This window comes from Taudactylus pleione, unplaced genomic scaffold (genome assembly GCF_031769625.1).
Source record: "Taudactylus pleione unplaced genomic scaffold, aTauple2 ptg000509l, whole genome shotgun sequence".
NCBI classification, from domain to species: Eukaryota; Metazoa; Chordata; class Amphibia; order Anura; family Myobatrachidae; genus Taudactylus; species Taudactylus pleione.
The window spans coordinates 510,997-583,085 of NW_028284911.1; the positions used below are offsets into that span (position 1 = coordinate 510,997).

The 72,089-nt window shown below is 42.3% G+C and overlaps 1 protein-coding gene across 1 annotated transcript; it reads right to left on the reverse strand.

Annotated features, from left to right (window-relative positions):
* Positions 1–24,039: 24,039 nt before the first annotated feature.
* On the reverse strand, positions 24,040–40,672 carry LOC148501643 (delta-like protein 4). Its single transcript, XM_088450181.1, has 11 exons — positions 40,209–40,672; positions 39,831–40,091; positions 38,800–38,842; positions 37,515–37,781; positions 33,358–33,418; positions 32,773–32,903; positions 32,394–32,563; positions 31,006–31,225; positions 27,803–28,508; positions 26,406–26,514; positions 24,040–25,680 (listed from the first exon to the last, which is right to left on the reverse strand). The coding sequence occupies exons 1-11, from the start codon at positions 40,260–40,262 to the stop codon at positions 25,675–25,677; spliced, it is 2,028 nt and encodes a 675-aa protein (XP_088306307.1). The 5' UTR covers positions 40,263–40,672; the 3' UTR covers positions 24,040–25,674.
* Between the last annotated feature and the right edge of the window lie 31,417 nt (positions 40,673–72,089).

The window sequence follows — 72,089 nt, forward strand, 5'->3', positions numbered from 1 at the left end:
CACTGATGGCAAGTCTTCTAATTTATGTTTGAAGTAATATAGAGTGACTGGACAAGGGACATTCGATGAACATAAGAAACAAACATCCTATATATTAAGAGCTATACATACAGGGCAAGTGTTTTCTCATATACAGTATAAGGGGAGATTATTATAGTAAGCTATAAACAAAAGTATACGGTTAGAAAAATAGTCAACTATAGATGTAGGTTTAGGATTTGAGGAATGGTGTCAGCTCGAAATCAATATTAAGGCCATGAGGTTGTAGTGTTCCCAATTCAAAAATCATTCTCGTTTCTTCCTTGAGTAAGCTATCATCTAGATTCCCCCCACTCCAAGGAGTTGATACCTGTTTCAGCCCCACAAACATTAGTTCTGATGGATCGCTCTTGTGTTTCTCCTGAAAATGTTTGGAAACACTGTGATTCTCTTTGTTATTCCTTATATTATTCAAATGTTCATTTATACGCACAGACAATTTACGGATCGTCTTCCCTATATACTGATAGCCACAAGGGCAAGACAGTAAATATATCACTCCTTTTGAGTGACATGTCAATTTTTGTTTTATTTTATAATTTCTCTTCGTAGTATGAGATATAATCTCCACAATAGGTTTGGTAGTATGGCTATTGGTTTTTTTACATGCACTACACCCTCCACATTTGTAAAATCCCGGGGTATTTCCCTGTAGCCATGTGTTTCTCCCTTTTTCTTTCTTCTTATCAAGATGGCTTCTTACTAGAGTGTTCTTTATGGTAGGGGCTCTCCTGTATACAATTTTAGGCATTTCGGGTAGAAAATTCATGAGTTCTTCATCGGCCTTCAGTATATGCCAGTGTCTTCTTAAGGATTTTTTCAGGAGTCCACTTTGTCCTGAAAAATCCGTGATGAATAGTACATTGTTTCCTTGTGTGGTCTCCTTTTTGTCTTTGTATTGTAGAAGGGTGCTTCTTTCCAATAATTCTACCTCTTCTCGATCCTTCTTTAGTTTATCCATATCGTATTCTTTTTCTTTGAATTGTTCAATTAGGATTTTTGATTGTTCATCCCAATCTTCTTTTCTTGAGCAGTTTCTCCTTATACGTTTTAATTGCCCTTTCGGAATGTTGGTTATCCATTTGTGGTAATGATTGCTATTTGCATTTAGATAACTGTTGCAGTCAACTTGTTTGGAGAATGTTTTAGTTTCTATTTTATTGTTCTCAATGAAAATAGTAAGGTCAAGAAAGTCGATCTTCTTATCACTTATTTCACTGGTGAACATTAGATTTTCATCATTCTGATTAATACTGGAAATAAAGTTTTCCAATAGATCTCTTCCTCCATCCCATACAATCATAATGTCGTCAATATACCTAATCCATAGAATTAGATTCTCTTCATAGATGTTATTCGTCCAGATTACTTCTTTTTCCCACTGCGCTAGAAATAAATTCGCATAGGATGGCGCAAACACAGTACCCATCGCCGTTCCTCACTTCTGGATATAAAATTTGTCCTCAAACCAGAAGAAATTGTGGGTGAGAATAAATCCAATTCCTTCCAGGATGTATTCGATCTGTGTTGTGTCTAAATTAGAATCTTCCTCCAGAATCTTCTTGACATTTCTACACCCTTTATTGTGTTCTATACAAGTGTAGAGTGATTTGACATCACATGTAGCTAGGGTATAGGACTCCTGCCATTTTATTTTTTGTATGGTCTCCAATACTTGTGTAGTATCCTGTAAATAACCTCGTTGCTTTTTTACTAGGGGCTGTAGGAATTGATCGATTATATTTAGATAAATTCGATGTCAGTGAATTTATACCCGCCACTATCGGTCTGCCAGGTGGTTTGATTGGGTCTTTGTGTAGTTTGGGAAGATGATAGAACACTGGAATTTTAGGGCATTTAGGGTATAGATATTCAAATTCTTTCTTTGTTAGTATTTTACTTTCTTTGCCCTTTCTTAGAATTTCACATAGTTCTTTAGAGAACGCACATGACGGATCACTTTTCAGGAGTTCGTAAGTACCTTCCTCCTTCAATAGATTATTGGCTTCTTCTATGTATGCGTCTCTGTCCATGATGACTATTCCTCCTCCTTTATCCGCAGGTTTCACCACTATATTGTCGTTTTTCTTAAGTCCCTGTAGGGCTTTCCTTTCACTGAAAGATAGGTTTTGCCTCTGTTTTTTATTATTGCATTTCTCTGTCATATTCCGGATGTCGTCTTCCATTAGTTTCTGGAACGTATTGATCAGATTGCCCTTCACATGCTGAGGGAAGAAAGTGGATTTCTCTTTAAGATCCGTATGGATATATGAGTCTTCCTTTGGTGGTGTCTCCATTTGGTGTTCTTTTCTATTGAAAATTTTTTTCAAAGTTATTTTCCTTGTAAATTTGTGGAGATCTATAAAGGTATTAAATCTATTGATCTCATTAGTGGGTGCAAACTTTAGTCCCTTTTTAAGTACATTAATTTCTGCAGGGGATAGAGTATGCTTACTCAAGTTGAATATCCCCTGCGCATCATCTTTTTGGTTGCTTTTTTCTTTTCTCTTCTTCCTATTGTCTTTGAGTCTGACCTGATATCCTCCTCGCTTACCGCGCTTTGTGACGTTGAATTTCTTTTTCTCCGGTCTCTTCTCTTGTTGTGAGGATTCCTTTGTGTTGTCATGAGTGGCGGCTCTATTCTGCCGGGGGACAGATGCTGGTTGGCCAGTTCTAAAAAAGCATCAAGGAACTCTTCTGTTTCTTCTACATGCTCGTAGTTTCTCTCTTTATTCTCATGCCTCTTTTATCCCCAATGTATATCATTGAGACGAGTCATTAGTGTTCTTGCCGATGTGTTGCTGATTTCTTGTTGATCTTCCCTTCCACTGTTGAAGCTTTTGATGAGGGTCTTCGTATCTGGGTAGTTCCTATGGGGGTCTTTTCCCTTCATTGACCGAGCGTATTCTTGTTCGTGTGTGATACGGTGAATACTTATTTGATCTCCATAGTGATCTTTCGCCCATTGTGTGGTAAGGGGGTATTTATATTTCTGACTGTAGAGTGAGTTTTCTCTATTTCTCCATTCCTGTTCTTTCTTAGAGTGTAGATTGTTCCTTGCTGATGGTCTATTCAGATCTTCCTTTTGTCTTTCAGACATCCATTTTTCTGTTGCTCTTCCATTCGACCTCCACTTAGTTTGTTCACTCTTTTTGTCCTCCTTCCAGTTTCTGTAGTCACCTCTATAGTCTTCCTCATCCCTCATGAACTTTCTTTTTTTCTGATCTATGATGTCATTCTCCATACGTCTGAGTTTGTTTTTAGTTAATTCTTCAAGATTTTTGAAATCTGGCAATTTTTCTATGGGTTTCAGTTTTCTCCTTATGTTTAAGATCTCATCTTCTAGATTCTTTATGGAAAGGTTTCTCTCTTCAATAATTAATTTCATTAATTTAAATGAGCAGAGATCACGGGTTTCATTCCATTGTCTGGAGAAATCTTCACTCTTAGATAAAAAGGAAGCTTTTTTGATGATCCTCAGGCCTCTCGGGATCATGCCCTTTTCAATGTATTTTGTTAAGGTGGTGCTTTCCCACCATTGTCTTATTTCCAGATTTTCAAATTTTTCTAATTTTGTGTAGAGATCACAGAAAGTTTCTTCTGATACTGTGGTTTCTACATACTGGTTAGTCATAGCTTTTTCTCCAAAAAGTTCTAGCTGTTTTAAACGTTCCTCTCGACTATATGCCATATAATATAAGGAAAGCGCTGACTTCAAATAGGAATAAGATGGAAAGCCACGTGCTCGTGTGCACTCCACGATCGTGAAGCGGAAGTGACGTGTGACCGCATGACACAACGGACCGGAAGCTGACGCCAGACTAGCCCTGCCCCATCCAACGATCGAGAATAACCGGAAGTGACGCAAACACAGTGGAGCCGCCGGCCGGAAGTGAAGTGCATGCGGCAGAGCGGGAAATAGAGCGAGGAGGTATAAATAGGTCAGTAAGAAGGACATCCGCACACCATCCTGAGGAAGCCTAGTAGTAGGCGAAACGCATTGATGACAGTGGAGGGGGACCTGGTTCATACACGTAGAGCACCCCAAGTTTGCCGGCAAACTACTTCAAACTGACTTACCTCCCGAAAAAGCCACTATTTGGAGGAACATCATCCAGTGCGGTAAGCACATGTGCATATGCATTTTGGAACTATCACTTGAGACTTATATCACTTAGGAGGATATCTGCATATATCTTACCTCCTCATATTTGGACTATCTTTAAAAGGATTCTAGGAACAGAGTAAAACGCATATTTAGCGTGTCTGTTCTCCTATCTATCACTGTATCTGTTTTATGTTATATGTTGTTAGTGAGTTTGTATAATTTTTTATTGGCTAAAGCCTATCTTACATTGCTCTATATCACCATACATAAGCATGCTCATGGTGTCTTAAAATAAACCATTTGTTTTAATACTAATTTGTGATTACTATTTCATTTGCCATATACGGCACCTATAGGAGGCGCCAGAGGATCTTTCTTTTTGATACATTAACTACATTACTTACCCTTTCAGGTTGATGTTGATCGTATTATTTTGGCCATGCTTCCGGAAGCCGACCAACCTCAATCTCGTCCCAGGCATAGGCATCGTAGGCGTGCAAGGCCCCAGATATATAGAACACGTGTCACCCTTTTTGGAATGCCCGATGATGAGGTTTTAAGACGATACCGTCTTCCTCCACAAATCATCATAGACACTCTCTCATTAATAGAGAGTGATCTTGAGCGGCAAATTGACAGTCCTACAGCAATACCACCACTTACGCAATTAATGTCGGTGTTACATTTCTGTGCCTCAGGATCCTTTCAAACCACGGTGGGAATAGTGGCTGGAATCTCCCAATCCTCCTTTTCAAGGATCCTGAGGGCAGTGATGGAGGTCCTTTTCAAGCACCTCCATCATTTTATTAAAATGCCTTTGGATATGGCTTCCCTTAGTGTGGCCAAGGCCAATTTTTACCAAATAGCTGGCTTCCCACACATCATAGGGGTTGTGGATGGTACTCACATACCACTTCAGCCTCCAGCACGGCTGGAGGCAATTTTTAGGAACCGAAAACACTATCACTCACTGAATGTAATGGTGGTATGTGATGCCTCCTCCAGATCCTGTCCCTGAATGCAAAATTACCCGGGAGTGCACATGACTCATTCGTCAACCGGCAATCAGGGATTTGGCAAAAATTAAACAACCTACAAGCTGGTGATGTGTGGCTTCTGGGTAAGTGGAGACCTTTAGTAGATACCAATGCAAAGCTTGATACACAGTGATCCTGATGTTGTCACTTCTTTTTCACAGGAGTCAGTGGCTACCCTTGCACGCCCTGGCTGCTCACTCCTTATTTGGCTCCCACACCAGGCCCACAAAGTGAGTATAATTCCGCACTTACAGCCACCAGGCAAGTGGTGGAGCGCTGTATCGGCCTTTTAAAAGGCCGATTCAGATGCCTCCACCGCTCTGGTGGCGAGCTCATGTATTTGCCGGATATGGTTTCGAAAATTGTGGTCCTGTGTGGGATAATTCACAACATCGCCATAAGGAGTGGTGTCCCAATGCAGCCAGAGGATGCCTTGCCTGAGGATGGCCCCCCCGAGGTTGGTCGGAGGTCAGTATGTGGGGGGGCCATACGCGATGATGTGGTGGCCAGATTCTTTAGGTAATTATTGACACAAAATAAGTTATTTGACACAATGTAGAAAGGTAATTATTTTTTAAAAAAATTAAACTTTTTTTTTCCCTTCTTGTGTTTTATTTCATAATATTTTGGAATGAAATGGTGACTACTTCCTGCTCCCAAAAAATGACTTCATGTGGGCACATTGGATATATCTTCTGGACCCAATTTTGCAATGCCTCATTTGTGGAATCATGTTGGCATGCTAATTCATCAAACAGTTCTTGATTGTTTTTTTCCTTTTTTATTATGGTGTAGGCTGTATTTTTGAGAGTGTTTTCACTGTGTGTATTGATTGTGACCCAACACTTTGTGTTTATTATTTATGTTTAATAAATTTTTGTTTATTTAAAAAAAAACATTTCTTTTCGACATTACAAGCAAGTGTAACCTGGTTCACCCAAGGAAAAGTTGCTTAATGGCTAATCCTGTAATGTGTAAAATTGGTCAGTATTTTACTATGCTTTGTGGGTTAAAACCAACACCAAAAGGTATTATGTAGAATCAGTATGTTTTATAATCTAGGCCTAAGCAGGTTTAAATTAATATTTCCCGAACACACCAAAAATTTATAAACACAAATGCTGGTAACTCTACAAACCTATTGTTATTGTTAGGTGTTTAATGTGCCTGCTTACAAAAATCAGCTTTACACAATCTTAGTTACATTACTTTCAAATACTTGCTGCAATAGTCTACTTATGTAAGGTTAAACAATCTAAGATTTACAGACAAGGAATGAGACTGTATTCAAATTTGAAATGTTTATTGGTTTAAAATATGTAAAAAAAAAAAAAAGAAACAATTTAGTGGCGTAGGATCCCCGTCATTTTATCCAGGACCACCAGCATGCCGATAACATGCCCCCTCAGCATATGAACACACCCGGCTAGCTCCGCCAACCGCCTCTGGTCCTCTGTGGGTAAAAAAATTGTGGTGCTTAATAAAATGAATCCTTAATTTATGATTCTAAAAAACTTCAAAAGCAAAATCGACTTAGCAAAAAGTGACAATTTTTTAAAAAATTCCAAAAAGAAACAAATTCATTTTTAATAAAATAATTAAAAATAATGAATCCCAAAAAAAACAAAAGCAAAACAAATACACACCAAAAAAACATTTGTTGCTACCGTAAACAAGAGATACAAGTATGAGTGTTTGGACATCTGTGATATGTGTATGGGGAAAACATCTGAGAAATTTTTAGACAAAGATATATATAACAAACCTTTTAAAATCCTAAAAAATGGAAAAGGCACAGACAAAGGATTACATCAACACATTAAAAAAAACAAAAAACAAAAAAATGGTTAAAAGGGAAACATACCGTTCATAATGACGCCTGGACCAGGATCCACACCATCGTCCTCCTCGGAGGTGGGACAAATGACATCTGATGTCGGCGGGGTAATTTCGGACAGTGGTGATGGTGTGGTCAAGAGAGGGGTGGGTTGAGGGGAGGGGGAATTTGGAGGGATGGGAATTCTCCAAGAGGGAGGGGCATCAGGGTCTGGCCAGGCTGGGGTGGAGGGGGAATTTTGGGAAGGTTGGGGAGAGGAGGTTTGGCTTGGAGTTGGGGATAGGGGACGAGGACGACGTCTTCGCTGGCGATGACGCCGTAGTCTTCGCTCGGCCCCTAAATGATGGATAACAATTTTACGGGTTTTTTTTTGTTCCCCTTTCTAAACGCTAATTGGTTAACAAACAAAAAGGAAAACATGCACACGCAGATATGTTTGAAAAAAAGAAACAGGCCAAACAAGATAACATGCACACGCAGATATGTTGGAAAAAAAGAAACAGGCCAAGCAAGAAAACATGCACACGCAGATAGGGCCGAAAATAAAAACATGAAAACAAAACAAAACATAACTTACTTTCAGCTATACACTGGCGAAAACATGCCAGCAAGCGGGGCGTCCGCCGTTGAAGGTCGGACCACCTGCGCTCCAGCTGGCCGATCTGTCGGCGTGAGCCGAAGGAACGCAGGCGGCGGCGAACCTCCGCATAGGCGGAACGCTTCTCCCTATTGCTGATGGGGGGAGGCTGGCTGGTGATACGCCGGTCCATCACCTCAGTCAGGACAATAAGCTCCCGCCTGGTGAACGCAGAGGCTCTCATGATGGCAATGGTGTATTTTTAATAAAACAGTTTTAATAAAGACCAGAAAATTATTTTGATTGGCTAATGTAGTTGGTAAATTAACAGGAACTATTCTATTGGTTAGTGTATGAGTCATGTGTTCTACAGGCAAAAAAATCTATTGTGAGTTATGATAGGCTTGATGCAGTGACATGCGTAAGCTAATTTAAATAAAGAAATGAAACAAGTAAAATATGCGTGGGTAAAAAAAACACGGAAAACAATTTGATAATTGGATCAAACATGTATTTTGGATAAAGAAAACCATTGTTTAAACCGTACGTATTCTGCGGGTAAACAAAAACACGGACAAGAGTAAAGTTTATTGAAAAAGAAAAAAAAACGTTTGGAAAACATGTGAAGAGCAATTAAGCTAATTGATATATTGATTGGCATGATACGATTGAAGTAGGTAGGCAGAATGAACGAGCAGGTAATCGAAATCTGACAGGCCCACTTCCGGTTTGTACTTGTGCGAGCGTTCCCTGCAAGCCACATTGGGGATGTACGCTCGCTATTTGGCTCACTCATTAGCTAGAGGAGGGGTTGGGTGACTTTGGGGCGGAAGATTAGCTGCGTACGAAATTACGAGCGAGCGCTTGAATTTACATATTTCGGCACGTACGCCGAACGTGCGAACGGCCACTTGCGTCCGGGTCTGAATCAGGGCCTATGTTTTTTTGATGTCCCTCTACAGCAGTGGTTTTCAACCGGTGTGCCGCGGCACACTAGTGTGCCGTGGCCGGTTGTGAAGTGTGCCGCGGGGCTGTCAGAGCCACCGGCCACATTTTACTGTACTTCAGCATCCCGGGCCGCTGAGCTCCTCTGGGAGACTCAGGCGCGACCGGGTAGTGACCTGCAAAGATGAGGCGGCGTGACATCACAGGTCACGCACGCCGCGTTGTCCACTGCCCTCCAGCCCGCTCTGCCAGCCAACGCCCTGCGCCAATCAGCCAGCCCGCGCTCTGTCCAGGCAGGCTCTGCAGCCTGCCTGGAAGCCCGCCCGCACGCGATCCTGCTGCAGTGTGAGTGACAAGGGGGGAAGAAATGTGGGTTTTGTGGGGACCAGACATTTTTTTCTTCTTCGTGGGTACCAGCCATAGTTTATTTTTTCGTGGGAACCAGTCATGTCATTTTTTTTAATGAGAACCAGCCATATGTTATCCAGCCATATATTTGCCTATTTAGTGGGGAACAATGTGTTTTGTTTTTTGTTTCTGTGGGGCCAGCCATAGGTTTCTTTTTCTGTGGGGAGCAATTCTGTGGGGCGCAATGTGGTATGGTTGTTTGTTTTGTGGGGAGCAATGTGGGGTTTTTTTTCTGTTAGGCCAGCCAATGGGATTGTTTTATTCTTGTGGGGGCCAATGTAGTGTGTTTGTTCCTGTGGGAACTAATGTAGTGTGTTTTTACATAGTCCGCGCACACCGCATCGCCGGATAGTGTGCTTTGGCAATTTTAAAATCTTGTGTAGTGTACCGCGAGTTAAAAAAGGTTGAAAATCACTGCTCTACAGGTTCGGAAATGCCAGTTTATAGAAGATTTGCAAAGCATTATTTAAGTCATTTGTTTGTTTATTTTTGGAAAGCACACTTCCTGGTCCCCTTGTGAGCTGTGAGGTGGTCAAAATTGACTGGAAACGAGTGGAAATAAATGTTATTGAGGTTATTAATACTGTAGGAACAAGAAAAGGCCCATTTTATGTGATTTTAGCTGTTTTTTTTTTTTTTAAAGAAAAAATCCAGATCCAAAACCAAAACCAAAACACGAAAACAAAACACGGAGGTGAGGTTTTGGCAAAACCAATCCAGATCCAAAACCAGGGGATATCCAGTTCCAAAACCAAAACCAAAACACAGGGGTCGGCGCACATGTCTAGTTTTTACATCCATGCGCTCATGTGCAGTCACTGTTTATACATCCATGTGCTCATGTGCAGTCACTTTATACGTCCATGTGCTCATGTGCAGTCACTGTTTATACATCCGTGTGCTCACGTGCAGTCACTGTTTATACATCCGTGTGCTCACGTGCAGTCACTGTTTATACATCCGTGTGCTCACGTGCAGTCACTGTTATACATCCATGTGCTCATGTGCAGTCACTGTTTATACATCCGTGTGCTCACGTGCAGTCACTGTTATACGTCCAATGTGCTCACGTGCAGTCACTGTTATACATCCATGTGCTCATGTGCAGTCACTGTTTATACATCCATGTGCTCATGTGCAGTCACTGTTTATACATCCATGCGCTCATGTGCAGTCACTGTTTATACATCCATGCGCTCATGTGCAGTCACTGTTTATACATCCATGTGCTCATGTGCAGTCACTGTTATACATCCATGTGCTCATGTGCAGTCACTGTTTATACATCCGTGTGCTCACGTGCAGTCACTGTTTATACATCCGTGTGCTCACGTGCAGTCACTGTTATACATCCATGTGCTCATGTGCAGTCACTGTTTATACATCCGTGTGCTCACGTGCAGTCACTGTTATACGTCCAATGTGCTCACGTGCAGTCACTGTTATACATCCATGTGCTCATGTGCAGTCACTGTTTATACATCCATGTGCTCATGTGCAGTCACTGTTTATACATCCATGTGCTCATGTGCAGTCACTGTTATACATCCATGTGCTCATGTGCAGTCACTGTTATACATCCATGTGCTCATGTGCAGTCACTGTTTATACATCCATGTGCTCATGTGCAGTCACTGTTTATACATCCATGTGCTCATGTGCAGTCACTGTTTATACATCCATCTGCTCATGTGCAGTCACTGTTATACATCCATGTGCTCATGTGCAGTCACTGTTTATACATCCATGCGCTCATGTGCAGTCACTGTTTATACATCCATGTGCTCATGTGCAGTCACTGTTTATACATCCATGTGCTCATGTGCAGTCACTGTTTATACATCCATGTGCTCATGTGCAGTCACTGTTTATACATCCATGTGCTCATGTGCAGTCACTGTTTATACATCCATGTGCTCATGTGCAGTCACTGTTTATACATCCATGTGCTCACGTGCAGTCACTGTTATACATCCATGTGCTCATGTGCAGTCACTGTTTATACATCCATGTGCTTATGTGCAGTCACTGTTATACGTCCAGTGTGCTCACGTGCAGTCACTGTTATACATCCATGTGCTCATGTGCAGTCACTGTTATACATCCATGTGCTCATGTGCAGTCACTATTTATACATCCATGTGATCATGTGCAGTCACTATTTATACATCCATGTGCTCATGTGCAGTCACTGTTTATACATCCATGTGCTCATGTGCAGTCACTGTTATACATCCATGTGCTCATGTGCAGTCACTGTTATACATCCATGCACTCATGTGCAGTCACTATTTATACATCCACGTGATCATGTGCAGTCACTGTTTATACATCCATGTGCTCATGTGCAGTCACTGTTATACATCCATGCGCTCATGTGCAGTCACTGTTATACATCCATGTGCTCATGTGCAGTCACTGTTTATACATCCATGCGCTCATGTGCAGTCACTGTTATATATCCACGTGATCATGTGCAGTCACTGTTTATACATCCATGTGCTCATGTGCAGTCACTGTTATACGTCCATGTGCTCACGTGCAGTCACTTTATACGTCCATGTGCTCATGTGCAGTCACTGTTATACATCCATGTGCTCACGTGCAGTCACTGTTATACATCCATGTGCTCACGTGCAGTCACTGTTATACATCCATGTGCTCATGTGCAGTCACTGTTTATACATCCATGTGCTCATGTGCAGTCACTGTTTATACATCCATGTGCTCATGTGCAGTCACTGTTATACATCCATGTGCTCATGTGCAGTCACTGTTTATACATCCATGTGCTCATGTGCAGTCACTGTTATACATCCATGTGCTCATGTGCAGTCACTGTTTATACATCCATGTGCTCATGTGCAGTCACTGTTATACATCCATGTGCTCATGTGCAGTCACTGTTATACATCCATGTGCTCATGTGCAGTCACTGTTATACATCCATGTGCTCACGTGCAGTCACTGTTTATACATCCATGTGCTCATGTTCAGTCACTGTTATACATCCATGTGCTCATGTGCAGTCACTGTTATACATCCATGCACTCATGTGCAGTCACTGTTTATACATCCATGCGCTCATGTGCAGTCACTGTTATAGATCCATGTGCTCATGTGCAGTCACTGTTATACATCCATGTGCTCATGTGCAGTCACTGTTGGATACACAGTAACTCTCGGGTATATTTTTCACAGAAATTCCTGGCTGTTGGTTAAAAGTGAATAAGAAGTTTCTTTTAAACATTCAGTTTGTGTCCTGAGAGACGTTGTTATTAACTTTAAGAATACAGGTTAAGTTTTATTTGCAATCTTCAGTGGTCGCTATCTGATGGGCACCATTAGGATTGAAATATGTCTATATACGATTACACTATCTAATATATTCTAGTTGTCTGTTTGCCTGATAAGCGTACCACTATAGGACTTGTCATAGATGATGTCATAAAAATGTACAGAGATTTTAAATAAATAGTAATTTTCTCTGCACTGCAATAACTGTCAATCACGCAATAAAAATGTGATATTGCAGATGATTAGGGCTTACTTCTGTTGCCGGCAATACATGCATGTAAGCTTGTGCAAAGTCAGTACATAATAATGTTCACACAGGGCCTGCCTAAGTACACCGGCCACTGGTGGGTGCTGCTGAGTTCACAAAAAAAAAAAAATGATGGATGTCTCTTTCAGTCCCAATCCCAGCCAGGACTGCTGATGACCAGGGCCGATGCTGCCGAGGTGGCAAGACTCCGAAACCCTCCCTGCCCCAGCATTGCACTGTCACCTATCAATCACCTCCAGTCTTATCCTTTCCCCATGCACCAGCCTAGCACTCACATGTGAAGCTCCGCCCCTTAGACAACACAAGGAGTTGCTGCTGCTGAATTGAACCTAGTAAGGCATATTTGTTATTAGTTTTTGGTGAGGAAAGAGGATTAATGGATGGGTGAGTGTGTTAATGAGTGCTGACAGGGTCAAGGCCCCCATACACGGTACAAGTTTTTACACGATATGACCTTTTTTGATGGATTGTAGCGGCCAATCGTATAAAAAGTGGTGTTTTCATACATGATTACGATGCCGATGCACGTCCCCGGCGTCTTGTATCGTCATCGTAGATCAAATAGTTTTGCAGAAAGATTTCGACCGATCATGTACGACGTGAAAAACATCATATGGTGTTTGTCACATCGTACACGATAGAGATGCATGTAACACGGACCAGGGAGATCCGTCCTACATCCATCATTGACACAGAGCACGGACGGATCAGTTAGACCCGTCTGTGCTGCTGCAGTAAAAAAATAAAAAAACCTGTGTAAAAAAAACAGAAGAAAAAGGCGTGCCCCCCCCCAAAAAAGAGCAACCAGCCCCTTTCTTATAGTGACCCAGTGCTGGTTGTGCTTAAATACAGGGGACAAATGGCATAGGGGTCCCCTGTACTTAAGCACAAACAGCACTGGGCTAGTCAGAACCAGCCCTAGTTGCCATAATACGGGGGAAAAATTACGTAGGGGTCCCCGGTACTTTGCACAACCAGCATCTGGTCCTGGTTCTGGAAATACAGGTGGAAAAATTAGTAGGGTCCCCCTGTATTATCCAGAACCAGCACCAAACTTTTTCTAGCGGGGGCCTAATGCCACAGCCAGGGGAGCCCTTTCACCGGGACCCCAGCCGAAGTCAATGGTAAGAACCGTTCATTGGCTGAGAGGCGGAGGGCTCACCTCTCTCAGCCAATGAATGCTCAGTGGCGTATAAAGAATTTGGAGCACATATGTGTGGCATATGTATTGGGGCATTGTGTGGCATAATTATGAAATGGAGTCACAGCTATGTGACCTACAATACATTTTAGGCACATCTGTATGGCATGTTATGTATTGGGAGCATTGATCTATGGCATATTATGTATTGGGGCACAAATGTATGGAATATTATGTATTGGGGGCACAAATGTATGGAATATTATGTATTGCGGGCACAAATGTATGGAATATTATGTATCGGGGCACAAATGTATGAAATATTATGTATTGGTAGCACACATGTATGACATATTCTGTATTGGGGCACAAATGTATGGAATATTATGCATTGCAAGCACAAATGTAAGTAATATTATGTATCGGGGCACAAATGTATGGAATATTATGTATTGCGGGCACAAATGTGTGGAATATTATGTATTGGGGGCACAAATGTATGGAATATTATGTATTGGCGGTACAAATGTGTGGAATATTATGTATTGCGGGCACAAATGTATGGAATATTATGTATTGGGGGCACAAATGTATGGAATATTATGTATTGGGGGCACAAATGTATGGAATATTATGTATTGGGGGCACAAATGTATGGAATATTATGTATTGCGGGTACAAATGTATGGAATATTATGTATTGCGGGTACAAATGTATGGAATATTATGTATTGGGGCCACAAATGTATGGAATATTATGTATTGCGGGTACAAATGTATGGAATATTATGTATTGGGGGCACAAATGTATGGAATATTATGTATTGAGGGCACAAATGTAAGTAATATTATGTATTGGGTCCACAAATGTATGGAATATTATGTATTGAGGGCACAAATGTATGGAATATTATGTATTGAGGGCACAAATGTAAGTAATATTATGTATTGGGGCACAAATGTAAGTAATATTATGTATTGCGGGCACAAATGTAAGTAATATTATGTATCGGGGCACAAATGTATGGAATATTATGTATTGCGGGTACAAATGTATGGAATATTATGTATTGGGGGTACAAATGTATGGAATATTATGTATTGGGGCCACAAATGTATGGAATATTATGTATTGGGGGTACAAATGTATGGAATATTATGTATTGGGGGTACAAATGTGTGGAATATTATGTATTGGGGCCACAAATGTATGGAATATTATGTATGGAGGGCACAAATGTATGGAATATTATGTATTGGGGCCACAAATGTATGGAATATTATGTATTGAGGGCACAAATGTAAGTAATATTATGTATTGGGGGCACAAATGTATGGAATATTATGTATTGCGGGCACAAATGTAAGTAATATTATGTATCGGGGCACAAATGTATGGAATATTATGTATTGCGGGTACAAATGTATGGAATATTATGTATTGGGGGTACAAATGTATGGAATATTATGTATTGGGGCCACAAATGTATGGAATATTATGTATTGCGGGCACAAATGTAAGTAATATTATGTATCGGGGCACAAATGTATGGAATATTATGTATTGCGGGTACAAATGTATGGAATATTATGTATTGCGGGTACAAATGTATGGAATATTATGTATTGGGGGTACAAATGTATGGAATATTATGTATTGGGGCCACAAATGTATGGAATATTATGTATTGCGGGCACAAATGTAAGTAATATTATGTATCGGGGCACAAATGTATGGAATATTATGTATTGCGGGTACAAATGTATGGAATATTATGTATTGGGGGTACAAATGTGTGGAATATTATGTATTGGGGGCACAAATGTATGGAATATTATGTATTGGGGCCACAAATGTATGGAATATTATGTATTGAGGGCACAAATGTAAGTAATATTATGTATTGGGGGCACAAATGTATGGAATATTATGTATTGCGGGCACAAATGTAAGTAATATTATGTATCGGGGCACAAATGTATGGAATATTATGTATTGCGGGTACAAATGTATGGAATATTATGTATTGGGGGTACAAATGTATGGAATATTATGTATTGGGGCCACAAATGTATGGAATATTATGTATTGCGGGCACAAATGTAAGTAATATTATGTATCGGGGCACAAATGTATGGAATATTATGTATTGCGGGTACAAATGTATGGAATATTATGTATTGGGGGTACAAATGTGTGGAATATTATGTATTGGGGGCACAAATGTATGGAATATTATGTATTGCGGGTACAAATGTATGGAATATTATGTATTTGGGGCACAAATGTAAGTAATTTTATGTATTGGGGGCACAAATGTATGGAATATTATGTATTGCGGGTACAAATGTATGGAATATTATGTATTTGGGGCACAAATGTATGGAATATTATGTATTGGGGCCACAAATGTGTGGCTTAATATTGAGGTTTAAATATAGATGTGTAGCATATTAGGAATTTGTGGGCAGTGTTATGAGGTACATTATGATTTTGGGGCTCTGCTGTGTGGCATATTAGTTGGGGTATTTCTACATAGTATATTATGAATTTGGGACACTGATGTATGGCATATTATAAATTGGGGACACTGATGCCACTCTGGGGGTTCAGACCCTTGTGCCTCCTCCTGTTCCTGTTACCCCTATGCCCGCAGTATTTTTTGTTGCTCCCATGTCTTCTGGTATTGATGATGTTTCCACAGGCACCCCTTCGACAGTCATGGCGGACGAGACTGCTGCTGGTTGTGAGTTGGCTGATGGTGCCTGTTCTGGTTCTCTCGGTGAGTCCGTTGCGCCTGCACAGAAGCGCAGCAGCCGTGCATGCTCTTCCTCCTCTTCCTCCAGCTCTGATTCTTATAATTCTGGCGATAGGGACAGTAAACGGTCAAGTTGTAGAAGGTCCCGCTCCTCTGGGGTTTCTAAGGGTGGGGGAGTGCCTTGCGATAATACGGCTGTGCTGCAAAAGGTTGCATCGTCGGGTCCATGACAGGGGAAGTATGTTAATATTTTTACCCTCACCTCAAAAGCTAAGAAGGAGTTTAGGGTGTCTAAGCATCGGTGGGGACGGGTGAAGAGGCCCACTGCTCCTATCACAACTGGCAGGCAGGTTTCTTTATATTTGCGGCGAGCTACCTGGAAGCCCGCCCGCAGGAGCATTTGAATGTCATTAGATACCTTCATTTAATGCATTCAATGTTCAGGTCCGTGAATAACTCTTCCTGGTGAATTTATGACGAGGAGTTCCGATGCAAAGAGTCGGGAACCTCAGTCATCGAGTTTGGTTGCAAGGATGTGGAGGTTTGGCCAGAGGAGCTGTAAGTTAGCCAGCCGCCAGTCCTGCGGTCCCTGCAAAAATTTTAAATCAGCATTAGAGCTTCCACATGTGATTCGCAAGAAAGTCGGGAAGGAGGTAGAGCTCGGTAGGATGGCTGGTTCTTTTCCCACCCCTCTGTTAATGGACCTGGTTCTTTACCCTGTGGGCCGAAAAAAGGAGCCAGGTATATTTAGGCTGATTCAGCATCTGTCTTAACCACAAGGTTCCTTGGTCAATGTCGCTATTCCCCCGGAATTGTGTTGGGTGCAATATCAGTCACTTGACCAGGCATTGGACTTGGTAAGAGCATCTGGCATCGGATCCTTGTTGGCTAAGATTGCTGTTGAGTCGGCCTTCCGCCTATTACCTCTGCACCCAGAATCTTTTTGCCTACAGGACAGTTTCTACATAGACAAATGCTTGCCTATAGACTGTTCTGTATCGTGCGCCTTTTTTGAGAGTTTCAGCACAGTCCTGCATTGGTGTATTGTTGCTGACACAGGGGAGGTCGGGTGGCTCACTACCTCGACGATTCCCCATGCTGCGAAAACATCCTCTGTTAAATGCATGCATTATTTGCTTTTATCGGGGTCCCTGTGGAGAGGGAAAAAAACGGAAGGGCCAGTGACGTGGCTTACCTTCCTGGGTATTGAGATTGATACCTTGGCGGGCTGCTGTCGTTTACCCCAGGTCCATTAACACAGGAGTGGGAAAAGGGCCAGCCATCCTACCGAGCTCTACCACCTTCTCGACTTTCTCGTGAACCACATGCGGAAGCTCTAATGCTGATTTAAAAATTTTTGGAGAACCGATGGGAACAGACTCAAAAATTGGAAGGCGAAAACTGTCGCGAAAACCCCAAAACAAAAATTCAGCTTCAACCATGTGCGGATATACAGTAACTTCAACCAACGTAACATCCAACCTAACAGAACATCTGATAAATTGGATAAGTTGCGTGGGGCAATCGTGGATGTGGGCAAACTCACCCTGCGTCAGGTGCAGTCCATGCTGGTCCTGTCGGAAATTGGAGCAGTCCATCGCTGGCATTCTCTGCCCTCATTATTTTGTGCGACTGTCGGCTGAGGTCAAGTGCGATTGCGGATTTGGAATGTATTCCTTTCCCATGTCAATGGTGTTCATATCTGCCCATCCCTCTCCTGCATTAACCTGCAATTGCAGCTCTTTACGGATGCCGCTGGAGCATCTGGCTTCGGCGCGTATCTAAATGGCTCGTGGTGCACTGCACCTTGGCCGGTGGGTTGGACTGCTGACAGTCTGACAAGGAACATGCTGTTGCTGGAGTAGTTTCCCATCATAGTTGCTTTAGAGCTGTGGGGGGATCGTTTGTGTAACACTAGTATTGTTTTTTGGTGCGACAACCTTGCCGTGGTGCATCCGATCAACCGTCAGAGTTCTTCTTCTCTGCCGGTTGTTTATTTGTTAGTGAGACTTATTCTACGTTGTCTCATGCTTAACATCCATGTTGTGGCCTGGCATGTTCCTGGGGTTCAAAATAGCATTGCAGACACGCTGTTGCAGTTCAACTGGCCTCGGTTTAGGAAGTTGGCACCTCAGGCCGAGCCAGTAATCTGTGTCCTCCTTATGATTGGCAGATCATCAAGCCGGCTTGGAGGAATTAGAATCACGTGTCATTGCCCCCAAGACATTGCGTTGTTATCATGCGGGTTGGCTGGAATGGGAGCGCTTCTGCATTTCAGTTGCTCAGGCAGGTAACAGCTCACGGCACATCATGTTAGCATTTGTCTGGGAATTGTACACTCAAGGTCGCTCGCTTCCAGTAGTTTGGTGTATTTTAGCAGCTGTGTCGTATTTCTCTGCCTTGTATGACAGGCCCTTTTTGTTAGGTTTGTGCTTTTCGTAGTGGCGGTGCTTCAGTTTAGGCGTCACTTGGTGGAAAAGAACGGCACATTAAATTTGAGTCAGTTAATGTTACGACCCTCTTACCTCACTCCGCAGCGGTTCAGAGGCAGGGAGGGAGGGAGGGTGGGGAGCACAGCTCCGTGCTGGTCAGCCCTGGGCTTGTTGCAGTGGACGCTTGGAGATGTAGTAATATCCAAGCGCCACTTAAACCTGCCAATCAGATGGCATGCGGCACGATCCGAATCATCGCGGGGAGGAAAAACATTTTGCAGCTCTATATGTCTCCTATACTATACTACTGCTTGCAATAAAAATGTTGCTCTGGACATGTTCTTCTCATGCCCAACATGGTTATCATGTATGTATAAAACGTACCTTCTTGTTGACAGATATTAATGATTGTGCATAGGTCTGTAGCTGGGGCATTTGTATCATCTCTATTAATTTGTTTAGCAAATTTGTTTGTGATAGCACGTCTCCTGTGACATTAAATCCATTGAATTTATGCATGCAGAGATGATAGATCCACAGTACGGTGTCCAATATGCCAGCCTCCTGCTGCTACCCATTTTGCATGAAGCGTAAGGCTCTCAGAGTAAGCCCCTGTTCCTTTTGAGGCATCATCTCCTTTGTTGCCCTGAGCACAAGTCTTGGCACATAGTATCATAGTTGCCACTGGGAATAATTGACCCCATTGGAAAGGTCCCCTCCTTTCAGAGCACAGTGTGCAATATGACTGGAAGCGGAGCTGGGGTCCCTTGTACAGTACCAGCTCCACAATTTGTGGAACAGTTTTTAATACACATGCAAAGGTCCTAATATGCTAGAATGTGTTTTTTTTTTTTTATAGGTAAATATAAAACAAACAGACTCCATATGTTTAATTACTTCAAACAAATATGTACAGTATAAAAGAAACATTAATGATGATAATATCCCTGCACAATATGGTTGTAATTTCTGTCTTTTTTTTTTTTTAGCAAGGAAATGATTTGAAGAGCTTTAGCTGCAGCAGGACTGTGTATGTAATCCATGTGTTCAATTAGGAGAGAGGCATCTGTTGGGTTTATTTCACATTGGGAAGAAAGCGGCAAGCCGTGAGCATCTGCTCAGCTTTTTGTCAATGGCTTGTTTTTTATAATTTGCTCTATGGGGTGAAGATTTGGTGGGTGAGTGGGTGTGTGAGGGGAGGGGGACGACAACAACATTTCATTTTAGCACTCAACAGTGTTCTATTTTCTCCTCCAAATGGTAGCCAAAGACAGGATGGGAGAAGCTAATTGTTGCTGAAAGAGAAATCAATTGAAACAGCTACAATCAGAAAAAGGACAATCCTAAGTGTTCAAATAATCCTTGTTCAATGTGTGTCTTAAGGTTTTATATCTATTAACATTTAGAGGCATAATTTAGCCTAGTTTGCAACATATATATATATATATATATATATATATATATATAAAAAAAAAATGTATTAAGGTGGACTGTGTTTTTCAAGTGGTTTCATTTTTGGAAGCACAGAATGCTCTTTTTTGGCGCTGTGCGCTTTTATTTGCGCAGGTGCTACTATTTTTTGTCCAAAGAGAATATATAGCTGCATTTGCAGAGGAACAAGACATTGCTAATTCCGTCAAGTTACTTCTGTAACCAATTTCTCGCCAAGATTGGAGGCTGCTCCCTGATGCACTAAGGGGCCTATCCATTTAACAACATGAAAGGCTGAACTTCCAGCATTCAGACTTTCATGTCGCTGAGATGCGGGCACCACAACTGAAAAGACATTCACTGAACGTCTTCAGTGCAGGAGCCCAACCTCCCTACCTATAAACATGCCAACCCTGACGACCGTCGTCAGGTTGACGGGCATGTTCGATAGATAGTTGGGGTCAGCAAGGACCCAGTGTGCACGCGCCTCGCTGGTCCTTGCCGGCTATACACTTGCAGACTTCCTGCGCATTCCGACCAAAACCTCCCGGTTTTGGTCACATCATGCAGACAGTCAGCAAATGGATTGGCCCCTTAACAGTTCTGCTGAGCAGAGCAAAAGTTACTTCATTTTGCAGAAATAAGATGGAGAGAGGATGGGTGGGTGAGGGACAAAAGGCGTTTTATATTGCAGAAGGCAGGCTTGCAAAAGCAGGATTGTCCCACCACAATCAAGGTAGTGGCAGACAGTGATGCTCTCACTACCTGCTAGTGTCTTAATGCTGCATACACACTTTTTCTGTCCAACCATCCAACTAGTTGATTGGTTTGAATAAAAATCTGGTAACGTATGGGAGTAACTGATCATCAGCAATTTGCTCCCAAATGCCAGAAAACAGATGAAAATGGTCGTTCAGACAAGTTTGTTAAATGTTTGATCTAAACAATTTGTTCAAACAGTTTTTGTCCATTTTCCAGCATTTGGAAGCAAATTGCTGATTGTCATTTGCTTTCATACCTTACCAGATTTTCATTCCAACCAATCAACTAGTTGGATGGTTGGACAGAAAATCTTTACGCATTTACCCAGCTTAAGATCAGTTGCCACTTGTCTGGATCCTGAGGTGTTGGAAAATGGATCAGGATGTGAAATATGGAAAGCTGAACAAATTAACACTTTAGGCCACCATCCCCACCACCTGTAATAAATTAGAGAGGTGTGGTTGCTGAAAACCCAAACACACCCAAACTTTGGGTTTTGAAGTTGAATAGAGTCCCGACTTGGATCACTTTTGGGGGTTCAAGTAGAACAGAGTCCAAGCTCAGGTCTGCTGTAAGTTAGGAACCTTATTTAAAAAACAAATCTTGGGTTTTGGATTGCATGTAAACAGGTCTAAAAATGACATGATTTTAGCGGTTTATCAATTTTAAGAAATACAAGAACCAAAACACTTGTGGGTGGTTTTGCAAAAACCAAGGTAATATTAGAGCTGCTCTTCCCCAAACATAAAAATATTCAAATTTAATAAAATAGGTTTAGTTCAACCCAATGTGGGCAATTCAATTAATAATGATAGCAGTGAGTGGACGACTTTTGGACCATTTCCCTACAGCCACAATCGCCACATTTTCCTTCATAGGAGGTGCACTGGAAAACCTATAATGTTCCCCGACCAGAATTCTTAGCACTATGCGCACTGGCACACCCCGCCAACAATTGAATCACACAGCTTGAACCAATATAGCAAGTTAATATATCTAAATTTAAAAAGCAGAATTATTCTCCCCACACCACCACTATAAAATTAATAGTGGTCACATTTCATAAACAACCCAAGCACTTGCAACCCAGCTAAGAGATTAATAGAATTCACCTGTAACGAATAGTATTATTTCCCCACAACCAGTCCGAACATTAAATCAATAAAACATCCAAGAGCTCTAAATAGCAAAACAAACCACCTCACATTAAATGGTCCATTTCCTCATCTTAAAGGTAATGCCATCACCCACATTACATTAAGTCCTTCTCCATACATGTTCTTCCATTTGGATCTGCATTAAGTTTTATGTTGGTCTTTACTTGCTGCCAGCATCAGAAGGCGGCCACACTCAGTGGGGAGGGAAAGAAAGTATGGTGATCTATTGCCCACATACAATAAGATGACATAACAGTACAGGGCCCTGATTCGATCTCTTTGGGAGAAAAAAAAAAACCATTAAGGATACCTCATGAAATCAACGTGGCAACCACTCTATTAGGAAAACCCCAGTCAACATTATGGAAAGTGGAGATATTTTTGCTTTGCAAAAAGACTAATTATACTATTTTCAAAATACCATCCCACACTTTTAATGGGTTTCATTTGGCCACTACCAAATGCACCTTGGTATTGAACAGTATTAGTGCCCAAAATTATTAGTAATTGAGTAACATGCCAGTAAATTTTCCCAATAGGTCAATATGATGATGCAAGTAATATTTATATACTTGCACTGAAAAAGAGTCACCAGTAATAATCCCCAGCAACATTCACCAATGCCAGGTTGTAGGTCATCTGCTTCAGATTGTATCCCAAGCTGCAGACTGAGGAATTAACCCAGACCACCAGTTCTATGCTGCAATTGGAAGGGAAAGAAGAAAGTCCGCAGCTGCTGTTGTAGTCTTTAATGGCAACTTTCCCTTTGTGCCTCATGCAGCCTGTCCGGCAATAGATTTACTAAACTAGAACAGACTGCTCATGCCTTTGAGGCAGCTTCCTCTGGTTGAGTAAGAAGTTAGCAGACACCAAGTCTAACATGCACTTACCAATTCTCTTCATAGCTTCCTTGCCTAGGTTTCCCTCAAAAGCAATATCAGAGTAATGGCTGCTATAGCCATTTCCTGCCAGTCACTGAACTTATGCAGTGTACGACAGGAACCTGCAGAGTCAGTACTGACCTCTCCAGAGACAGTGGTTGGGGACATCATGAAGGGAAGAAAATCTGGCTATAAGACAATGTTATTAATTACATCTGCCACCCTTATCTGCTCACCACCTCATACATGAGCCATTGCAGGATAACCACTTAATTTACATTTTTGTACACAAGTCAGGGCTTTACATACAAATGGATGCAGCCAGGCATTGTGGGTACAGGATCCGAGAATAATTCAGCATGCCCATCTTTATCCAACATTTGTTCCAGATATTTTTCCAGTCATTGCCGTGCAGATTAGTTTAAAATGGGAAAATAGCCAAGTAAATTTACTCATATGTTCGGGGTTTCAGTTGCCTTTTTGTTAAATGTAAAACTATAGGGGAGAAATTCTTGAACCACTTCAAAAGAAACCAATATCCCAATGCAGGTGCCTAGACGTGTTCTTAAGGGCAGAATTAAGACTACTGCAAAACGTCATTCAGGATACAAATTCATTTGTAGCAAGTGGACACACAATAACTTCCTGTAAACTTCTATAGAAGAATTAGTGGGAATGCATATTTGCTTCCTATTTGCCTGTTTTTGACAAAGGCCACAGGAAAAGCAACAGGAAACCAAGCACTGTTATTTTCCCCCCAAAGTGCTATTTTTTATTGCCTACATTTATCAAAAGTACACACAAGTGCACCCAAGGCTTAATTGCATGCAGAGACCAGTTTACATTTACCAGAATAGACAAGGATAAACTTCAACACTTGAAGTTTGTCACTGCGCAAGTAAAAAAAAAAAAAAAAAAGCATATTTTAGAAATCAAAAGACAGAAAACAAAGTAGGTGGAAGAGGTTTTTCATTTGTTTTGAAAAAAACAACTCAAAACTTTGCTAGCACATTAACATTACAGAAGAAATAAACATATTTACATTTGTTTTGATTATAAATATACATTATATACAAAACAATGCTATAAAATGTAAAAAGTTCAGTGCTTTTGATTCAATACTAAATTATTGAAATGCTAGGTTTAAAAAAAACATTTATTATTGAATGAGAGTTGTGTTGCTGATGCAGCCTTTAAGGCGCTGTAGTTATAAAGGAGAAAGCCAAATAACTAGGGTAAACTATGGTTTGAATTTATATTTTCCAACATTCAACAGCATTAACCAATGCTTTATAACAGGCAGCTTTAGCTGTTCTTCACACATTGAAATATTGCAACTACTTGTAGGTATGGATAATATTAAAAAAACAACAAAAAAACAAAAAAAACAAAAACAACCTTTGAAGCTCTCAAGGCAAAATACTGGAGTGAGGCAGCCTTGCTTGCCCTTTTAACAAAATAATAAAAAAATTAAAACAAATAAATTAAAAGTTGTATATTCAGAGCAGCCACTGGCTTTACAATAGGTATTTTTCAACAGAAATCCTTAATAGCAGAAAAGAACCAAGATTGAAGTCACTTGAGAGTTCAGCATTATGGCAGTAATGGTCACAGTATATAAATTAAACAAAAAATAAATAAAAATTGATGCAAAAAATGTATAACCCTACATGTAGTATGAATGCTATTTTGGGCATGTGATACATTTACACAATATTAAGGCTGTGAGGAACAGACATGATACCAAATTGATATAGTGTTCTCTGTTTAAGTAGAAAATAAAGTTTTAAATCACAATTCTCAGTAGTGCAAAAATTATTAAAAAGTGGCCAGCTTGATTGATTTGTCACGCAATGTAAGGCTTTGACTAGAGTTTGCTGGCCGAAGACTCGCACTGGCTTCCAGTCTGTGCGTTTTATTAACATTTAATAGCAATGCCCACATGTCACTTTCCAGGAGTCTGTCCCACAACATCTATAGCAAGAATAAAATGTAAAAAAAAAATATTCTTCTTAGCTTAATACTGTTCAGGTATTAATGGGAAAGTAGTTATCAGCCAACACAAAGTGGACACTTGGGACATTCTTTAGGCACTTCTTAATACAGTAGGACAACACCAGGACCTTGAAAGAAGAAAGATTCATTCTGCATAGGAAACTGATCCCATTCATCTTCTTGGAATGTATGTTCTATGGCATGGATTGCCAACATCCATTGCTGTCAGCACCTCACATTTGCAACGTTACATAATGAGGATATGGAGAGTGACGTCTGAAAAGGACACTTTAAGAAACTAGCTCACAATCATAACAGGTCTCTCTTTAATATCTTCATGTTGCTTCTAGATCACAGTTTTGTTACAGTTGATCAAATTCCTGAACTCTAGAGCCAGGGATTGAAGTCAATTGCATCGCCTGCAAATTCACAGTCTGCCCCCTTCAGCTCAGATTATCCGATCTTCTGAAAGCAGCAAGTTGCATGTATGATCAAAATCACCTCCAGTCCTGAATTGTAAACACGGCTACATGGCATGCCTCCTCTTTGTGGCCCTCAAGAGAATGCCAAAGTTGCACTTCTGAATGCTCAACTTAAGGGTTACACCTGTAATAGAAAAGGAAGAAGAATCCAAAAGACGTTAATAGGGAATATGACATTTGGTGAACCACCATGGTATTAATTCATTTAATTATCTAAAGTCATTGCACATTAAGGATCTGATGCAAAGCTTCCCAGCATACTTTGTGGTATTTCACGCTGCACATGCTCCAGAACGAAGTTTACGTAACCGAGGCGTAGCTGGGCTGTGATGGGGCGTTCTCATGCAAATCAAGTTTAGAAAGGGTGAGTCACCGGAGCTGCAGACTCACATTTGAAACAATCTTGGCTGTAAAATAAAGCTTACAGATCGGGACGGTCCAACCACATATAGAGGGGGATATATAACACTGTATATGGGTGAAAATGCACATTCAGATCTGTGCTCGCAATGCGTGAGCAACTGCAGCCAACCGTCAAAACAATTAGAGATCTCTATATATCTATATCAATCTCTCAATTTAAAACCAATTCTTGCACTAAGAGTCTGAATAAATATCAGCAACATGCTTTATATGTAAAGGAGCTGTAATAAGGAAATATTTGACCTCATTTATAGTGAGGAGCATTTTAAGTCTCACTAAAGTGAGCTGCTGTTCATTTCAGCACTGAAGACAGGCGCCCTAATGAAAGGCTATGCATGATAATCTAGGAGTACCATCTCTGCCACAAGCAGTATCAGCTTCACTAGAAATCCTATCCAGCAGGCACTTTAGAAGCGATGTCCTTACCTCTGTAGCCATCACACATTCATTCTGTTCCTCTGCTATCACATAAATTGACTGGTACATTGAATCCCGCGGGGAACATATCGTTGATATTCTACACTCCGGCTCCTCACTGTACAGAGAAAAAAAAAAAAAGCCACACCATTTAAAAAAAAGAGGGAGAGTTTATAGTGAAGCATGCATTTGTGATTTCATATGTATAGTAAGATCTTATGACATTCATTAAACGCATAATATATCCAAGTAGGAGTCTACTTACAGTACATAGAGTGAGCCCATACACACACACACACATTATATATATATGTCTAGGACACACACACACACACACACACACACGTTAGTTGCAGGGATCACTGAAGGTCATTGGTGATAACCATGTTCCGTAATCTTTGGGCAACATCCAATTGGAGCAAGATGCTGCTGTTTCAACAGTTTTGCCAACACCTGGCGATTCCCAACATTGCCAGTTTTTCTCTTGCACCCTATATAGAGGTGCACAAAAACATCTGCAATATTAGGCTGCTGGATTTAGCAGTGATGTGAACAGCCGCACTTCCCCACTAGACAAATACGGCACTTTGAGTTGGATTTGGATGATGTAATATTGATTTCCAGCACCTAAAAATATTTCCCATTTCTGCTAAGAAGAGTGACAAACACAAAATATGCCAATCACGTATTAGAGGGTCAGCAGTCACACAAGACCTTCTTAATAATGACATTTATTTCTGCATGCAATCAAAAAAAATCCTATATCAGGCTTTGGTTGCAGCAAGTGCAATTACTTTAATATTGCTATGCTGATTGTATAGCAATACAGCAAAATAATCGCAAATGCTCTAAATTCTACTTCTGTATTAGAAATAAAATATTAATGCATAATTCTCAAAAAAAAAAAGTTAGGCCTTTGTAATAAGTTGTATCACTACAGATTCAGAGTGATACCATTTTTTCCCAAACATTAACAAAAGAAACAACCTTCTGTATACATCAGAAAGTCACCCAGAATTTCATGCGTTTTACAAAAAGACAGATCCTATACAAGTGCCTCCCTACTATAATTATAAACCGCATAATCATCCAAGCTCATTTAAATATTCCATTTAACTACACACACTTTAATGTCAAAATGGGAATGGTGCAATAGAAATAAGTGCTGTATTTTTCATGGGGGAGATTGAATTATTGTCAGTGTGTGGCCACAGTTTGGCTAGCTACATCATATGGTAGCCAGAAACAATTACCAGTGTCACAGCTGGCCATGAAGAACCTTTGCCTGACAGTTTCATAAGTTAGAATGGAATCTCGCCCTATGTGTCAATTGCGCAAAACCAGTTGTCAAGTGCAAAATGTGTGACCGATAAAATCTAATTCCTGCCACAAGCGTATTCGCTCACCTGTGTAGACGGAGAGGGAATTTTTCTTCTTCTAAACACTTTTCACTGTTGTAGAATTTGTGTCCTTTTCCAATCCCATTACTAACACCAATAAGTCCGCTGCTTATGTTACAGTCTAAGGTGTGGTTTTTAAGCTTGTAGTTTGACTTCTCTAGACCACAGTCCACCTCCAGGTCCTTTTTTTTGTTTATATTCTTTAATTGCGAGGCTGGTATCAGGTTGTCTTTCTGGAAATCTGATAAATTGTTCATAGTCTTCGCGTCCTGTATTGGCTGCTGACGGAAATGTCTCACAACCACAAATATCATACATGATAAAACCAGCAGCCCTACCATGCCTGCACCCATGAACACAGCAACCCAAGGGAATTCCCAGGACTTCTGCTGGCCAACCGGAAGTTCACAATGGCTTCCCGTGAAAGAGTCAGTGCAAACACAAGCAGGATTTTCATAAGGCACCTGAAAGCATGATCCTCCATTCTTACATGGACTGACACCACATCCATCTCTGGCTTTTATATCACAAGTCTTCCCAGTAAATCCTGGTGGACAACTGCATGCATAATCACCGGGCAGGTCATAGCAGGTTCCTCCATTGGAGCATGGATTCTTTACACAATCATTCACATTAATTGCGCATGTCGGCCCTGTATATCCCGGACGGCAGCGGCACAATGGTGTGTAACCGAAGATGGAGCACTGACCACCTGTTGAGAAATATAAATAATTAATCTTGTGCACGGTGATGGACTTCATAGCTAGCACGTAACATTACAGTAATGTCAATTTGTGCAGCCAGTGAGTAATTCTGTCTGTAAGTAATGCAATGACAAAAAGTAGTCATGTGCAAGGGAAGCCAAACTGTGTAATCAGATGGTTAAAAATTTAATTTTAACCTGCAAGTAGCATTCAGTGGTTGCTTGTTTTTTTTTTTTCAGTAATGCTCAGTATGCAAAGATGAACAGGTGGACCAAATAGCTGGGTACACGCTATACGATACATGTACTCAGTGATAGAAAGACACAATGTAACACTACATCGAATCTTGCGCACCGCACACACTTCAAGATCCGGTGTATGAGGACACGATGTGTCGTTCCATGCTGCAAATTACAGCATGGGGTCATTCATTGCATCGTCCCATCTGCTGTGCCAAAAGGCAGATTGGATGACACGATGAACAACGGATAAGTCATACACACTGCACGATATATATCATTCAGATCTGTGATGGAACGATATATAGTGTACCCATCTTCAAATCTTAAGTCTGCAATTTTGTATTGAAGAAAAAAAAAAACAAACAAAAAAAACCAACTACACCAATTTTCAAAATTAGGTTTTAAAAATGAAATAAAATTTTTTTTTTTTTTTTTTTGAAAACTAAAAAAAAAAAAAAAAAAACTTTAATAGCCCAACACTTATAACAAACTGTATGTGCTGACCACACACAAAATCTATAGCAGAACAGAAGTTTTCCTACAAACATCAAAAAAGAGAAAACTAGGGAGTATATTTACTTGAGAGCATTTTCTAAGCCACCAATTTATTGTCAGTGCCATTTTAAGTATAGTGATCAAAGCCCTAGGAATTTGTTGAAAATTGGATGAGACGCATAGGCAAATGCAGGGAGGGTGTTCCGGTTGCCTGGATATCCCCTCTCCAGCCCACACTATGACCACAATAGAAGAAATATAGAACTTTATAGTGCTGAATGTTCTTCTCAGTATCACAAATGAAATAATTAGCACCTCCTGTGGATCATTTATTATGTGTCAGCCAGTAATAAATGCACCTGTGCACCAACTAGGAGACCTGGAAAACATGCACTGTTAGGGGTGCACTGCTATAGACCATCAATAGAGTCAATTATACACTCTCCACTGCATGAGAGAGTGAGTCTCTCTCTATAATATAATAGACTTTTTTGTCTATTTACTATTGTGCTTTAATGATGTTCGCATCCCATATTTATGGTCTTTAGCTGCATCATATTTCCTTATACCTTTTTCATTGCTCTGTCCGGTTCTGTCAATGTATTTCATTATATTTTTTTATGTTGGTGAAGGCACGGTCTATTTTATATGTTTATCCTGGTCTCCAGGGTGATGGACACGTCAGACGTCGCGCCCGCTACACAGTGCGTAGCGATGACGTCAGATGGTGATTCCGATGGACGCGATCAGCTGCACTCGTGGTGTGTTTTGTGTATTTAGGTAAGTGTTGAATGTGGTTTTTGTACTTCCTGATGAAAATCCTGGCGATTGAAACGTTGAAGTGAATACAGAGGTTTATTTAACCCTTCTTTATTGTGCTTGTTATTGCTGAGTGCCGCCGCTCCTTTATGATAGATATATATATATATATATGAGACATATAGATAATATATCTCCAGGGCAGTGCTAGGTTCTTCTACTGCTCCCTCAGACTCCGGAACTAGCTCTAGAATGGTGCCCACATCTGAAGTTAAAAACATTGAGCTCGGGCAGGCTGGCCCTACTGCCGCATTTAATATCTTATGGAGCGTACACAGAGTCAGATTTGTCAGACTTGTCAGATGAACGACTGAACGATTTGACCAAAGTTTTGAACGATTTTTGACTGCATTAAAATGAATGGAATCGTCCAAGTCTGACTGCAAACCCATCAGATGTCAGATATCGTTATCTGACAAACGGGAACGCGCATCGTTGATCGTCCAGGCATGTCAGATATGAACGATTTTCCTTCAGATATGAACGACTGAACGATTTTTAAATCGTTATCGTTCATATCTGAAGGAAAAATCTGATCGTGTGTATGCACCATTACTGTGATCGCTGGTCCTGTATATGCTGGAATTATGTCACCATACGCAATGATGCACATTAAAGCTGGATAAGTGCTAATTATGCCCTCTTCATGGACAGGCCACACTCACTCTAAATTAAAGCATTTGGACACCCCCCCCTCTACAAATCCTGCGTTTGACACTGGGAAGGTTTGGTCAGCTGGCACTACCAAGATCAGAATAAGTTTTGCAATCCAATTTTAATTTACCAGATCCAAATCAAAATTTGGGAACATTGTTCGCAAATCTGAAAACTTACTGGGCAAACAAAAAACAGATACTTTATATAGTTTGGATATCCTTTATTTACCCAAAGTCATCACTGATCTGATTGTTATACAAAAAGGAAGTCAAACTGGTTACAGGATACGCACCATTTAGGCAAGGGTTGCTGGTACACCGGTCCACTTTCTTTTCGCAGTTAGATCCTGTGTAACCTTGTGGACACTGACAGGCATAGCTGGCACCGTTTTCTCGCTCTCTACATGTGCCACCGTTAAAGCATGGGGAGTCTGCACAATTCAATACACTGTTTTGACAGTGGATTCCATAATATCCTTGGGGACACTCACAAACATAACCGCTCTCCACATCCTAGGAGAAAGAAACAAAACAAATACCTTAAGAACTCTGTGTAATGCTAAAGTGTCTTAAAATACCAACGTTACTGTAGTGTCAAAATCATTGAGTTTGGAAATGTACAACAGTGAGGAAGTGGGTGAGCATGTATAAACAGGAGAGATCTGTGCCAAAGAGCAGTATGTCTACATTACGTGTGTAAATGTTGATAGTACAAACAGCTGCAAGAAATTCTAGTTCAAACAAGCTGACAATGCAATGCAAGAAAAACAACAAAGAGCAAGGACAAGGGCCTACATGCAGCAGATGAGCTAGGGCATTCTACATGTATACATCAGTGTGTGTGTAATAAGGAGGGGAATCAGAACATATACTTGCATAACTGACATGCACTTGAGTACAAGGATTAAGTGTAATCTCAGGTCTGCACGAGCGACCGTTCAGAATCAACAACACTTTAAAATTCAGGCTGACAAATTTAGTTTGTGTCAGCTAGTTACAAAGGGGTGTTATTAATTATGCGTGAACCCCAGTTTACACATGCACACTGGCGCGAAGTTCCATAACTACTAACGTGTGGTAATAAGGAACGCAGGGACAGTTGACCCCCACACTGGACCAACGTTATATTAGTGTTCGGTTAGTATCCAGCAGAGATAGTACTCGCAGAGATACGAATACTTGATCGAGAGCCAGGAATAGGCCCCTAAATCACAAGATACATTCTTATTATTCATTTTTCATTTAGATAATGCAACAAGCTGTCCACAGTATGAATACATAGGAAAAACAAATACACATGGGGAAGCTGGATTAAACTTTCCAAAGATGACAATTAAAGAAGTTGGCCGTAGCAAACCAATCATATTGTAGCTATTTTCATAGATTGTACTTGATAAATGCTAGCTAGAAGCAGATTGGCTCATAGCAAACCACTCTCCACTGGTCATCTCTAGGTGGTTTGATACATCTCCACAGAGTTCCCCAAAAAAAACGTGGAGTACAGTTTCAGTAATTTGCAGATTTTACACAAAAAGGATTAATGGCGTGAAAGAAATCTGGATTTAACCATCGTCATGTAATTAAATTATCCTAATAGGTTAAAGAGGCCCAATTTAAAAACGAAAAATTAAAAAACATTGTTATTGTTCCCCTAAACCTTTCTTTGGATCCCATTTCTTACCGTGCAGCTACCACCATTCCGGCATGGGTTACTATCACATTCATTGATCTTCTCCTCACAATTCACTCCAGTATATCCAGCCCGGCACGAACACGTGTAGCTGCCCTGTCCGGTGTTCATACAGGTGGCTCCATTTTTACAGGGCTTATGGTGGGTGCAGTAGTTTAAATCTAAGAAACGGAACAGAATGGAGAGGGGCCGTTAGCGGTTGTAAACTAGCCTCCGAGGCATGGTATTATATTACATGAACAGTTGTCCACTTAATTGTATTCCATTGCGTCATACGTGTATCGATCATAAAGAGCAGATATGTTGTGCCGTTTTGCCATGTTGGTTTGAGCTAGAGATCCAAGAAAAGAGATTTTATATACAGACTCACCCTGGTCGCAGAACAGGCCACCCCAGCCCTCGTCACAGATGCACTGCCATGGATTTTGGCACGTCCCGTGTCTGCATCCATTGTGTGGAATGCACTCATTGCAGAAACGACCTTGCCATCCAGGACGACATCTGAACATTTATAGAAAAGCGTTAGTCATTCTACAGCGCGGCAAATATATTAGCACATACAAAGGTTCTAATAAAGTGTATGTAGCAAAATAAACCAGAGTATAGTGGTTACAGTGACCTCAATGGAAAGTCATTTACTATTATGTGAAAATATGTTTATTAGTGACTGGTAGATAAAGAACAGGATGTGATCTAGTGCTATTTACATTTCTCAGCATTATTATATACAAAATACAAATACATCACAAAGGATTACTCACTTTCCTGTGATAGGATCTTACTCACTATAAAAATTAGAACAATAGTTTGAACTACAAAGTCCTAATACTCTTTGTTCATTAACACATGCCAAGAAAGGTATTGAAGAAAGAAAGATATTGCAGCCCAATAGCTGCATTACGTAGCATTTATGCCAGGATTACGTGCATAGGAAAATATATATATTTCTACTCACGAGCATTCTCCGGGGCTGACACAGAATCCATTTTGCTCACTACACCCGTCCAGACATATAGCTGCGGAAACAGAATAAAAACAAATTTTAACTATACTATATTATCATCCTGTTTCAGACCTAATGGTATAACCAGACAGACTAAACCCTGCTTATTTCACCACTGCTTCGGTTTCACATAACACTTTCATATGCTTCTGTGAATAAAGTATCGTCCTTACTAGTGTACTATGTAGGATACAGTGTGTAGAATATAATGTGAATAAATACAGACCATACTCTGGAAGATTCTAGAAAAGTAGTACAGTTTGCACCAAGCAGGGATGGATCTGGGGAGGTGGAGGCGATCATTTCCTCCCTCCCCCATAACACCTCTGCCCAATACCGCTGACCGTTTATATAGCAGCACATCAGACAAGGAGAGAGCAGAGAGACCCTCCCCAGCCCAGCACACACTGCCACGTGCTTTCTGAGCTGGGGAGGGGCAGGGAAGGCTCCTGCCCTAACCCCTCCCCCTTCTTGATCTGCCACAGTCTCAAAGGGGTTTATGTACTAAACAGCAACTTTTCAAAGCCGACAATTACATATATTTTGCCTACATAATTTAAAACCCGCAATACTATTCTGTGCAAAACTAGGGGTATTTTACACTTAATAGTATTGCTGTTTAAAATTCTGCAGGCAGCAACACCATTAATTGGCTGCTTTGAAAAGCTGCAGTTCAGTAAATAAACCTCCAAGTTGCACAATGTATATCCAGGATGTGTGGACAGTCAAGCTCTCTGCAATTTATCACAACAGTGCAGTGACTTCTAGCAAAGTATTGTATATCAAGATCAATTTACACAGCTGACCAGTTATGTCAAACAATGGGCAGTATGCAGTTACATTGTCTATATTCATAATGTCGACAGTTACATTGTCTATATTCATAATGTCGACAGTTATGATGTCAACATAGTTAAAATGTTGACGTTAGGCTTAGCAATACTTTACACATGCAACTTCATCATGTCATGTTGGTTGTTGACCTAATATACCAAACCACAATTGACCCCTACAATATGAAGCCTGCTTTAATGTGACCCAGGAGCAGTAAACAATATACTGGTATAATAAGTTTTCCCATTTATTATGTAAAAGGTGCTTTTGAAATTTGCATTTATTATTAACAATAAAGGGGGATACAGCTCTCTGAAATGTGTAACCACAAGGCACCCCTTAGACGCATCTCTTCCCACCACCTAGCTGTGCTAAAAAGGGTTAAGCTACAGGGGTAGTGCCAAGAGACCCCTCCCATCCTCTCCCCCAGCTGTAACCTGTGAAGTGGGAGCAAGCAGCCAGTTAATGTAGCAACGCTGTCAGGCCATGCCACGCGTGTGTGACATGGATTTTGCACGCTTACAAGAGACTCGTTTAATGCCTGGATGGCTCTGAACAAGGAGTGTTCATCCCCCCCAGCCCCGCCTCAATCAGGGAACAGCTGCTACTGTTGTTGCTGGTTTAAGCCATCGCAACCCTCCCCTCTTGTGTACAGCTGTTCTCTCAGCTTCGTCCCCTCGGGCTACAGCCAACGATAACAATTAGGACGCGTGGCGCGCGGCACAAGCCCGGGGCAGCAGCAGGGCACGCGTGCGACTTTACACCGATTACAATGCGACAGACAGGAACAGCGCGCCGCACAGACACGCCCACTCTGGTGCGTTTTTTGTGATTGAAAGCAAATTAGATAGAAGGCAATGGAAAAGGTCTTATACACCCTGTCCCAGAGGTCTGTACGTCAAGTACATCGGCACTCTAACAGGTTAGGTTGTAAAGGATATCCCTGGTTGAGCACAGATGGTTAATTCAACATGACTGAGGTATCCATTAAATCACCTGTGCTCAAGTATGAATATCTTTAATCCCTGAACGGTTTTAATAGGGCCTATCTAATTGAAAACTGCAATGCTGCCGTGTATCATCTATGTAATACGGCTATAAAAACACCCAACATTAGTTTGCCAGGTCTTAAGCTCATTAACTAATTTAGTAAAGTTTCCAACCACAGCAAATAATTATGTATGTTAACTACCAAAACTGGTTTGTAAACAGGTGAAAAAGTTAAAATAAAATAGTCTAAATTTAGGTCAGGTATAAAAAAAAACCTGAAATGACCATTAAAATGGCAAAATATTTTATCACAGGCAGAAACTACCAACACAGAAGTAAAATATTCCTATAGAATTGCCATAAAAAATAAAATTCCACTATTTATAAAGGGACAGTCACTGTAGTTCAAGTCTTTGGAGGACACAACGTGTAACAGCCCCAGTGGAAGATCTGCTGCATAGTTAAAATGTTCTATTACTTCCTCTAAATATTTTGTCTGTAGTCCATTTAACCATTGTCACTAATTACACAAGAGCATTGGATAGCAGTTAAAATAATAGTCCTGTTTGGAAGCTGGAATTAGTCTAGCAGTGGTTTCCAAAATTGCGTCACTGAATAAATTCCATTTAGCAACAATTAACATCTTCATGGCAAAACTGCTGCTTAAGATGTGGAAGACAGTATATGCAGTCTTTAGTTGTAACCACTGCTTAAATGACAGTATATAGTTTCTAGTTCTCAAATACTTTATTCATATTTATATTAGTAGTCTAATGGTCCCTGGAACACAGTGAATCAGCCAGAAAGAGGGCAAAGACTTGATTGTAAGTTTATTTCCGTTTCAGCCATAACTGCACTTTATTTAAAAAAAATGCAATGTTAGTCATCAAGGCATTGACCTTGTAGGTGGTCATCTAAGGAGGATGTGACCCTAAAACCTTCCATGTGGAATGGTCTACATATCATCCACTTCTCCCAATACTGGGTCATCTTGCACCAATCCCAATACTGGAAGACCCTGGGATAAAGACATTTTCATAACAGCAAACCATTCACATAGTGTTTGCTATTCAATGATCTGTACTTTAGAGATGTGCCAATGATCCTGACAAGAGCATAGACACCATACAACAGAGGTATGAAGTACTAACACTACATTATTTAATAGTAAAATCAAAGGTTCTAAAAGCCACATGGCCAAAAAGTATTAACAACCGCATCCATCAATGTGACCGCTGTCACTTCCTGTACTCCTGACATTAGTTTGTAGGATATGTACAATAATCTGTTTGGGATTTTGTCCTTTCAGCACATCAGTTTATAAGTAAACACAACATTGTATTACTGTTGATTTAAGAGCAATGCCCATCTCATTCACTTTGTTGGTCTCATAAATGAACAACTTCAGATCTGTTATGTTAACAGCATATGTACTGGAGGGTCAGGAGTACTGGGGATGTATGCATAAATAGAATAAGATTTACACTAGAAAAGAAAATCCAATTCATTAGATTCATGCTCATTCAATTTATTTCAGGAGAGCCCTAGGCAGTACGTGTGATCACACCAACTATCCCTCTTTCTACACCAAACACGTAATGCTTTCATGTAGTTTTGGTAGATTACAGAGGTATTGGACTAATGCTAACCTTCCCATCATGCCAGGTGTGTTTGGGCATAAAGGATGCAAAATTGCTGATGTGAAATTGGACTTCGGTGTTTTCCAGGTCTCCTCACAGAATCACAAGTGAAATAGTTAGGCTTCACCTATGAATCTTTTAAAATGTGTCAGTGAGTAATGAGTACACCTGTGCACCTGCTGGGTGACCTGGAAAACATGACCTGTGTGGGGTCCTGAGGACAGAGTTTGAGAACCACTGATCTAGAAGATCTCTTAAAATATGGAGGCAGTCAACAAGGAAAACTGAATCCAGAATCTGGAGTGGTGAAATCGTATTTCCATTTTGATAACTATAGAAGCTTTATAATTTACAAGATCTGCTAGATAGTGCTAGCCCACAGGCAAGTGTTTGTCAGCGGAAACTTGTGGAATGCAAAAGGTTTAATTAAGCACAGTGCATTAATGTCAGATTCCTGTAACAAAAATGTAACCATGTTCTACAAGCCTGATGGTCAACGTCTCATACTTCACAGATAGGACTTTTAATGAATAACCTCTTTGGGCCTCTCCATGAAATAGGGAATTCCCATCTTTTGAGTCATTACTAATATATATGAGGATGTCCCCATGTGAAACAATTCCCAGGTCAGGAAATAAATCTTACGTTTTGAGCAATATTCTTCTTTCCATCCCTTCAGGCATGCCACACTGCCATTAGCATCACATATGTAGTGTCCAAATCGATCATCACGAGGCTTGCAGAGTCTAGAGCAGCTTTCACCATAGTAGTGCTCACTGCAGACTACTCTGTAGGAGTATCTTAGCTGTGCCTGCGGTACCCCTACCATGACATCTCTGGTCCACTCCTCAGCAACATTAAGGGGTTTCTGGATTGTAAACTGACTGACCAACATTTCCTTCTGATTTAAATCTATAGAAAGACAAAAAAAAAAAAAAAAAAGACTTAACTAACAGTAAAACAGCTATTAACATAAGGAAGTTTCCCTGCCTTATTCCTGCAATTGCTCTAATGTGCAGCATTTTGCAATACTAGTTTTATAAAAAGTCCCAATGCACTGACCTGACCATGGGAGTCACAGTCTGTGGCTAAGCTGCATAAAAGTCTAATGTTACATATCGTTCCAGAGAGAACCAGGGAAAGCTAGGGGGCGATGAAGTCTGCATTATAAAATTATATATGTATATTAAAGACATATTAAAGAAAAATATAAAAATGTCATCTACATACGATGACATTATTGCAGGAATATATGTATAGATCTAAAAAAAAATCTGTAGATTAAAGTGGATAATTTTATATAGATCCACATTTAGCTATCACCATTTAGAAAAATAAACTAATAAATGTAATATATAATTGGTTGATCAGTGACTCAGTTATTATTGATCTATTCTAATAGTTTAGCAGAGACTTCAAGGCAAGTGAGCTAGCACTAGGTTTGTGGCCTCAAGAAATGTTTCAATGTGAGAATTGTTTTGTTGAAATATTCTCTTCCTCTATGTCAGCAAAACATCCAAAAGCCATTATTTCTTTTCCAAAGGGCGGAATTTGAAAAAGGTGTAAAATACAGGAAAAGGCAGTCAGGACGATTTGGCAGACTTCTGGTTTTCTCACCAAAGAGCGGACTTCTTTCCCACGCCAAAAATAAACTGGAGGAAACGCAATTGTGTTGGGAGATTAGGTATGTAGGGCCAGGGAAAAAAATAATACTGTATAAGATATGTATATATCAAAGCAGGAGCTTGAGTTTGATCTTTAAACTGGAATTTCAATTATTTAATTTTAGGTTAACAGTTAAGCTACTTTATAAACATAAATAAAATGTCATAGTATTTAAAATTGCTTATCAGAACCTGTCTTTATAGTGCATCAGAAGCTCATTGGTTGAACAATAGCACCTCCTAGTGTCTAACATTATTTCATTTACCTGTAGGCTTATGAACAGCTTCAATTATCAGGGAAAACGTTTTCTGAAATAAAGAAAAAATAATAAATAAAACGCTTAATAAAAAGGGCAGCTGGACATAAAAAAAAAATATATTTATATGTTTAAGATTAAAAAGGGAGATGATAAGACAAATGTTAATTTTCTTTGGTGCTCATGCCTGCCTGTGCAGTTTAATTAATCTAATTACATATAGCATTACTGCCTAGATCTCAATTAAATGGAGCTTCTTTCGTTCATTTCCACTAGAAAGGGTGGGGGGTAGGATTCGCCAGAACTAGTCTACACTGCCAACAGAGACTTTGAACCCATTTGAAGTTGTTAACAAACATCTGTTACTGTTGTACACATTCAAGGGTTACTTCGTTTATGGTTGTATATAAATATTTTCTGCTGATTATTAATTCATGAAATCTGATCATGTAAGAAAGCAGATTAACTATTTCATCTGTTGGAGGCATACACACACACACACATACATATATCTTCTTGTAATAAATGTATAGTGTATTAATCACTACAGCAGCAAATTGAGAAACAGTTTCAGTGAGGGGAAAAGCTCCCTTTCCTAAGGGTGCTTCACACATCTATATCCCCGAGTGCCGTCTTTTTTCCTCTTTAGATATGCACAGGATAGTTACCCTAGTATGACTAGGGACACGTGTGTGCGCATATATATATATATATATATATATATATATATATATATATATATACACACACACACATACATACATACATACACACACACACACATATACACACAGTCATCTGTACTGGTAGAAAATGGACTGCACAGACTGCGATATTTACCATATAAACCAAGTGGTAATGAGCGAGGTATAATCTCAAAACACATTAAGCAAAATAAATAAAATACAATAGAAGTGTCAAACAAACAAAAAAAACAAAAACAAAAAAAACAAAAAAAATAGGATTAAACAAATGAAAATCTGATGACAGCACTAGCTATAAACTAATGCTTTGATAAGTGTAGGTCAGGTTGGTCTTACCGGCCATGTAAAGTTGAAGGGCAGCCTGATGGGATTGGTGAAGCCTTCAATATTCCCTATGATGAAGGAATTGGAGCCAAGCACCGGGGTGACCACACTGCCAAAAGTGCAGGACCCGGGGTAGACCACGGCCTGAAAGTGCTTCAAGCATATCTTGAAGAAGATCCTGCAGCTGGGCAAGCACGAAGCCCCACTCGCCAGCATCCCACTGGCATTAATAAACTCATGAAGTTCCAGCTGGAAGACCCCGGAGCTAGACACCTTAGAAAATAAAAATACACAAGACCCCCTAAATCAGATCTCCCAGGAACACAGGTGCCCTCCTCTAAATGCTACAGAGACCAACAAGGAACCCAGAGAGCTCCCAATGGCCATTACCTGCTGCAATATCAGGATGAGAAACGTCAAAGCGCAGATGCGTCTGGGTTCCATCCTCTTCACTCTCCTGCTCTATATGTAACAAATCAGCAGCACCTGTATTGCTGTAAACCACCTCGGGGAGAAGCCAAGGATCCAAATAATTCCACTATGAAGGAAGTCAGACGGACAGGTATCTTCTTACAGCCAGCATCAGCCTGCAACACCAAGGAGCTACTACAAAGGTGTTATCCAGTGGGTCACACATGCCCTTGTGGTCAGTAAATCCAGTGTCCAACCTCTTGCAGTCCTGTGTTCCGGCAATGGAAGTAATAACGCCTGCACATACAGGCGTGATGTATCACTACGGTTGCTCAGCTGTCTGGATGCTCCTCTCGCCGCCGTATCGCGGTCAACAAATGCAGCGCCGCTCGCTTCCAGCGACTTATATAGCGCCTGTCACTTCCACGCCGCTCCGCCCCCCCCTCCCCGGGTATCTCCTACACACAGCTCATGCACAGAACTAATGCCCTTCTGCCACTGCCCGGCCACCAGCGAGCCTGGCTGACTGTGACAAAGCCACACATCTGTTAGCATATTTACAGCACGCAGTATTAGTATCGCCCAATATTAGCCTCCTTCCTGGGGCGGGGAGGGGACGACAACAAAATTGTCAGATATTGGAGATCTCTCACGTTACTTTGCAAAAGCAAAACATAATAACCCACATAAACAAGGAAAATACTGCTGAGAAATACAGATGACCAAGTTGCATATACCCACTAGCCCTTTCATACACACGTGTGTGTGTGTGCAATATATATATATATATATATATATATATACACACGGTTATACATAATACACACAAACAGATATATATATATATATATATACAAACAGACGGTTATATATATTTATATACACACATATATTCATACATTTTATATAAGAATATAATTATTTAGCCAGCTGCTATAGCCTGGTTGGACTTTGCATGGGGTTATCAGTGTACAGATAGAAGGTTGATGTTAGTGGCGTGTGCTAGTAAAACTCCTGGCTGATTGCAATATGGGCTTAATGTTGAGTCGCGTGTCTCTCATTAAATCCAGGCACATAGAGGGCCTTTCATGTGCTTGTTAAAAGGGGGGAGAGGGAGGAGGTAGTTTGGGCAGATAAAGCTTCAGCTGTATGTTAATGAGGCTTGGCTTGCTGACTACCTCTGCCATAGATCATAAAGCAGTAAACTTATTGATTTACCTGTACAAAATAACAGATTCTTTATTATACTAAATTACCACTTACTATATCTAGAGATAAGGTTTATTATCTGTAGTGATATTTCCCTAAATATCATTAGTTTTATCTTTGGCACACATTAACTAGGCTGAAAACAGTCCCTATCATCCCATAGCATACTTGGATCTCAGTTGTATTCTACGAAAATGGCAATGCATGAAATGTAATTATTAGGGGTATGAAGTGGTGAATGGAAACTCTTCCAGAATTACTTAGAAGTGTTAAGACTACAGAACATGTCTTTCAGGTGTAAATCCTTTCCCACTTTATCACACAGCTATAATGGTCTGTGGCTTGTGCCTATTGCTGTGGTTAATGGGTCACTGAATAAATGAAACATAATTACTTTAAAGGGCTACTAAATATGTCTTTTGATTTCAATATCTTATTTCTCCCACCAATGTTCTACTCGGTGCTATTTGTCTTGAAAAATAGTTTCAGGAACGCCAGGTCTGGGGATGGAGCCATTTTTAAAAAGATAATACATTTTTATATATATATTATATACATAAGTGACAGATTTTATCCAGGGGCTGCAGTCCCCCTCCCAGTAAAATTCATCCCCAAGGTGAGTCCATGTACTGTCTCACTGACACTGTCTTCCCATACCTGCCAATCAGACAGAGGATAGGTAGTCCCAGGGGGCGGTGTTTTCTCCCCCTGGGACTGCCAGTCCAGGCTGCAATTAATAGTGTGGTTCCAGTGGGTAGTCACTCCTCTGCCTTTTGTGCCCCCAGCTTCTTGGTGCTGCAGCCAATGTAGTCCCTAGAAGCTGGTGTTTTGACGCTGCTTGTGCACATGCCCTGGTTCAAGTACCTGCCAGATCAATTGTGCAGGCAGAGTCCCAGCTAGCCAGAGACTGACTCTGCTTCTCCTCTCTCATCCAAGAGGGTATATAAAATTTAATTTAATTTAGAAAAGAAGGCACTGAAAAGGGACTGCAAAATAAAACTTTATTTATGGAAAACACATTTTGGCCCAGGAATGCCATTCCTGATTGTCATTGTTAATGAGCTGTTCTTGCTGAAAAGTAGCATCCTTGTGCCTTCTTTTTTCTGTATGCATTGTTAACCTAGACAGAATCATATTTACATAGACTTAAGACAGTGGTTCTCAAACTTGGTCCTCAGGACCCCACACAGTTCATGTTTTCCAGGTCACCCAGCAGGTGCACAGGTGTATTCATTACTCACTGACATTTTAAAAGATCCACAGGTGCAGCTAATTATTTCCCTTGCGATTCTGTGAGGAGACCTGGAAAGCATGCTCTGTTTGGGGTCCTGAGGACCGAGTTTGAGTACCTGTGCCATAGCTTTTACTGCAGAAAAAGTTAGAATCCACTCTCCCTTGATGAGCACTCCCCCTCTGTATGCCCACATATACATATAAGAGATAAACATTTTCCAATTTTAGGGGCATATGTGCTAAAAAATCACGGAAGTGCTGCACTGTTTTTGTTGTAAATCACAGCAGGGAAAATAATTTTTTACATGATAATCCACACAATATGTACTAGTCTGTCATATTATTGGGATTCCAGAATATAGTAAAGCTATAAATAATGTGTAAGCAAGTTTTAAAAAGAATGTGTGTCATTTCTTGGGTCAGACAGAAACTACTGCACTCTTATGCAAATAGTAAATCTAGTAAAATCTGAATGTATTTGGTACAGTCCCTGTAATATACAGGAACAAACGCAGAATGTGGGAGTGTGTGTTTTATATGATTGCCCTTTATACATAAAAGAAGATGTCTCTCCTCTCCGTTACCGTCATACATTAATGACAGGTAAACTTGCTTTCCCTAAAGTAGACTATTTGGTAGCTGTAGAAGACACTATTGCCACTATGGGCCATATTCAATTAGAGGCGAATAGTCTGAGGTGCTACTTTTCACCATCATCACCTTTTTTTTCCTGGGGATAAAGTATCGGGCGTATCCCCGTGTTTAATTAGGAATCAGCGAAAACCCGATGGGCCTGATGGAAAGGTAAGTATCGAATAGTCCTGTCACTTTTGGGGAAATCAGCCTGTCACCACCCAAAAGATGGAATGACATGGGGGATCACTATGGGTACCCCTGAATTGGCCAGCTAAATGTATTTGGGCTTTTTAAACGGTGTCGGCAGGTGCTTTTATGCGTATTTATAAAGGTGGTGAAGAATACCATTTAGCAACATTTTTTTTTAAAACAACTCGTACCATCTAATTTGGGATACATGAAAATTGGTGCAAGCAGACCCTAAAGTGAACTTTTAAAATTCTTCAAAAATCCACCTGCCGCAGCCAACCGCATTCTAGAAAACACTTGCCGCATACATGAGGACCCCCCCTGACGCTATTTCGCTAGTTTTTAAATTTGTTCCCCAACTTTTTTTTTTGCCCCCAAAACAAAACTACTTTTTTGGGGGTGTCCTATGATATATTTTTTTTTTTTTTTGACACAGATATCTTTTAGGGGACATTCCAAGGGCTGCTGGGTACTTTTTTAAACTTTGCACCCCAAAACCCCAATTCTGCAATTTTTTTCGCCACCTATTGTGTGGTGAAAACTTATCCCTGTTTTTAAACAAACAGTTTTCGCACATGAGGATGAGTGAAAATGGCGAAAATGACATCATCGGCAATAAATTATCGCCGATAACGCACTTTTCACTCCTAATTGAATACGGCCCTGAAACTCATATCTTTCTTATGGGCCCCATGCATCTGCAGTGGATTGCAGTGATCCCACGATGCTGCAACCCGGCATCGCGGGATCGCAGAAATCCAATATGCTAAAGTTTGCTGATTTGACGATCGCGATCAAAAAATGTACGCGATCATCAAATCACCGACACTTAACACGGCAAATGTCTGCGATCCGGTGACGGATCGCAGAACATCGATGGTGGGTGATCGGAAGTTTCCGATGGACGATCGGAAATTTCCAATCGCATCCCTGCATCGCGACCATCCGCAGATGTATGGCAGGATTTGCTGACCTTCATCATGATCCTTCCCACCTGGTACAAAATGCTCCAGAGTTTCCCACTTATCTTAAGGCCCTCATACATCAGCAATTGATTGCAGCAATCATGCAATTTGCAATCGATTTTGTATAAAAATCTTTCCCTTCTTCAATCGATTGTGGCAATTCTGCAATCTGTAATAAATTAAAAAAGGGCCTTTACTTTTGATACAACCTGGACTGAATGAATGTTAATTAATTCACCAATAGGAAGTTTGGAAGCAGAGCATTTTATACTGGATAGAAGGAGTCACGTGAGAGCAGTGTTTCCACTTTCACATGTTCAGATTTCCTGCTCTCTAATAACCCTTTTACACTGGAGCTAAAACCCGGGTTTATGAAGGATTAACCCGGGCAGCTCCCTGGTGTAAAAGGGGAGAGGGTTGGATCGCCGGGTCGAGTGACCCGGCAATCCAACCCAGGTAATTAGCAGGGTTTAACACGGGTGTAGCCCGTGAAACCCTGCTGTGAGAACAGCGCACTCCGGGTCACAATGACTTGGAGTGCGCTGTTAGCCGGCCAATTGGTCCGGCTTCAGTGGCGCTTGGAGATGACGTCATCTCCAAGCGACCACTTTCACGCCGGGAAAGCCGCGGCTATGTAGACCCGACTCCGGTGTGAGCGGCGCCGACTTGGGAATTTCCTGAGTCGGCGCCGGCTAAATACCTGGTCTGATCCGGATAGGAACTCTGTTCCAACTCCGGGTCAGACCCGGAATTTTGGTGGAAAAGGGGTATAACAGTATTTCTACTGGCAAATTTTTGTCTTTAAAAGCTTTGGTAATTACATAACAGAGCGCTGACAAAACTAAACTACAGTAAAAAAAAAAAGAAAAACTGACAAGGTAGTTCTATCCCACAAAAATACCCCCGCCAAAAAATAAATAAATATATAAATCCAGTAGTAAGAAACACCATACCGTAACATTGCCAGGTTCCTGATACCGTAACATTGCCAGGTTCCTGATACCGTAACATTGCCAGGTTCCTAATACCGTAACATTACCAGGTTCCTGATACCGTAACAATCCCAGGTTCCTGATACCGTAACATTGCCAGGTTCCCCTGTAAGCAGGCTACTGTGAACTAGAAAAAACAGGGAAAAAAATCCAAAAGTGGAGACACAAGCTGTATTATTACAAAACATTATGTAGAAACCGCAATATGGATACTTAACTGCGGCAGTTCCGTGATGTTTAGTTTATAGACCCTTGTGTGAGAGAGTCTAAATTTATCATGTAATAATTTTTTTTTGAAAAACATATTGTTTGTGGGTGATTGCCATGTCTGGGTGTGTTTTACTTTTTTATACACTGAACGACCATCGTCTTCCAGGCAGCCACGGGTCCCGCTGGCCGGGGGTCACGACCCCCTCCCCGTGGCTGCTGCTGCATGTGTAGGCCCGTACTTACCTGCCAATGGACAGATATATCTGCAGATATCTGTCCATTGTCTGTGCAGCACAGCCGACGCAATATGTCTGTGAACGACATCGTTCACAGACATATCGCTGGTACACACTGCCCGACGGGTACCGATATGTTGGGCAATCAATTGATTGGACAATATATCTGGCAGTGTGTACCCAGCTTTAGACTCCACTGCTCCCTACGTGTCCCAAAAAAATGTAAATGTGGATGTAGCCTTGTCATTCAGGGGTCAGAACCTGTTTGACAAGTTGATATGGTCAGTCTTACAGAACAAGCAGCACAATAGCTGACTCGCCAACATTTGGTACAGAATGCTGTGCCTGCCCAAACATCCTAGTTATTTTCCTATTTCCGTTAACTGGGCTGAATTATTAAAAATTTATGAAAATGTTGTCGTTAGTTATCAGTAACGACAGCACCAAAATAAATGTGAAATTTGGGAGCAGATCATGTATCAGTTTGAAGAGCTGATGTTGGAGGTCTTATAACAATATACAGAAACAATGGCCCTGATTCAGAGCCGTTCGTTAGAGGCAGTACGCTCGTTGCGTTCCGATGTTGAGTAACCGCGCATGCGTCGGTGTTACACTGCGCATGTGCGTACGGCAGATTGCGAGTTTTATTTGTCTCGTTCGTCAAATAGCGTACAGGAAGTGACATGTCAAATGTGATTGACAGAACAGGCCGTTTTTGGGCGTTGACGGGGGTGGAGATGGAAAAACGCAGGCGTGGCGAGGCGTTTTTTGGGCGTACATACATTAACAAATGCGAACGTCAAATGTGTTCGTACCAACTCATACGTCACTGGATGATCCTCTTTCCCTTCAAAATGCTCGCACAGCTTAGGGGCTGGATAACTCGACCACAGTGGCGATGGCCTTCTCCTCCGTCCCGGCACTCCACGATGTTGCATCAATTAATCACGGCTTGTCAGAAACTCAATTAGTGTTGGATTGAAAACCGGCTTGGTATGTGTTTTGAAAGCAGTTTTTTTGGATAGCACAAAACCGAACGCAGGTGGAAATCATAGCTGCTAATGTCTGGATTACACAATCAATTAGCGTACATTTGTGGGGGTGTATTTTGGCCGCAATGTGTTCGTTTTTGGACTATTGTAACAATAATGTCATCATGTTTAGGTTTGGTCCCTCATTTTGTGTTTGCAAGGTGTTTTTTCCTCCTTAGGTAATGTTTTAAACGTTCCTTAACGAGCACTTTTTTTTCAATGTGTAATTTTTTTTTTTGAACGTTGTTGGCTTGTGGGCCCGGATTAAAAGTAACCCATTTTTTCAATAATGTCAGAATACAAAGTCGTACATTTGTGGTAAATTTATTGGTATCCACCCAAAAAAATATACACATATTGAACTCCAACATTTTTGCCAGTGTTCCACAATATTTATTAATTGTGCAAACAATAATTTTTGGGTAAACGTAAATGCAAAAATTAAAAACAATTCACAAGAAAGGAGAGGGAAATTTTGGCCAGAAAGGAATATGAGGCAAGCACAGAAGGAGTGTGGGAAAAGTAGCCAATGGTGTCACCGTTTTTTCGCCCGTTTGGCTGGGGGAGGGAGGGCGCCAGACCGGGTCCGGGATGTCATCGGGCTGGCCTGTCCAGAGGCAGATGTTGTGGCCTCTGGACTAGGCACAGGGCTAGGCACATTTGGAGGCTTGGCTGATGTTGTGCCAGAGGTGGAGGATCCTGATGTACCGGCAGGAAGGGAGGTCGGCTCCACCATGTGCTGGCGAACGAGCTGCTCCAGGGCAGTGGCGATGCGGATGTTGGCCCTGGTATTTTCCGCCAGGGCCTGACCAATGGTCACGTTGGCCGCAGCATTTTGCTCCAGGGCCTCAGCCACCCGTACCAGACTGGCGTCCATCCTCTGCAGAATCTCCGTATGGAAGTCCGATTTAAAATTGAGTTCTGTGAGGAGGGCCACTGCCTGCGAGGGGGATTGCCCTGGACTGGCTTCTGCAGGGTCCTCAGCCGGATGTACTGGTTCCTCCCCTGCAGAGCCAGCAGAAATTCTGCGGCCAAGGCTCCCCTCTGGAGCAGACTCATCCGCCTGTGTCTCTGTTGGAAAAATGAGAAAAGACTCACATTAGAATCTACATATTGGCACAATAACATTTCAGAGTTGGTGACATCACAACATTTACCTGGGACAACATGAGGAGCCGCAAAGTCTGGCATGTCCGTATCCATGTTGGACACGCCAAACACCTCCACAGGCTGCACACACCCCTGTGCCAGCTCTTCTAAATCAGTCAACTCCAATGACACAGGGGTGGGACCCCCACCTGTCCCCCTTGCATGCCTAGCCCTGTCCGCCAGTTTTTGCTTCAGGCGATATTTGAAGTCGGCCCATCTGTGGGATGAAATTGGAACCATTATTTTTTATTTTATTTCGTTTTTGGTTTTAGGGTGGTCAAGTGTTTACTTACCGCCGTTTGACATCCCGGGCTAGACGGACATAATCACCCACCCTATTGACATCCACGGCTACCTCTTCCCACATTCTCCACTTCTGGCTTGCACTCATATTCCTGTCTGACTGTGGCAGGATGTCCACACACTTCTGAATCAAAACCTCCATCTCCTTTCTTGAGAATTGTGGCTGCCTTTTCTTTTTGGCAGCTTTGCCCGGAATACTGGGCCCAGCAGCCTCTTCCATGTCATCCTCCTCACCTATTTGGGTAAATTTGCAGAATTCTCAACTTCACAACTTGCACAATATTATGTTTCTAATTAATCATTGAGTCAAAATGCATGAAATACTTACCGCCTGACTGTTGTCCATTTTTTCCCTGGTCTGTAGCCATGTGTGATGTTCAAACTAGAAATACACCAGAATTGTGTTTTTGTCTCGTGACGTATTTATACATGCGTCCTTATTTTGCGGCCGCATCATTGATTGTGCGTTCCTCTGATCCTTCCTTAATTTGTGCGGGAAACGAAACACTATTTATGGCTTGGGGCGTCTCGATTCGAGGTGGCGTTTATTGAATGTTGGAGGTTATGTTGGTTGGAGTTGATTGTTGGCTGGTGTCGGAGATTGCGTTTTTTGTGTTTTTTTTTTTTTTTTTTTCTTTGTTTTCCGTTCGTTTTTTTTCCATTTTGAATTTTTTGGTCGTTTCCAGTTTTGGTAAGTTTGGGGAAGTCTAACTTTGGGTCAATTTGTCTCTCATTCTGGTGTAGATTTTTCAAATAAGTTTTTCCCGTCATTTCATCTCTCTTAGGTTTTATTTTGGCTCTGCCCCAAAGACATTTTGGTCCGGTTTCTTATATATTATCTCTTGGTAAGTTCATTTGTTAAACTGTTTAGGAAATGTTCTTGTTTGTCTGTACGCAACTTTGGTTGGCCTTCCACATGTAACGTTGTTTGTAGCAAATTCGAACTCTGTGGTTTTTTTACATTATTTATGCGGCGTTATTGTGCCTTGTATTTGCGAACTAATTAGCGCATTTTTACTACTTCCTATTGTGCCTTGTATTTGCGAACTAATTAGCGCATTTTTACTACTTCCTATTGTGCCTTGTATTTGCGAACTAATTAGCGCATTTTTACTACTTCCTATTGTGCCTTGTATTTGCGAACTAATTAGCGCTTTGTGAAATGTGTATTCATGCCTTAAAAATGTTTTTTTTTGGCTGGAGCATTGGTTGCTTACATTTGGCCTCAATTTGACGTAGTGTGCGCAACGTCGTTTTGCTCTTTGCCCAAATGTGTGTGTGTCCCCTTTTATGTTTTGTCTTGCTTAAATTTGTGATAATGACATGGCCAGCATAAAATGATGTATATTTTTGATGTTATTATTTGCAGTTACAACATATCATGACAATACCCCGGCATGTAAGCATCAATGGATGGTGTTTTCAAGCAAAGTTACATGTATTTTTAATGGGTGGGGTAAAAAGGCTGACATTCCAATGTTGTCATTTCAGGTTGATATGGGTCGGATTGTTCTGGACCTGCTCCCGGAAGCCGACCAACCTCAATCTCGTCCCAGGCGTAGGCATCGTAGGCGTGCAAGGCCCCAGATATTTCGAACACGTGTCACCCTTTTTGGAATGCCAGATGATGAAGTTTTAAGATGATACCGTCTTCCTCCAAAAATCATCATAGACACTCTCTCATTAATAGAGAGTGATCTTGAGCGGCAAATTGACAGTCCTACAGCAATTCCACCACTTACGCAATTTATGGCCGTGTTACATTTCTGTGCCTCAGGATCGTTCCAAACAACGGTGGGAATAGTGGCGGGCATCTCACAATCCTCCTTTTCCCGGATCCTGAGGGCAGTGATGGAGGCACTTTTCAAGCACCTCCATCATTTTATTCAAATGCCTTTGGATATGGGTGCCCTTAGTGTGGCCAAGGCCAATTTTTACCAAATAGCTGGCTTCCCACACATCATAGGGGTTGTGGATGGTACTCACATACCACTTCAGCCTCCAGCACGGCTGGAGGCAATATTTAGAAACCGGAAACACTATCACTCCCTCAATGTAATGGTGGTATGTGATGCCTCCCTCCAGATCCTGTCCCTGAATGCAAAATTACCAGGAAGTGCACATGACTCCTTCGTCATCCGGCAATCAGGGATATGGCACAAATTAGCCAACCTACAAGCTGGTGATGCGTGGCTTCTGGGTAAGTGGAGACCTTTAGTACATAACAATGTTAAGCTTCATACAGAGTGAGCCTGATGTTGACTTTTCGTTTTCACAGGAGACAGTGGCTACCCTTGCACGCCCTGGCTGCTCACTCCTTATTTGGCTCCCACACCAGGGCCACAAAGTGAGTATAATTCCGCACTTACAGCCACCAGGCAAGTGGTGGAGCGCTGTATCGGCCTTTTAAAAGGCCGATTCAGATGCCTCCACCGCTCTGGTGGCGAACTCATGTATTTGCCGGATATGGTTTCGAAAATTGTGGTCCTGTGTGGGATATTTCACAACATCGCCATAAGGAGTGGGGTCCCAATGCAGCCAGAGGATGCCTTACCTGAGGATGGCCCCCCCGAGGTTGGTCGGAGGTCAGTATGTGGGGGGGCCATACGCGATGATGTGGTGGCCAGATTTTTTAGGTAATTATTTGAAAAAAAACAGTGTTGATACCTAATGTGGTTGGGTTTGTTTGAGAACATCTAATTTTTGGCAAATTTTTTTCTCCATCTGCTGTTTTTTGACATAATCTTTGGCACTCCAACGATGACTACTTCCTGCTACCCTTACAAAACCTGTATGTGGATATTTTGGGGATATATTCTGGAACCCTTATTGCAATGCCATATATGTGGAATCATGTTGGCATGGTCCTTCGTCAACCAGTTCTTGATTTTTTTTTTTGTGATGTGGTTTTTTTGGTATGTGTTGTATTTGAGATTATCACTGTGTGTTTTGTTTGTGAGTGACCACTTTGATTTTTCAGTTATGTTGATAATAAATGTTTTGAGAGTGAAATGTTGTCCCTTTTTTGGAACGTTACCACCAAGTGTAACCAGGTTCACACACGTTACATTTGACTAAGGGGTAATCCAGTACTGACGCCATTTGAGCAAAAATGTTTTCTTTATTCAGGGTCCAAACTAGGGGTGAGCGGGTTTGGATTTCTGAAATCTGAACCCCCCCGAGCCCCCCCGATCCGAGGCAGATCCGAGTCAGGCTCGACTTTTCCCGCCTGACTCTGATCTGAAATCGAGGCAAAACGTCATCATCCCGCCTTCCGAGTCTCACGGGTTTTGGATCCTATATAAGGTACCTGCGTCGGCGCCATTTTCTCTCTCGGCTGTGGACAGTGAAGAGGGAGGGTGGGAGTTAGGGCTGGCTGGGCTGTGTAGTATAGTGTAGTGTAGTGCAGAGTAGTGTTGTGCTGTGCTGTGCTGCGCTGTGCTGCTGTTGTCCACTACTTCAAAGTCCATAGGGGCTGGCTGTGTTGTGCTGTGCTGCTGTTGTTAATAGGGGCTGTGTCCACTACTTCAAAGTCCATAGGGGCTGGCTGGACTGTGTTGTGCAGTCAGTTCTCCATAGGGGCTGTGTCCACTCCAAAGTCCTGTGCAGTGTCCCAGTCCTAAATGGGGTGCTGTAGTGTTGTCCAGGGGGTGCTCTGTCCATCAGGGGTGCTCCCCCCAAGTGCTAAAAAAATAATATTTTTCGTGTGTTTGTGAATTGTGTGCACAGTAGCCGCACGTGCATCAACAAAGTAGTGCCAAGCGTGCGCCTGTGTCATAAGTAAAGGGCCGGCTGGCTTGACCGTTAAAGGGTGCTGTAACCCCCAAAGTACACTCCAGTCCAAACCAAAAAAAAAATAATTTTCTGTGTTTGTGAATTGTGTGCACAGTAGCCGCACGTGCATCAACAAAGTAATGCCAAGCGTGCGCCTGTGTCATAAGTAAAGGGCCGGCTGGCTTGACCGTTAAAGGGTGCAGTAACCCCCAAAGTACACTCCAGTCCAAACCAAAAAAAAAATTATTTTCTGTGTTTGTGAATTGTGTGCGCAGTAGCCGCATGTGCATCAACAAAGTAGTGCCAAGCGTGCGCCTGTGTCATAAGTAAAGGGCCGGCTGGCTTGACCGTTAAAGGGTGCTGTAACCCCCAAAGTACACTCCAGTCCAAACCAAAAAAATATATATTTTCTGTGTTTGTGAATTGTGTGCGCAGTAGCCGCACGTGCATCAACAAAGTAGTGCCAAGCGTGCACCTGTGTCATAAGTAAAGGGCCGGCTGGCTTGACCGTTAAAGGGTGCTGTAACCCCCAAAGTACACTCCAGTCCAAACCAAAAAAAAAATTATTTTCTGTGTTTGTGAATTGTGTGCGCAGTAGCAGCACGTGCATCAACAAAGTAGTGCCAAGCGTGCGCCTGTGTCATAAGTAAAGGGCCGGCTGGCTTGACCGTTAAAGGGTGCTGTAACCCCCAAAGTACACTCCAGTCCAAACCAAAAAAAAAATTATTTTCTGTGTTTGTGAATTGTGTGCGCAGTAGCCGCACGTGCATCAACAAAGTAGTGCCAAGCGTGCGCCTGTGTCATAAGTAAAGGGCCGGCTGGCTTGACCGTTAAAGGGTGCTGTAACCCCTAAAGTACACTCCAAACCAAAAAAAAATATATTTTCTGTGTTTGTGAATTGTGTGCACTGTGGCTGCACGTGCATCAACAAAGGAGCAGCGCCAAGCGTGCGCCTGTGTCCCATAAGTAAAGAGCCGGCTGGCTCATTTCTTAAAGGGTGGTGTAACCCACAAAGTGCACTACTCTCCAGCAAAAATAAAAAAATATTTTCTGTGTTTGTGTGCGCTTTAGCCGCACGTATATATCAATATAACATAAATGGAGGACCAAACTTTCTCCGATAAAAATAAAATAGGGAAAGATCAAGAACCACTTCCTCCTAGTGCTATTGCTGCTGCTGGGAGTTGCTGGGAGATGACAGCAGTCATCCTGAAGCAAAACGTATAACTGAGGCCTTGACTGCTATGTTGGTGTTAGACGTGCGTCCGGTATCCGCCATTAGTGCAGTGGGATTTAGACAATTGATGGAGGTAGTGTGTCCCCGGTTCCAAATCCCGTCTAGATTCCACCTGCATCCTCAAAGCAGCAGCGACAAGCGTGCGTCTGTCTGTTAAAGGGTGGTGACACCCTCAAAGTGTGCTACACAAACAATTAAAATATTGTTCTTTTTTTTCGGTCTTTGTGAAATGTGTGGGCTGTAGCCGCACCTGCATCCTTAAAGCAGCAGCGACAAGCGTGCGTCTGTCTGTTAAAGGGTGGTGACACCCTCAAAGTGTGCTACACAAACAATTAAAATATTGTTCTTTTTTTTTCTGTCTTTGTGAAATGTGTGGGCTGTAGCCGCACCAGCATCCTTAAAGCAGCAGCGACAAGCGTGCGTCTGTCTGTTAAAGGGTGGTGTAACCCTCAAAGTGCTCCAAAAAATAAAAAACTATTTTTTTAATGTGTTTGTGACTTGTGTGCGATGTAGCCGCACGTGCATCAACATAGTAGCAGCGCCAAGCGTGCGCCTGTGTCATAAGTCAAGGGCTGGTTTGGACATCTGGTCCGGACTGAAGGACGTGCCAACAATTTCTGACAAGTCTACTGTCACTGCATATGATACTGTCCTCAAAGCAGCAGCGACAAGCGTGCGTCTGTCTGTTAAAGGGTGGTGTAACCCTCAAAGTGCGCTCCACAAACAATAAAAATATTCTTTTTTTTTTTTCTGTCTTTGTGAATTGTGTGGGCTGTAGCCGCACTTGCATCCTCAAAGCAGCAGCGACAAGCGTGCATCTGTCTGTTAAAGGATTACATCGGTGACAGCATCCAAGTAGGCATGTCAGACAGTCCGTACCTGTACTGGCAGGAAAAAGAAGCAATTTGGAGGTCCCTGTACAAACTGGCTCTATTTTACCTGAGTTGCCCCCCCTCCAGTGTGTACTCCGAAAGAGTGTTTAGTGCAGCCGGGAACCTTGTCAGCGAAAGGCGTAGGAGGTTGCTTCCACAAAATGTGGAGAAGATGATGTTCATAAAATGAATTATCAACTCTTCCAGGGAGACCAGCCTCCAGAATGTACAGAGGGACCTGTGGTTCCAGCGGGGATGAATTAATACTCTGTGAGGTTGAGGATGTACACACTGAAGAGGGTGAGGAATCGGTGGATGAGGAGGATGAGGATGACATCTTGCCTCCGTAGAGCCAGTTTGTGCAGGGACAGATTAATTGCCAGCTTGTTTTGTGGGGGCCCAAACGAACCAATCATTTCAGCCACAGTTGTGTGGCAGACCCTTGCGCTGAAATGATTGGTTTGTTAAAGTGTGCATGTCCTGTTTATACAACATAAGGGTGGGTGGGAGGGCCCAAGGACAATTCCATCTTGCACCTCTTTTTTTTCTTTGCATTATGTACAGTTTGGGGCCTAGTTTTTCAAACTGCCATCCTGTCTGCCACTGCAGTTTCACGCCTAGATGGGTCACGTGTTTGTGCCGCCCACTTGTGTCGCTTAGCATAGTCATCCAGCTACCTCGGTGCAACCTTTTGGACATAAAAACACTATTGTGAGGTGTGAGGTGTTCAGAATAGACTGGAAATGAGTGGAAATTAAGGTTATTGAGGTTAATAATAGCATAGGAGCAGAAAAACCTACAAATTCTGTGATTTTAGCTGTTTTTATGCTTTTTTTCAAAAAAATACAGATCCAAAACACAAAACCCAGAACCCAAAACACGGAAGGGTGGTTTTGGCAAAACCAATCCAGATCCAAAACACGAAGAAAGATCCAGATCCAAAACCAAAACACAAAACACGAAAAGTGGCCGGTGCACACCCCTAGTCCAAACCAACACCAAAAGGAAGCCTGTACAATCCTTTTGCTTCGTAATATTGCCCTAAGCTGCTTGCACACCAACTAGGAACCTGTAAAATGTAGAAATATCTAATTGTGACTACACCAAAAAAGGGAAATCAGATTGGTACTGTTAGGTGTTTCTTGTGGCTGTTTGACATAAAAATACAACACACACTCTTATTGACAAAAATTTGAAATCCTTGCAGGAACACTCTACTTATGTCAGGGTAAACAATATGTTGTTTTGAAAAAACGAATGAGCCAGAACGTAACTTCAAACAAAACAATTTATTTACAGAATGGGCCAAAAATAAAAAACTACTCCCTAAGGAGGACCGACATACAGTCAATGACCACCAGCACCCCGATGATATTGGTGTGCATCTGGGCCACACAGGCGGATAAATTGGCCCGAAGCCTCTGTTCCTCTGTGGGTGAGAAAAGTGTGGGGATTAATACAACAATAGTGAAACCACATTAAAAAAAACTAAAAAAAAAAACTCCACAAAAAACATTTTAAAAAAACTACATTAAAACTCATCAAACTAAAATGGTGTAGGGCAAAAATACAAGGCCTATGTCCAAATTCCGACAGGTGTGCTATGTGTATGTTGAAAACAGCAGTAACAGGTTACGGCAATCGCCCAAAACCACAAAATTTTGCAAAATAAACACAAACAAAAAAAAAACCATGATTACATACAAACAGTTTGTGACGATAAAAAACCACAAAAAAAAACATACCGGAAGACCCAACGCCAGCTACAGAAGGCCCTCCATCGTCCTCCTCGGAGGTGGGTCCATTCCCCAAAGATCGGGGCGGGGTAATGACCGACTCCGGGGAGGGGGTCATTCTAAGAGGGGTGGTTGGAGGAGAGGGGGAATTGGGACGGAGGGGAAGGAGGCCAGAAAAATCTGGCTGAGGGTGTAGGAAGGCTGGGGAGGAGTGGGGAATAGGGGAAGGAGTGAAGTTGGAGTGTTGGCTGGGGGTTGGGGAGAGTGGCCGTGATCGTCGTCTGGCCGGACGCTGACGGCGTAGTCTTCGCTGGGCCCCTAAAAGATGGGAAACAAATTGGGGTTAGTTCCCACACAAATCCGCGCCCAAAAACTATTTCAAATGCACCCCCAAAAACAAAAAAAAAAAAGATATGAGGAGAATGAATAAATATGAAATACAGGGAAAACATGGCCATGCAGATATGAGGAGAATGAATAAATATGAAATACAGGGAAAACAGGGCCATGCAGATATGAGGAGAATGAATAAATATGAAATACAGGGAAAACAGGGCCATGCAGATATGAGGAGAATGAATAAATATGAAATACAGGGAAACATGGCCATGCAGATATGAGGAGAATGAATAAATATGAAATACAGGGAAAACAGGGCCATGCAGATATGAGGAGAATGAATAAATATGAAATACAGGGAAAACAGGGCCATGCAGATATGAGGAGAATGAATAAATATGAAATACAGGGAAAACAGGGCCATGCAGATATGAGGAGAATGAATAAATATGAAATACAGGGAAAACAGGGCCATGCAGATATGAGGAGAATGAATAAATATGAAATACAGGGAAAACAGGGCCATGCAGTTAGGGCCACAAAGACAAACATGAAAACCACAATCCATTAAACTTACTTTCAGCGATCTGCATGCGAAAGCATGCCAGCAAGCGGGGCGTCCACCGTTGCAGGTCCGACCACCTGCGCTCCAGCTGCCCGATATGGCGGCGTGAGCCGAAGGAGCGCAGGCGGGCCCGAACCTCCGCATATGCGGATCGCTTCTCGCGGTTGGTGATGGGTGGAGGCTGGCTGGTGATCCGCCTATCCATCACCTCCGTAAGCACCAGCAGCTCGCGCCTGGTGAATGCGGAGGCTCTCATGATGGCAATGGAGTTTTTCCTAAAAATCATTTTTGATAAAGTGCTCCCAAATTTTATGATTGGCTAATGTATTTAGGAAATTAACAGGAGCAATTCTATTGGTTAGTGTATGAGTCATGTGTTCGACAGGGCCAGAAATCTGTGGAGACTTATGATAGGCTTGATGCAGTGACATGCGTAAGCAAATTTACATAAAGAAATGAACTCCAGGAAATATGCGGGTATAAAAACAAATAGAACAATTATTTAATAGGGACTAACATGTATTTTGACAATTAAAAGCGAATGTTTAAGCCGTACGTATTCTGCGGGTAAACACAAACACGGACATAAATAAAGTTTATTGCATTGTGTAAAAAAAAACAAAAAAACAATTAAGCTAATTGATATATTGATTGGCATGTTACGATTGAGGGAGGTAGGCAGAATAAACGAGCAGTTAATCGAAATGTGACAGTCCAACTTCCGGGTAGTACTAGTGCGTGCGTTCCCTTCAAACCACTTCGGGGATGTACGCTCGCTATTTGGCACGCTCGTTAGTTAGAGGAGGGGTCGCCTGAGTTTGGGGAGGATGTTTTGATGCGAACGAAAATACGAGCGTGTGCCTGAATTTAAATATTTTTTTACGTTCGCCCAACGTACGAACGGCCACTTGCGTACGGGTCTGAATGAGGGCCAATGTTTTAGGAACATTTGTAGCAACTGTCACATAATATATTACGGGGACAATTCAATTAGTCGCAAGTGGGGGGGATTTGCCATTGCAATGAAGTGGAGATGCTGACAAGGGCACCTCCTCTCGCCCCCCCCTTGCTATCAGATCTTGCAGAATTTTGTACTCAGCCCTCTGGGGTAAGACTCGCAGGGGTGAGCTAAGTGAATCACTATATAGAGTTGGAACTTAAATCACCCACAAAAACCCACCTGAACGTGCATCAACCCAGGTTTTTACTACTTGTGGATGCAAACGACTAGGGTTGAAGTCCCGTGTATTTCCCCAGGTCGTCGGTTTGAAAGGGGTATTAGATTTAGGAGGGGTGAGTCCAACTCAAATCTACATTGCAGTGTAAAATCAAAGTTGTCTAGCTTGTTTGGGCTCAGGGCCGGATTTCCCACCAAGAAACCTAGGCACTCGCCTAGGGCCCGGCGGGATTCAAGGGGCCCGTGGACAGGCCCCTTTGGCCCAAGAAATCTGACCTGTCAAAGTGCTCCCAGAGGAGCACAGCGCGAGTACCGCGTGACGTAATGATGTCACATGGTCACGCCTGCTTTTCAGGGCATCTCGCTGCCTTTACTGTCACAGAGTGATTGTGCATAACAGAGGGGAGGAGGAGGAGGGTCACCTGGTCCGCCGCCCAGCTTCAGCTAGCTCCGGTGTCCGGACCACACATTCCCGTCTGTACCGTCACAATATGGGCGGAGCCAATGCAACAAGCTCTGCCCCCAAATCGCGGCATTACATCATGAGGGGGTGGGGCCTAATCAAGCGTGTCTGCACTGTCTAGTGTCTAGCAGCCTGCACTGTTGAGTGTAAGTCATTTATGTATGTGTACTCTTTTAGTATGTGTGTGTATGTGTATGTATGTATTCATGTGTTAGTGTCTATGTATGTTATTGTGTATATGTGTTAGTGTGTGTATATTTTAGTGTATGTGTTATGTGCATGTATGTGTTAATTTGTATATATGTGTGTGTGCGTGTGTGCAGACTGTTTATGTGTATGTGTCAATGTGTATGTTATATATTATGTATATGTGTGTGTGGAATATAGGGGCTGATGCTGTTGGGTTTGTGGTGCCAAAGCACTGATTGTGGTGACTGAATAGGTGGCTGGTTGCTGAAGGTTAGGTTGGTGTAGTTGGTGTCTTGCCTCTTTTGACACTGACACATTGCTCAGTTACCTTTTAAACTGAGACCACGTACCATAGCATCGTATACCTAATGTATGTAAGTGAAGTGTGTTGCGTGACCCATAGCACTTGAACTATTTATGGAGACATATATTTGCTGTATAATGCAGCCATGTAGCTGCTCCTTATATACAGCCTCAGATCTCCGTCTTCAGTGCAGAAAATGACGTTTGGGAGTGTCCAGGGAGTGGCTGTGATGGTGTCTTATGTCGTTCGTTGTTAACAAGATTTATGAAATTGTACTGCAAGTACAAATGACAGACAACCTTGATAACGACACGTGGGAGCACGCATCGTTAACAATATAGTGAGTACAAACTGGACGATAAAACAAAATTGTCATAACATTGTGTTGTTGTCGGTAATAACATTTAAAATATCGTCTACTGTGGTTTAGGACGAGTGGGCGGCCATATGCAAATGTCTGTAGGACTCCTCCCTCTTAAAAAAAACCTGCATTGGTGCATACAGATAAAATAACAAATACTCTGGCACTATGCCAGAGTCTTCTGCGCATTCACCATATTTCATACCAATCTTTGGAAATACTTATGCTGCTGGTGTTATATTTCTAGTGACAGTGGCATATCTATAATGGGTACAGAGTGTGCGGGGCACACGTGCCTGCACCGCAAACCCTGCACCCATATTATTTTAAACTCGCATGTCCGTGGTCCCGCGTCTGGTGTCAGCGCTGCTCAGAACACCGGAAAATGGCAGCCGCGGCCATTTTTCTGGTGTACTGCGCATGCGCAGTAGACTCTGGGCACACTCTAGTGCCCGGAGTCTACTAATGCTCCGGTGGATGGCCAGCCGCATCAGTTGGCAACAGGCCTCCGGGGAGAGAGGAGGGGGCCCCACACGGGGAGTTCACACTGGCCCCCTCCTCTCTTAAGACGCCCCTGTCCAGTGATGGTGCCATATTTCCAAAGAAATAACGGTGCTAGATAAATGCAATAGGCACAGGGTTTGCGGCGTGGTCTCCGCTTCACTAAAGCTGGGTACACACTGTGCCGATGGATCAGACTTACCGACTGGCGGCTCGATGTGTGTTCCCTGACATCACAACTGGGTGGGCATTTGAATTCAAATGCCCGTTCAGTCGAGCTGTCAGTCACCGGCGGTCCCTGCAGCAAGTGATATATCGGCCATCGACTGTGCTACAGAGCAGATGTGTTATGTCTGTGAACTATGTAATTTACAGACATATCGGGGGTACACACCTGCCGACGCGCTTGCGTATCGGACGTTTGAAAGAACAGCAGATATATAGCCCTGTGCGTACCTTACACTGACTATAAAGGCACCACTATTATGCCTATAAATCTGACATTTCACTTTTTGCCTAGGTAACAAGTTGCCCAGAATACACTAAAAATTGATATCTATAAATCTGCTCTCTGTTTCCTCTCCTATAAATACATTTTACGCGACAACATATTTCTTAGGATATGTGCTATAGGACACTAGAATTTTTGATGTTAAGCTAAATTACAGCTAAACCTATAAATTAGGGATGTGCAGGCTCGGATAGGTTCGAGTTTGCACGTGGAGTTCGGATTTTTCCCTCAAAAAAAACGGAACTCAGAACGAGGCAAAACGTCATCTTACATGGACGAACATCATCATTCCTGGACAAAAGACCAGGAATGATGATGTTCGTCCATGTAAGATGACGTTTTGCCTCGTTCTGAGTTCCGTTTTTTTGGAGGGAAAAATCCGAACTCCACGTGCAAACTCGAACCTATCCGAGCCTGCACATCCCTACTATAAATGCAAAGTATTGAAAGCAGAAGCATGTGACTGAAAACAGGGTGATTATTGCCATTTAGTTTGTTCCACGCTGATGAGTCTCCAGCAAGCTGAGTGTAAAATGATACGTCTGGTTACCAGAAGTCACCTCCTGACCCCAGCTGCGGCCTTGCCTTTTTGTGCAACTTGCCAATACAGGTTCTTTGCTGCTATCAGATTGGCACGTGGCGCCCTCCCTCTCTCCCATCCCTGCAGATGAGGCACACGCTGGCTTAATTACAATGTGAATGGATGTGGCAGCAACAGTTTCCTTACCTCACCCCTTATCAGCTCCTGTGTATGTGACTAATGAATTTTTCGTAAACACAATCGCACCAGATATTTCTACAGCGAAGATCACAGACTCATAGGGACCTCTGTGGCCAGATGTGTTGTTGTAACCCACAGCAGTCAATCAGATGCTGGTCGTCTCTTGCTGAACTATGGTGTGACAATGACGACTGCATAAAGGACAGGCCCACGCACGTTATCATTTATCCCAATAGTGGATGAAAACAACAGATTTGCCCATGTGTGGGTGTCTTTACATAGGACAGCCAAAACAAACATAGAGAAAGGTGTACCTTCCCAGAAAGGTTTATAGCCCTGATTAAAGTAGGATGTACCAGCGTTTCCTGGCACTAGTGAATGAAATATGTCACATTTATGGGTATGTGGATGGCAACATTTTTATGGAAGATGGATAACGAAAAAGGGAAAATGGCTAAATTAATTTCTTTCTTGAGGACTGGTATGTCTTGGCTGGTTGACACAGGCGGTGGTGCGATGGGTTGCGCACTTTGGACGCTGAGGCGCGACCAGTGGTGCCGAGTTAACACAAGACGCTGGATTGCACACTCAGCACAGAGAGTGCACGCCGTGCCACCTAGATGGCACAAGCGGCAAATAGCATATGTTATGCGGACCATGCCGCCTGGATGGTGCAAACAGCAGACAAGAAATAAGGCAAACTGGAGAACTGGAACTCGACTGAAACAAACAGGACACTTACCACAACCGGAAACACGCTATCACTGGCATCGGGGCAGCGTTTACATAGGGAGGAAATAGAGACAGGAACCAATTAAGGTCAATCCCAACATGACGGACAGGAGGTAGGAGGAGTTTCAGTGAGCATTCGTCCGGCGTTCACCTCATTCTGAGGACGCAGTTCGGCGGCTTGTGACAGTACCTTACTCGCACAGTGGTGGTATTAATTACTCCTATAAGGGTATCTTTTGACACTCCAACACTGATAAATATTCCCTCCATTTTCTGCTGGTCCCACAGGACCTTCAACTTCACACTCATGGATCAGCCTCAGGCCATTATCTATCCTGGACTACACTTTTGGTCATAAAGGTGATTGGATTGGGTGGGAAAAGGGATTGCCCATCAGAAGAAGACGAATATAAATAAACTGCTACAGGATCTACTCAACATTGGATGCTGTAAGTTGGGTATGCCCTTCTTTCCTTTCCATTTTAACAAGTTGGGGAGATATGAGAACCAATTGACCTCAGCGGTGGGATATAAAGCTACTGACAAAACTACAGGCAAAGAAACCATTATAGGAGGATTAAGCAGTAATATTACGTGAGTGGGGTATGCCATCTGTGACATATCTTCCAAGGGAGGAGGGAGTACTTATCAGTGTTGGAGTGTTGAAAGATACCCTTATAGGAGTAATTAACACCACCACTACGTGAGTAGGGTACGCAGCTTGTGTAATATACCCCAAACACTGCAATACTATACCACCCTTTCTTGGTCCCCCCTTTAGGGAATTATCCCATAGTAGAGATGTTTTAGATTGATGTTTGAAGAACATACTACATATCCTGTATTTTTTCTTTATATCTTATATGCTGTACACATATTGGAAGAACCACATATATCCTTTCAGCATGCTTACAGCCTCTGACATCCCAAAACCACATGGAAAATATCAACAGATAAATAAAAGAAACCTTTATGGGCGGAATACATACTCCAGTGATGTGAGTATGGTACAAAAGACTTCCATACTGAAAAAGACAGAATAATACAATTACCAACTTGAATAAGAATTTTGAAAGGAACAAACCATAATATTGTGTTCTTTTCCATAATCTATCTTTTATACACACCGAGAAATCGGGCGAAAATCTACACAGTGGAAATTGATAAGGAATTCGCTAGTTTTTATCCTGAACAGTGTCTGTGATGGAAATCCACGTATAAGGACTTTTTTTCAAGTTTAGGTGTATTTGAGCGCATGTGAAGACTGTGTTTCTGGTACAGGTTGAGTCTCCCATATCCAAATATTCCGAAATACGGAATATTCCGGAATACGGAATATTTTTAGCATGACTGAGATAATGAAACCTTTGATTTTTGGTGGTTTAATGTACACAAACTTTGTCTAAGGCACAAATTGTTAAAAATATAGTATAAAATTACCTTCAGGCTGTGTGTATAGGGTGTATATGAAACATAAATGAATTTCATTTCTGTACACAAACTTTGCTTGAGCCACAAAATGATTGAAAATATGGTATAAAATTACCTGCAGGCTGTGTGTATAAGGTGTATGTAACACATAAATGCAGTCTGTGTGTATATTGGGGTCCTATTCCCAAGATATTTAATTATGATATGCAAATATTCCAAAATACGGAATATTCCGTTATCCAAAATACCCCTGGTCCCATGCATTTTGGATATGGGACACTGTATATGTTTTCCATGATACCAGCACATCTACAGTATGTTCAGCACCTGTTTAGCCCCTGATCCCCATACTCTTGTCACCTGTCCTACTTCAGCGGCTCTGGTCCTGCTTGCTCCGCCGAGCTCTTGGGCACAGGCTCAGCTCGTGCTGATTTGCCTCCTGTTCTTTTCCCTGTACCTGCAAGTTATAGGGAAATGCTCTTCCTCACCTCCTACCTTGCTTCTGTATGTTCTGCTATTAAAAGCGGTTACCATGTATCATTCGGTATAGTAATTTTATGTATTGTTATGCTGTATGCCCTTTATTCAGTGCTGCAGACCCTTTGTGACACCTTATTAATAATAATAATATAAACAAACACATGGTGGACATTTTAAATGAATTTCTGTTTTGCTTTATTTAAAAGGAAAGCAGGGACTTCATCCTGTAGTGTATTTTTAGCATTGTTGTCTGCCAATCTATTGCAGGTGCTTTACAGATTATAGCTTTTTATTGTTTTAAGTTCCTTACATGTTAGATAGTTTTAACTGATAGGATTCGTTTACAGGTGTCTTTGTGCCACACCTTAGTCTCAGGTGCAGAGTGTTAATGAAAACACAAGTTTAAACATAACTACCATTGCTTTCACATGGTCAGGATTGTCCATGAGCATTATACAGCTACCAACCCACATATCAGTGGTGGTATATGCTGCCTGCTGTACAGACCAGCAAACTAATATGCAATGTTTACAATCTATTAATGAAAGATATTATCCAGCCTCAGCGCTGGTGTCCATCTGTCTCATATTGTCTGTGGCTCTCTAGTACTGCATCCATGCCCTGCCCTTCATTCTGTGACTATGCCAGATGGCCTTTCCAGCTATATCAACATGTTGTAGGGTGGTTTTTGCTTAGTGTAATAAACCTGAAGTACAAGTTACAAGAAATAATCCAAACCCACACATACTAACATCTGCTGAAGCCAGGCTTGCCTAGGTTGTCTAGTATATCTACAGCAGCCGTCTCCCTATTATGCCTATCTTATAAATGAATATAAAGTAGCAGAACTGACGTTGTCTTTCATCATTAAAGAGCGGGAATATTACTACTCGTTACTAGAAATCAATAGTGGGCTACACATACTGGTTTTTTTTTGTAGTACATATCTATATTAACTATATATTCTATATAATTGTATTGTATTCCTACTTTCATTCAAAGTATGTTTTATTTCTATTTCACGCACTATTTCTGCTTATGAATACAAACAAAATATTCTTTCATTTTAAATACTAAAGGCTGTGTATCCTCTATAATAGGCCTCATTCAGAGATGTACGGTAATCTGATGGTTGGTGTACATCCCTGATGGTGGGAGGACTGCGCATGTGCAGGAAGTGTACTCTGCAGGCACTGGCCTCCATCTGTGAGCTCGCTGGTAGTGTCTCCAAACCATTGCCGTCAGGCTGCGGCTGTTTGGGGACGGGGAGGGGGTGGCACTGGCCTGTGTACCCGGAAATCGGAGCGTGCTGCTCCTGTTTTCTGGGAGTTCTGAGGCCAGGGCTGCGTTTGAAGTCACAGATTTCCTGAGCTCGGCTATGCAGGGAAGATGTCCATTCTGTATAGCCTGTGGCTTTCTCAGATGGCCAATGATGAAACCATCGCGACCATCGATCTGATGCATCTTCAGACGCAGCACTTGGATCAACGATGCTGTGAGGAGGCGTCTTTTCTCCTCAGGCTCCTCCTTCTGCATTAGGATATTTTCACAGCACTGCTGCATCCAAAGACGTAGCAGTAATGTGAAATGCGTCTATATTTGAATCAGGCCAAAAGTACATTGCTTTTCATCTCTATTTGAGTACACTTGATGGTTTATGTTCTATCCTAACTGGAATATGAATCATTACATTGCAAGCTTCTCTCCTTGGTTTGAGGTAGTATCATGTGATAAACTATACAAAGAGATCTAATGATAAAACAGCTAAAAAATGTCTTTGGATTTAAGGTTTTGAAGATTTTTGTGGTCCGTGCTCATTGTCGCAGGATATAATGTCTTTTTTAGTAAATGTCACCATTCTTCCAAAGGCTATCTCCGCTGATAGTTCTGCTGTGATGGAATGGCAAATCACAACCAGCAGCAACATGACTACTTTTTCCTTGCACCCGTTGAGGTGCACAGGAAAAGTTCTGACATTGCGAGTACCATAATCCCAGCATACTGTGGTGATGGTCAGTAACACATGCCCTGAATTGAATCTGCACTAAATTGCATTGATCCAGAATAAGGTAAAAAAACCCTCTCCCAGCACTTCATCTGCAAACTTAGCCTCACACGAGGAAAGAAAACATATTTCCTGACCCTTGTGATGTCGATCAGGTAAATTCCTGCATTATGTATTCCCCACAATGTTCACTACCATGACTTACCAGAAAGATATCCAAAGCATTTGTAAAGAACCCCTTCCTGTGCTAAGGGGAAACCTTCCGTCTTCCATACACAACTGATAACCCTTTGGTATGAAAAGTTATTTAGATAAATCGCTGTATTGATCGTTACATTTATTCATAGTGATTAGGTCACCTCAAATATTTTTGGTTACAACAAATGTACAGTATTGGTTTTACATTGTCAATCATCTGGAATCTGTCAGTTGAGATGTGTGTTGCAGCAATGGAATAAGCTCTCTAATGAAAATGTCTTTTTATCATACTGTACCTGGACATTGTGCTGAATTATATACTTTTTCCACAGAATAACAGACAAAATCAGAAGCTTATGAAAATGTCTGAATATAGTTGAGTTGCTATTTATAGAGTGGTCAGTTTGACAAACCAGAACTAACATGGAATTTTAAATATTTTTTTTTAAATATATATCGAGCAATGTCCATTAACTTATTTCTTTTATTCACCGCCCAGTACAAAGAATACCATAGCTGTATGTATCTTCAGCCATCAAAGTCATTAAGGCAGTTCAAATATCCATCTTAATACTTAGGCTTGTCTGTCGACTTCGGTCCACACGGGGCCATTCAAGACTTATTACATCACACCACCAACACTCCAGCTTGGCTCACAGATATGGCTCGCCCTCCCCCCACCTGGAACGGGTATTTGAGGCTTACCTTTAACGATGTAAACAGTACACCTGTTCACCGGGTCCAGCGTGCGTGTCAGCGCTCTGCGCATGCTCGCTCCAGCCTGCAGCCCCGTTGTGAACACCATCTCGCGGGTCCAGCGTGCGTGTCAGCGCTCTGCGCATGCTCAGCCTGAAGTCCCGTTGTGAACAACATCTCGCGGGACTACGCAGGTTCCTGACTATCTTATTCATGTGACTTAGATCATCTGACGCCAATCACATGATCCAAGTCCCTTGTTCTAGTGTCTCTACGTGCGTTCCACCCGGCGTCATGGCAACCCTTGGGTGCCATAACTACACTTACTCAATACCACTTAACCCTATATCACATCAAATCTAATCCCCTCCAGTTGAGGATTAGGCAGCCAATCTGTGTGACCTAAAACCCTCTGCTTAATTTTACAAAAAACTAATTATACAAAAGAAAATAATATTACAAAAAATCTATTTAAATAAAACATCTAAAAAAAATCTATAAACATTAAATACATATATAAATGCAACCCTGCGTAATTATTTCAGATTATTCCAATTGGACCAACACAATTTCCAATAATTGTTCTACCCATAATGCGCTGACAAAGAGATTTTTCCAATAAAAATTTTCCAATAAACTTTTTACATATACTTTCAAAGAGATCTTCCCATCAATACAGGACTTGTTCTATATTGATGAATACCAGCACAAATACCACTTAACCCCTTTTCACAAAAAACATTGAACACTATTGCCCCGAAGGGGTTAAATTAAAGCATAAATTATCAAAGTGAAGATCCATCTCGCCTCCCTTTGCAAAAGGGCCTTTTCACGGTCACCACCCCTCTCAAACATTGGGACATGATCAATAAGCATACTTTTCAGCATGGATGTCTGGTGTCCCATCTGCATAAAATGGCGGGCCACCGGTTTATCGCTTCTACCATCTCTAATGGCTTGCCAAATAGACATACGGTGATTTGCCATACGTTCGCGAAAACTTCTCACCGTTTTGCCCACGTAGTAGAGGCCACACGGGCACATCAGTATATAAATCACAAAGGTGGACGTACATGACAGCCAGTATTTAATACCAATCTTCGCCCCTGTATGTGGATGAGCATCATTCCGCTACAGGTTGTACACCCCAGGCACCGAATGCACCCTAGTTTTTTTTCTCTGCAGCCATGTGTTCTCCATTTTCTTGTTGAAATTCTTTGTTGGTTTCATTAAGAGTTGTCTCAAATTTGGACCCCTTCTAAACGCAACAATTGGCTGTTGTGCTGCATTCCTAAGTGCCTCATCTGTGCCAATGATTGGCCAATATTTTTTCACTACCTTGTGGCTCTGGTACTGTACTGGGTGGTCACCACCATTCTTCCACTTGATGTCTTGTCTTTTGGTATATATCTCGCCTGATGAATATGAATAAGATAGTCAGGAACCTGCGTGTTCCCGCAAGATGTTGTTCACAACGGGACTGCAGGCTGAGCATGCGCAGAGCGCTGACACGCACGCTGGACCCGTGAGATGGTGTTCACAACGGGGCTGCAGGCTGGAGCGAGCATGCGCAGAGCGCTGACACGCACGCTGGACCCGGTGAACAGGTGTACTGTTTACATCGTTAAAGGTAAGCCTCAAATACCCGTTCCAGGTGGGGGGAGCGTGAGCCATATCTGTGAGCCAAGCTGGAGTGTTGGTGGTGTGATGTAATAAGTCTTGAACGGCCCCGTGTGGACCGAAGTCGACAGACAAGCCTAAGTATTAAGATGGATATTTGAACTGCCTTAATGACTTTGATGGCTGAAGATACATACAGCTATGGTATTCTTTGTACTGGGCGGTGAATAAAAGAAATAAGTTAATGGACATTGCTATTAAGGAGTTGTGCTTTCATTTTATGAGGACATATTGATGGGAGTACTGCAGTTTGGTATTCCAATTGAAGAGCACCCCTGTGATGAAGAGGAAGTGTGTGCATAAGCTTAAGACTATATATATATATATATATATATATATATATATATATATTGTGATAGGATCACTGGTAAAGTGGTCTGTGACAGGGACATTTATCCCAGATTCCTGTCTTATGTGTTTTAAATCCCCAGGAGAAAGTCTGCAGTGTAGCGGGCTTGAGTTTCGGCTTTTTGAAAAGCCGGTTTGGGACCTGGGGGTTGTGAGTGAGAGGAGAGGGAGGGCTCCACCCACGGCCACTCCAGGTTTTGGTTCTCGCAGCCTGGTAACAGGCTTGATTGGGTTCCCACCTGAGGGTGGCCAATATAGGCCTAGTGTGTTGAGGGCTGATGGTCTCACCTGGGAGAGCAGACAGGGAGTTTGCTCAGAGACACTTGGAAAACCTATCTGTGAGTACTGTGCTGTGCTTTGTTGCTGGCGAGGGCATTAGGCCCTGCCAGGTTCTGGTAGTGAGGGAACTACCTGTGAAGTTAGTGCCCCGACAGGGCTAGGATTTACGTTTATGTTTTCTTTGTGTTATTTCTGACATTGTACAATAAAGACTGGCGCCGACCAGCTTGTACTTGCATCCAGACTGGTGTGCTGCTTCCCTGCTGCTGTGTGTGTGTGTAAGGAAGGAGTCCTCTACCCAGGAGAGGGACCCCCTAACCTAACTGTGTCACAATATGGTGGAGAATGCGGGCACCCACACACACTGAAGTTGCAGCGAGAGGAAAACTTTCCGTTTAAAAATTAAAGGGACAGACACCCAATTTGTGAGTGTGGAAATAACACTGTGTTCTTGGAGTCCCATAGAGGAGGCGTCAGCCAATGCTCAGAGAGGCAAGGTTCAGCTGCCAACCTACACCCCAGGACAAAATGGAGGACATTATTAAGGCCTTGCTCCAAGCTACAGCAGCTCAGCAGGAGACGAACAAACTTCAGCAGGAGACGAACAAACTTCAGCAGGAATCTACCAGGGCTCAGCAGGAATCCACCAGGGTGCAACTGTTGGCCTTGGAGACAGCCCAGAGGCAACAACAGGTCGCCATCGCGGAAAACAGCCAGGCCATAAGAGAGGTGGTACAGCACCTGGTCGCCCGGCCCAGAGATGTTAATACTGGTCCTCCCACCACCACTCACTCCGTACGAGCCAGTCACTTCCTCCAAAAGATGACTTCGGGCGATGATGTGGAGGCCTATCTCGCCGCATTTGAAAGAACGGCCGAAAGGGAGAGTTGGCCCCAGGAGCAGTGGGCAAGTCTGGTGGCACCTTTTTTGTCTGGGGAGCCACAAAAAGCATATTTCGACTTATGCCTGGCTGATGCCAAGGACTATAAAAAACTAAAACAGGAGATCCTAACTCGCTTGGGAGTCACCACCTTTGTTCGTGCCCAACGGGTCCACCGCTGGGAGTTCCATATGGACAAGCCTCCACGTTCACAGATGCATGACCTCATCCATCTGTCCTCAAAATAGCTACAGCCTGAGACGCTGACGGGACCACAGATCGTGGAAAGGGTCGTGATGGACCGGTACCTGCGATCATTACCCGCGACTCTGCGCAAGTGGGTGAGCCATGCAGACCCTAAGACCGCGGACCAGTTGGTCGAGCTGGTGGAGAGGTACATGGCGGCTGAGGAGCTGAGGAGTATGCCCCACCAAGCCCCGATGGCGCACCGGCGAACTCCCACAGACACTGTTAAGACTGTTCCAGGGGAGAAGGGTGCTGGGCGGTGGGATGTACCTAAGACTGAGGGTGTAGAACCTGGAGACAGGCTGCCAGGCCAGGAAGGTTCTTGCCCCGTAAACGACTAGACATTAATATGATTCAGTGTTTCCGGTGTGGTGACTTCGGCCATATTTCCGCTAATTGTTCACTTACAACTGAACCTATGCAATGTGATACTGCTCATGTCTACCGCAGGGGGTCTTTCTTTGCACAGACAGCCTGTACGGCTGACCGGCAGGCTGAGACTGATAAGCACATGTGTGTACTCACTGTAGATGGCAACCGAGTAGAGGCACTGTTAGACTCTGGTAGCTTGGTGACACTTATAAAAGCTGAGCTGGTGAACCCCTCGAGGCATAAGGGGAAAACTGTTGATGTGACCTGCATACATGGGGATAATCGATATTATGTTACTGCCGAGGTGAACATCGAGACACCATGTGGCTCTGCTATAGTTTCTGTGGGTTTGGTGCCTGGTCTGATGTACGATGCAATATTGGGGAGAGACTTTGCTCACTTCTGGAAATTGTGGGAAAGCCGTTTTGTTCCAGAAGTGAACAACCCCGATCCATTTGAGAAGGTTGTCAATGTAGTGGAGGAGGGAGTTTCTTCTGAGTCAGAGTTATTCCCTTTTTCTACTATGGTTGGCGAACTAGAGAATGCGGAGCGTGACGGTGGCCCGCCAACTGATGTGCCTCCCATTGAGGTGGGAAGTGTTGTTGGATCAGGTGATCGTCTGCCTGATTTAGAGGTCAGAAGAGAGGTCTTTGCCGTGGAGCAGTTGAATGACCCTACTTTAGTAAAAGCCAGGGAGAATGTAAAGGTAGTTGATGGTAAACCCGTAGACCCTGATAGTCCTTTGTCCTATCCCCACATGGCAATGTGTCAGGATTTATCCTGCCCTGAGTGTCAGTATCATGCTCCCAGACCACATTTTAAGGATCCACTAGTTCCATTGCCTATTATAGAGGTGCCGATAGTGAGAGAGCACCTGGAACAGGCTCAACAGGCACAGCAGAGGGTATACAACCGCAATGCTCGGTTACGCAGCTTTGCTCCTGGGGACAGAGTGTTAGTTCCCACTGTGGAAAATAAACTTTTGGCTAAATGGCAAGGGCCCTTTGAAATCTTAGAGTGGGACAGGTCAATTACAAAGTTTACCAGCCGGGGAAAAGAAAGCCGGAACAGATATACCATATAAATCTGTTAAAGCCCTGGAAAGATAGAACGGTACTATCGGCCCTCCAGTAAGTCCAGGGCCCTTAGTTCCCGAAGTGACAGTGGCAAAAACCCTGTCGGCAATTCAACAACGAGAGGTCAAGGAGTTTCTGGTTAGAAATAGGGTGCTGTTCTCTGACGTACCTGGGAAAACTTTGGTCGTTAAACATGACATCATCACTGACCCAGGGGTTAAAGTTAATCTAAAGCCCTATAGGTTACCAGAAGCACCAAGAGCATCGGTGTCGAAAGAAATTAAAAATATGCTAGAGTTAGGGGTTATTGAAGTATCACATAGTGAATGGTCAAGTCCCATTGTGTTGATTCCAAAGCCCGACGGGAGTGTGCGTTTCTGCAATGACTTCCGAAAGTTGAACAGTGTTTCAAAATTCGATGCCTACCCGGTGCCACAGTGGAGAAGGAGGCGTTGGCCATAAAGTGGGCGTTACAAACTTTAAAATTTTCGGTGGAACACAGGCCACGGGGCCTGTTGTTTAAGGCAGACGCGT

Excerpts from the sequence above, each read along its gene's own strand:
- LOC148501643 (XM_088450181.1), bottom strand. The coding sequence starts at position 40,262 with ATGGAACCCAGACGCATCTGCGCTTTGACGTTTCTCATCCTGATATTG. Across the intron at positions 33,419-37,514 it reads AGAAGAATATTGCTCAAAAC|CTATATGTCTGGACGGGTGT; the intron begins GTAAGATTTATT and ends CTGTTTCCGCAG. Across the intron at positions 32,904-33,357 it reads GTCAGCCCCGGAGAATGCTC|ATGTCGTCCTGGATGGCAAG; the intron begins GTGAGTAGAAAT and ends ATAAATGTTCAG.